The sequence below is a fragment of the Budorcas taxicolor genome, chromosome 18 (genome assembly GCF_023091745.1).
Source record: "Budorcas taxicolor isolate Tak-1 chromosome 18, Takin1.1, whole genome shotgun sequence".
Taxonomy (NCBI): domain Eukaryota; kingdom Metazoa; phylum Chordata; class Mammalia; order Artiodactyla; family Bovidae; genus Budorcas; species Budorcas taxicolor.
Genome location: NC_068927.1, coordinates 50192242 through 50261522, shown reverse-complemented (window position 1 = coordinate 50261522; position 69281 = coordinate 50192242). Strand labels below are relative to the sequence as shown.

The 69281-nt window shown below is 48.3% G+C and overlaps 6 protein-coding genes across 6 annotated transcripts; 3 read left to right on the top strand and 3 right to left on the bottom strand.

Moving 5' to 3' along the window:
• Positions 1-19483: 19483 nt before the first annotated feature.
• LOC128063710 (interferon lambda-3-like) lies at positions 19484-21003 on the bottom strand. The gene is made up of 5 exons (XM_052656524.1): positions 20833-21003; positions 20484-20561; positions 19859-20002; positions 19670-19753; positions 19484-19582 (listed from the first exon to the last, which is right to left on the bottom strand). The coding sequence occupies exons 1-5, from the start codon at positions 21001-21003 to the stop codon at positions 19484-19486; spliced, it is 576 nt and encodes a 191-aa protein (XP_052512484.1).
• Positions 21004-24302: 3299 nt separating this feature from the next.
• Positions 24303-26060, bottom strand: LOC128063951 (interferon lambda-4-like). The gene is made up of 6 exons (XM_052656781.1): positions 26033-26060; positions 25595-25770; positions 25100-25171; positions 24871-25014; positions 24563-24637; positions 24303-24401 (listed from the first exon to the last, which is right to left on the bottom strand). Exons 1-6 carry the CDS (start codon positions 26058-26060, stop codon positions 24303-24305), a joined length of 594 nt encoding a protein of 197 aa, XP_052512741.1.
• Positions 26061-32599: 6539 nt separating this feature from the next.
• Positions 32600-34346, top strand: LOC128063950 (interferon lambda-4-like). Its single transcript, XM_052656780.1, has 6 exons — positions 32600-32627; positions 32953-33032; positions 33466-33537; positions 33623-33766; positions 34000-34086; positions 34248-34346. Exons 1-6 carry the CDS (start codon positions 32600-32602, stop codon positions 34344-34346), a joined length of 510 nt encoding a protein of 169 aa, XP_052512740.1.
• Positions 34347-37612: 3266 nt separating this feature from the next.
• Positions 37613-38978, top strand: LOC128063821 (interferon lambda-3-like). Its single transcript, XM_052656635.1, has 5 exons — positions 37613-37783; positions 38055-38132; positions 38460-38603; positions 38709-38792; positions 38880-38978. The coding sequence occupies exons 1-5, from the start codon at positions 37613-37615 to the stop codon at positions 38976-38978; spliced, it is 576 nt and encodes a 191-aa protein (XP_052512595.1).
• A 19791-nt stretch (positions 38979-58769) lies between these two features.
• On the top strand, positions 58770-59228 carry SYCN (syncollin). The gene has a single exon (XM_052656779.1). The coding sequence runs from the start codon at positions 58770-58772 to the stop codon at positions 59226-59228; it is 459 nt and encodes a 152-aa protein (XP_052512739.1).
• Positions 59229-61805: 2577 nt separating this feature from the next.
• On the bottom strand, positions 61806-65177 carry NCCRP1 (NCCRP1, F-box associated domain containing). Its single transcript, XM_052656965.1, has 6 exons — positions 64886-65177; positions 63882-63944; positions 63742-63793; positions 62815-62910; positions 62073-62211; positions 61806-61946 (listed from the first exon to the last, which is right to left on the bottom strand). Exons 1-6 carry the CDS (start codon positions 65175-65177, stop codon positions 61806-61808), a joined length of 783 nt encoding a protein of 260 aa, XP_052512925.1.
• Positions 65178-69281: the final 4104 nt, after the last annotated feature.

The window sequence follows — 69281 nt, the reverse complement described above, 5'->3', positions numbered from 1 at the left end:
TTATCTCCCAGATATTGTTACCTTCTTCATTTAATTCTCACAACAAGTACATGAAGTAGATATTATTATTATTCCAGGAAACTGAGGGTCAGCAAGGTGAAGCAACGTGCTGAAGCAATTATTATGCTCCAGACTTTATATTCAAGTCTGTCTTATGTACTTCAAACTAGAGATTCTCGGTGGCAGAGAATCTGCCTGCTTGTGTAGGAGATGCAGGAGACACAGGTCAATCCCTGGTTTGAGAAGATTCCCTGGAGTAGGAAATGCCGACCCATTAGAATATTCTTGTCTGGAAAATTCCATGGACAGAGGAACCTGGCATATGGTGTGGCAAGAAGTCTGTATCTCTACCTGACATTATATTACATATATTTTTGGTAACAGCTTTATCAAGATATAATTCACACACCATGTAATTCACCTATTTAAAGTATATAGTTTAATACTAACACAACATTAAGATTTCCCTGACAGTCCAGTGGTTAAGACTCCATGCTTCTAATGTAGGGGGCATAGGTTCGATCAAGTATGCTGTGCAGCCTGGTCAGATTAAAAAAGAAAATTAAAAAAAATAATAAAAGGGCCCTTTAAACAGTGATTACATCACCTCAACCTAGTCTTCCTGGCCAGTGGAAACATCTCAGGAGGCTGTTCCTCTCTCCCCAAAGCAATCTTGGTGTTGTTAGTATAATTGGGAAAATAAAAATTCTTAAAAAACAAAACTAACACAACATTGTAAATTAACTATACTTCAGTGTAAAACAAAAGAGTACAATTCAATGGTTCTTATAGATTCGCAGAGTTGCAAAGCCATCACCACAATCAATTTTAGAACATTGTCAACACCCCCAAAAGAAATCCTGAATGTTTTATCAGTCACTCTGCATTTCCTCTCAATCTCTTCCCCTCACATACAGCCCTGGTGGTGACGGTTTAGTTGGTAAGTTGTTTCTGACTCTTTGTGCCCCAGACAACCACTGATCTACTTTCTAGGGCTTCCCTGGTGTTTCAGATGGTAAAGAATCTGCCTGCAATGCAGGAGACCCCATTTATATTCCTGGATTGGAAGATCCCCAGGGAAGGAAACAGCAGCCCACCCCAGTATTCTTGCCTAGAGAATCCCACGGACAGAGGAGCCTGATGGACTACAGTCCATGGAGTTGCAAAGAGATGAACACAACAGAGTGACAACCCACTTTCAATCTACTTTCTCTCCCTATGGATTTGCCTGTTCTAGCCATTTCATACAAATAGAATAGAATTATATAAAATATGATCTTTTGTGTCTGGCTTCTTTTACTTGGAGAAGGAAATGGCACCCCACTCCAGTATTCTTGCCTGGAGAATCCCATGGACGGAGGAGCCTGGTAGGCTACAGTCCATGGGGTCGCAAAGAGTCGGACATGACTGAGTGACTTCACTTTCACTTTCTTTTACTTAGTATGATGTTTTCAAGGTTCATCCATATTGTAGCATGGATCAATACTTCTTTTCTATTTATGGCTGAAAATATTCCATTGTATGGATATACTGTATTTTGTTTATTCATTTATCAGTTGGTGGACCTCTGGGTTGTTTTCCACTCTTTGGCTATTATGAATCAGGCTTCTATAAATGTTTATGTACAAGTTTTTTTGTGGACATTATAAAGGACAGAAAAGGTAAGGACCTAAGAGAATCAGAAGATATTAAGAAGAGGTGGCAAGAATACACAGAAGAACTATACAAAACAGATCTTAATGACCCAGATAACCATGATGGAGTGATCACTCACCTAAAGCCAGACATCCTGGAGTATGAAGTCAAGTGGGCCTAGGACTCATTACTACAAACAAAGTTAGTGGAGGTGATAGAATTCCAGCTGAGCTATTTCAAATCCTAAAAATGATGCTGTGAAAGTGCTGCACTCAATATGACAGCAAATTTGGAAAACTGACCAGTAGCCACAGGACTGGAAAAGGTCAGTTTTCATTCCAATCCCAAAGAAGAGCAATGCTAAAGAATGTTCCAGCTACTGTACAATTGTGCTCATTTCACATGTTAGCAAGGTTATGCTCAAAATCCTTCAAGTTAGACATCAGAGAACTTCCAAATGTACAAGCTGGGTTTTGAAGGGGCAGAGGAACCAGAGATCAATTGCCGACATTCATTGGATCATAGAGAAATCAAAGGATTTCCAGAAAAACATCTACTTCTGCTTTATTGACTATACTAAAGCCTTTGACTGTGTGGATCATAAGAAACTATGGAAAGTTATTAAAGAGATGGGATTACCAGACTACCTTACCTGTCTCCTGAGAAACCTGTATGAGGGTCAAGAAGCAATAGTTAGACCCTTACATGGAGCAACTGACTGGTTCCAAATTGGGAAAGGAATACAATAATACTGTATATTGTCACCCTGCTTATTAAACTTATATGCCGAGTACAACATGCAAAATGCCGGGCTGGATGAATCGCAAGGTGGAATCAATATTTCTGGAAGAAATATCAACAACCTTAGATATGGAGATGATACTACTCTAATGGCAGAAAGTGAAGAGGAATTAAAGAGCCTCTTGATAAATGTGAATGAGGAGAGTGAAAAAGCTGGCTTGTTTCAATGTTGTTTCAACATTAAAAAAAAAACTAAGATCATAGCATCCTGTACCATCACTTCAGGGCAAATAGATGGAGAAAAAGTGGAAGCGTGACAGATTTTATTTTCTTGGACTACAAAATCACTGTGTACGGTGATTGCAACCATGAAATTAAAAGATGCTTGCTCCTTGGATGGAAAGCTCTGACAAACTTAGTGTATTAAAAAGCAGAGACATCACTTTGGTGACAAAAGTCCATATAGTCCAAGCTCCTTGGACTGCAAGGAGATACAACCAGTCCATTCTAAAGGAACTCAGTCCTGAATATTCATTGGAAGGACTGATGCTGAAGCTGAAACTCCAATACTTTGGCCACCTGATGCAAAGAACTGACTCATTTGGAAAGACCCTGATGCTGGGAAAGATTGAAGGCAGGAGGAGAAGGGGACGACAGAGGATGAGATGGTTGGATAGCATCACTGACTCAATGGACATGAGTTTGAATAAGCTCCAGGAGTTGGTAATGGACAGGGAAGCCTGGCGTGCTGCAGTCCATGGGGTCATGAAGAGTGGGACATGACATAATGACTGAACAACAATTTCATAGGTTGATGTGAAGATTAGAAAAATTAATGCATGCAAATACTTAAATCCATGCCTGGCATGTAGATAGCACTCAATAAACAGGGTCATCATTAACACTTCTCCCCTTTGGCTCTGGTTGGTTTGTAGGCATTCCTAAGGGCTCTTGTGTTAGTTGTGAATTATATTTGACTGGTAGAACAGAGGTCACTTATGTAAGACAGAAGTTTATTTCTGTCCCATGCAAAACAAATCCAGAGGCAGAGCTAGTATTTCAGCTCCACATTAGAGATCCAGGCTCCTTTCAGCCTTCTGCTCTGCCAGTCTCAGCAATGTGTTCCAATCTTAAGATCATTTCTTGGGACTTGTCTGGTAGTCCAGTGATAAAGCGTCTGCCTTGCAATGCAGGGGATGTGGGTTTGATTCCTGGTTGGGGAACTAAGATCCCACATGCCTAGAGGCAACTAAGCCCATGTGCTGCAATTAGTGATCCCTGAGCCTACAAGCCACAACTAAGACCAAGGCAGCTAAATATATAAATATTAAACAAAAAATTTCTTCATTCATTGTGTTTGCTGCAGCCCAAGCCATATTCAAAGTAGATATTACATGGAAGGATAAAGGGCATAAATGGTATCTGCCAGCTGCCTATTCCCTTTAAGAAACTTTTCTGGAAGCCCCATCCAATGACTTGAGAGTTTTTTGTTTGTCTTGCTGCACCACAAGGCTTGTGGAATCTTAGTTCCTTGATCAAGGATTGAACTGGCAACCTTGGCAGTGAAAGCTCAAGAGTCCTAACCACCGGACCACCAGGGAATTCCTTGACTTGAGGGATTTTTTTTGTCTTAGCTGCAAGGGAGGCTGGTACACATCTTTTAGCCTGGACCATTGCCATCTGCCATTAAATCAGGGTTCTGTTATTAAAGAAGTGGAGGTTGGATAGAGCCTATGCCAGTAGCAATCTTTGCCACACCCCTGTAGCCAGGTGGGGAATGTGCTGGTGTGGAGAATGCCAGATAAGTCAGCTTGAGAAGCATTTCCCACTAGACTGCCACAGTTCTATGAGAGCAAGGATTTTTAGGTGTTCTGTTTACCCAGTGCCTTAGAATAATGCCAAGCACACAATAGGCTCTCAATAAGAATTGAATGAATGTGCTTCTGGCTAACACTCCAAGGAGCAGGAAGAAAGCTTAAAATCATTTGGAATGTGGAAGAAGTTTAAAAAAATATTTACTTGTTGACTTACCTCCAGTTTTTTATTTTGAAAACTTTCACTCTTATAGAAAAGTTACAAAAGTAGTACAATGAGCACTCATATACCCTTTACCTTGATTCACCACTGTTAATTTCACTTCTCCCTTCCACTTGAAAGTAAGTTGCAGACATTACAATACCTCCCACCTAAACACTGTCTTCGAAGCTCCTAGAAACAAGGACATCTTCTACCTAACTCACGATACTCCACAATTTTAACATTAGAGTAACAGGATCAACTGTGTATTACCTAATATGCACTCCATGTTAAAATGTATCCAGTTATACCAACAATAGCTTTGTTCTTCATATTTTTTTTTTTTTTTCAAATTCAGGATCCTATCTAGTCAAGGACTGTGGATTGCATTTTGATGTGAATGTCATCTCTCTTGCCGTCCTTTGATCTGGAGCAGTTCCACAAGCCTGTTTTTTTTTTTTTCCTTTTATGACATTGACATTTTTGAAGACTCCAAGCTAGTTGTTCTGTAAGGTATTTTTGCTTGGGTTTGTTTAATTCTTTATTCATGATTCAATTCAAGTTAAACGTTTTGGCCAAGAATAATTCAGAGATGATGCTGTGTCCTCGGTGTATCACATCCTGAGGGACATGCTGTCTGTTTATGTCTTTTTTGGTTGATTGGGTTAAGGTGTGTGTGTGTGTGTGTGCATATGTGCGTGTGTGTGTGTGCTCGATCTCGACCGACTCCTTGTGACCCCATGGACTGTAACCCGCAAGGCTCCTCTATACATGGAATTTTTCAGGCAAGAATACTGGAGTGGGTTGCCATGTCCTCCTCCAGGGGATCTCCCTGACCCAAGGATCGAACCAGTATCTTTTGTGTCTTCTGTATCGGCAGGTGCACTCTTTACCACTGTGCCACCCGGGAAGTCCTTGGGTTAAGGTGGAGTCTGCCAGATTTCTCCATTGCAAAGATTTCTTTCCTTCCTTCTAGTTAATGAGTCATCTGTGGGATTATACTGGAGATTGTGTGAATATCCTGTGGCCCAACAATTTGTATTTCTTTTTTAAAAAATATTTTATGACCCAGAGGGATGGGATGGAGGGAGGAGAGGGAGGGCATTCCCTCCCTTCCCTCTTGACTGATTCACATTGTTGTATGGCAGAAAGCAACACAACATTGTAAACCAATTTTCCTCCAATTAAAAAATAAATTTAAAAATATTTTATTATTTTACTTTTTTGCCGTACCACCCAGCTTGTGGGATCTCAGTTCCTCAACCAGGGATGGAACCCGTGCTCCCTGCAGTAAAATGTCAGAGTCCTAATCACTGGACCACCAGAGAACTCCCATCCAACAACTTTTCACCCAAAGGTTTTAGTGTCCATTGCTGATCCTCTTCTGAATCAATTATTCCATTGGTGGTTACAAAATGCCTTGAGGATTTTGAAATATCCATCTTTGTTCTAGCTTAAACAGTGTAGATTTTCCACAGAAACTAGTTGCTCTTGCTTTTTTCTTGAAGTCTTTTTGTAGCTGGATTGCTCCTAGCCTGAATCTATTTATCTGTCTGTCCCTGTTCCCGTCCTTATTGATTTTTTCCCTCTTCTGGTTCAGAACTTCTTGGAAAGACTGGCCAAGAGTCCCTATATTCCAGTGTTTGTGGAGAAGACATTAAACTCAAGTGGGCAATAAAGCTTCAGGAACACGGATAGGAGGTGATGCTCATGATGATGATAACTAACATTTATTGAGCAGAGATGATGTACTGAGAATTATTCTATGATTTAGATGTGTTAAATAACCGTAGATTTTCAACAACCTTATGAGTTAGGTGTTATTTTTATCTTTATTTCAGAGGAAAGCGAGGTACAGAGAGGTTAGATGATTTGATCAAAGGCACAGACCTTCTCAGTGGCAGATCTGGGTCCTGAATCCAGTGATCTCACCTGAGATTATCCATCTGACTCACCTCAGCCCTTAACAAAGAGACTTTGTAAAGAGAAAGACTTTGAAGCAGTTAACAAGTGTCTTGTGAAAAGGCCGATACTGATATCAGTCAGGGTTCATTTCTAGAAGGAATAAACCAGTCTAGCTGTTCTAGACAGAAAGGAGTGTAATAGTAAAAATTAGGTAGTTAACTTTATGTGTCTGTTTGCCTGGGCCATGGTGCCCAGGTATTTGGCCAAACACTATTCTGGATGTTTCTATGAGGGTGTTTTTGAATGAGGTTAACATTTAAATCAGTGGACTTTGAGTAAAGCAGATTGCCTTCTGCCATGAGGGTGGGCCTCATCCAATCAGTTGAAGGCCTGATAGAACAAAGAACTGACCTTCTCTGAGCAAGAGGTAGTTCTGCCAGCAGAATGGCTTTGGACTTGAACTGCGACATACCCTCTTTCCAGGATATCCAGCTTTTCAGTGCACCCTACAGATTTGGGACTCGCCAACTTCCATAGTCATGTGAGCCGATTCTTTAAAATAAATCTCTGTCCTTCTCTTTCTGACTCTAGAGCTTCCCTGGTGGCTCAGAGGTTAAAGCGTCTGCCTCCAATGCAGGAGACCCATGTTCCCTCCTTGGGTCAGGAAGATCCCCTGGAAAAGGAAATGGTAACCCACTCCAGTATTCTTGCCTGGAGAATCCCATGGATGGAGACGCCTACTCTATCTATATCTAAATCTGTATCTATATTTCTTATTGATTCTGCTTTTCTGGAGAACCTTAATACACTTATAAAATCATTTAAAGGCTCAGAGGAGAAAGCTGTAGGCTTGGCCTCCTGAAATGATTCTCAAACAATGCTGCAGAACTGAACCAGAAATTGCTATTTCTGCCACAAGTGGAAAATGGGATTCAAGAGACTATTGCAGGACTGTTGAATTCAAGAGCATATTGGGAAGACTGTTTATTCATCTGTAGTCTCAGCCTCAAGCTCGTTTGTCTCTACTCTGCTCTGTGATTATAGGGCTGAAAGCTTACAAACTACATTTGCCTAGACTCCTTTGCCATCTTCTGATTAATTTCTGCCAATGAGAGAAGAAAGCAGGGACTTCCTCCAGCTCAGCATCCTCTCCGTCTCTGTGTATCGTGGCTGGGGTCCCTGAGGAGAGCACTAGGGAGGGTTCTTGAGATCAACACCTGTGAAAGCGAGGGCACTGAGTGAGGCTTGGGCAGAGAAGAAGTTGAGCTGTGATGCATTCCCAATAAAGACCTCTCCTGACCTTCCGGGGGCTCTGGGTGGCTCTTCAAATGGTCTTGAATCACACTCCTGTATTGAGTTGGACTCCTGTTGGACTCCTGGGTCTTTACATCTCCTTGTTCATCAGTCATTGGCTACACTGGAGTGAGGTGTGAGTTTAGGCAAAGCAGTTTTATTCAGCCTAGGCAATTCCTAAAGAGAGCTGACGGCTAAGCACTCCCAGCACCTGGAGAAGTAAGCGCGTCATTCCTGAATGGGAGTTTGGGTCATTTATCATGGCATCTACTACACAATGGATAGCTCTAGTTTCAGCTGGAATACTACAGTGTTCCCAGTCCTAGCTACTCTGTACGTTTCCTCCGCCCACAAATATACCAGCAGGATAATATGTCAGGCACCCTGGATGATCAAAGAACCAGTTGCAGGGAATCTGCATTTGAATATTAGAAAATCAGCTTCACAGTTCTCCTTTTGGAGCTTGGGCACCTATTGCAGGGGCTTCCTTCAGAGGCCAGAGCTGAACTGCCTTGGTGCCTCCTTGGAGATCCCAGCCCCTGCTCTTGGTCATCTTGGAATCCACCAAGTGGGGTCTCATCTCTAAGACCCTGGATTCTGGGAGTACCACCTGACTTCCTTTGCTCCTTCAGACCCAGAAGTGATAGTGGATTTATTCCATTACAATCTTTGGGTTACCCTGACATCTTTTTTTTTTTCGCTCATCCAGCCTTCCAACACCTATGCAACCAATTAATCTGACTATAATGAAAGCTGAGAGCCAAAGAATTGATGCTTTTGAACTGTGGTGTTGGAGAAGACTCTTGAGAGTCCCTTGGACTGCAAGGAGATCCAACCAGTCCATCCTAAAGGAGATCAGTCCTGGGTGTTCATTGGAAGGACTGATTTTGAAGCTGAAACTCCAATACTTTGACCACCTAATGCGAAGAGCTGACTCATTGGAAAAGACCCTGATGCTGGAAAAGATTGAGGGCAGGAGGAGAAGGGGATGACAGAGGATGGGATGGTTGGATGGCATCACCCACTCAATGGATATGAGTTTGGGTAAACGCCGGGAGTTGGTGATGGACAGGGAGGCCTGGCATGCTGAGGTTCATGGGGTCACAAAGAGTCAGATACGATTGAGCAACTGAATTGAACTGAACTGATTATTTAAAGCTTTATTTTTTATTGAAGTATAGTTGAATTACAATGTTATATTAATTACTGCTGTACAGCAAAATGACTTAGTTATTTATATATATATATATATATATATGATGTGGGTTCAACTTAGCATGCATGTATATATATATACACACACACATGTATATATGTATACATATACAAGAATACAAAAAAGAACACAACACACACACACACACACACACATATATATAGTCTTTTTCATATTCTTTTCCATTATGGTTTATCACAGGATGTTGAATATAGTTCTCTGTGCATACACTAGGATCTCATTTATCCATTCTATATATACAAGGTTGCATCTGCCAATCCCAAACTCCCGATCCCATCCTCTCCCCTTTGGCAAGCACCAGTCTGCTCTCTATGGCCCCGATTCTGCTTCACAGATAACTTCATTTGTGTCACATTTTAGATTCCACATATAAGTGATATGGTATTTGTCTGTCATGTTTAGACTTCGCTTAGCAGTCAAGTGATCGTCTCCAGTTGCACAAATATCTGAATTTAAAACCCTCTTGCCTGAAATAACCTAGAGTGGTTCCATTTTCCTGACTGGACCCTGACTGATCCCTCTGCCACAGACAGGTGAGATGGAAGATCACAAGGTCATCACCGAGACTGATGACTTCAACGATACATCCCGTGCTGGGACTCAGTGACTATGAGGTTGTTCCACCGCTTCTCGTTTGGTCGAGCCACTTGGCATGGAGATCGAACCCTGACTAGGGATTGAGCCTGTACCCCCTGAGTTGGGAGCACAGAGTCTTAATCACTGGACCACCAGGGAAGTCCTGTCCTACTGATTCTTGACACTTGTGAATGGGTAGGAATTTACTGGAATGCTGTGTGTGTGTGCGCGTGCGCATGTGTGTGGTCAGTCGTACTTGGCTCTTTGTGGCCCCATGGGCTATAGCCCCCCAGGCTCCTCTGCCCATGGGATCTTCCAGGCAAGAATTCGGGAGCGGGGTGCCATTTCCTACTCCAGGGGATTTTCCCAACCCAGGGATGGAACCCAAGTCTTTTGTGTCTCCTGCATTGACAGGCAGATTCTTTACCACTAGCGCCACCTGGGAAGCCCAGCTGGGATCCTGCCGCAGAACAAAATCAAGACAGTGGGAGGAAGGCCTACGTCTCACTCCTCCCTTTTAAGTCTCTTAGACTGCACCTCATTGGCCAAAACTAACTTGCATCCAGAGCTTAACTGGAAAGGGGTCTGAGAAAGGTTTCTTGGTTTCCAGCTGCATGAGGACACAGTGGAGGGAGGTTGGAAAGGATGCCTCTTGACCAATTAACCCTTCTGGCCCCATCAACAAAAGGCTGCCCCAAAACTTTACCAGTGGCTGTCTTGGTAGGCAGGTGAGGCTGGGGGCCAGATTGTAGGGGTTGAGTGAAGAATGGGGATGAGTTAGGAGACTGAGAGGCTGGGGTAGTTTGAGCAAATCCAGGTCAATTGGAAGAGATAACAGGACCTGAGACAGTTGTTGGATGGATAGGACAGAAGTGAATGACATGGAAATTCACACTTTCGCCGCTGAGGGCCTGGGTTCAATCCCTAGAGGAGGAACTAAGGAACTGCAAGGTGAGTGGCATGGCCAAATATAAAGAAAAAGTGACAGCAGGATGTTACATGGCAAAAAGGACTTTGCACATGTAATTGATGTTTCAGGCAACAAAATAGAGAGATTATCTTGGGTTATCTGAGCGAAAGTGTTAATCACTCAGTTGTGTCTGACTCTTTGTGATCCCATGGACTGTAGCCCATTAGGCTCCTCTGTCCAGGGAATTTCCTAGGCAAGAATACTGGAGTGGGTTGCCATTCCCTTCTCCAGGGAATTTCCCCAACCTAGGGATCGAACCCAGGTCTGCCACATTGCAGGCAGATTCTTTACTGTCTGAGCCACCAGGGAGCTTATATGAGTGGGCTCAGTCTAATCCCATGGACCCTATAAAAGCAGAGGACTTTCTGTGGCTGGGTTCAGAGAATCGATCCTGAAGGAGAAATCAGAGAGGTTCAAAGTGTGAGAAGGATTCCAGCCAGGGTTGCTGGAAGGGGCCCACATAGAAACCACCAGAAGGAATGTAGGCAGCCTTTAAGAATAAGACTGATTCCTGCTGGACACCTAGGGAGGAAGCAAGACCTCGGTCCTACAGTTGTGGGGACAATTCTGCCAGCAACGTGTTTGAGCTTAGAAACAGATTCTTCCCCTGAGTCTCCGGGAGGGAAGGCAGCCCTGATAACACTTGATTTTGGCCTGGTGATAGACCCTAAGCAGAGGACCCAGTGGAGCCCCCTCAAAATTCCCATCTACAGAAACTGTAAAATAATAAACATGTGTTGTTTTAAGTGGCTAAATGTGTGGTGATGTATCATGGAAGCCACAAAAACATAAAAAAATAAAATAAGAGAGAAAAAGCCCCCAGATGAGCAGTCTCTCTGCCTGATGATATCCGTGTGTGTTGCCTCAGCCTGCAGAGGAAGGCTTGGCCCAGCGTGAGCAGTTTCTGGGGCCTGAGTCCTAATGATATAAAGGAGTCACCCGGTTTGTGATATTTTTCTGACTTATTCAGAAGTGGGTTAATAAGCAAGGCGGCGCAGGTCCTTCCCTGGTGGTACAATGGGTAAGAATCCACCTGCCAATGAGGGGGACATGGGCCTGATCCCTGGCCCGGGAAGATTTCACATGCTGCAGAACAACCAAGCCCGTGGGACACAACTACCGAGCCTGCACCCTAGAACCCACAAGCCGCAACCACTGAAGCCTGTGCGCCTAGAGCCTGTGCTCCACAGCAACGGAAACCACTACAATGAGAAGCCCACGCATCGCAGCGCAGAGTGGCCCTGCCCGCAGCATCTAGAGAGAGCCCATGTGCAGCAGTGAAGGGCCAGTGCAACCAAAAACAAAATCCATTAATTATTTCTAAAAATTAGCAAGGAAGGGAAGAATTACAAAGTAGCAGGACAATACTATAGAGGTTAGTGATATGGTTATTATCTTGATTGTGGTGGTGGTTCCACAGATGAGTCCATATATCAAAAGTGATCAAGCTGTAAATTTAAATATGTGCCATTTACTATATGTCATTTGTGTCTCAAGAATACATATAAACTATACATAAAAAATAGACACGGTGAAGACATGAAAAGACAAGCCATGGAGGGGGAGAAGATATTTGCAAAACTATTTTTGAATAAAGGCGTTTTATCCAGAATATGTTTTTGAAAACTTGCAACTTAGTTAATAAGCCAAAGAACCCAATAAAACTGAGAAAAAAACATTTGAACAGACACTTCACCAACGAAGATATATGGATTGCAGATAACAATAGGAGAGCATGCTCATCATTGTTAGTCATTAGGGAAATGTAAATTAAAATAGAAGAATTGATGCTTTCGAACTGTGGTGTTGGAGAAGACTCTTGAGAGTCTGACTGCAAGGAGATCAAACCAGTCAATCCTAATGGGAATCAACCCAGAATATTCACTGGAAGGACTGATGCTGAAGCTGAAGCTCCAATACTTTGGCCATCCAATGCGAAGAGCTGACTCAGTGGAAAAGACCCAGATGCTGGGAAAGATTGAAGGCTGGAGGAGAAGGGGACGCCAGAGGATAAGATGGATGGGTGGCATCACCAACTCGATGGACATGAGTTTGAGCAAACTCCAGGAGATAGTGGAGGAGAGGAGCCTGGGGTGCTGCAGTCCACGGGGTCACGAAGAGTTGGACCTGACTTAGTGAGTGAACAACAACAACAAAATCATAATCAGTCCAGTTCAGTTCAGCCGCTCAGTCGTGTCCGACTCTCTGCGACCCCATGAATTGCAGCACACCAGGCCTCCCTGTCCATCACCATCTCCCGGAGTTCACTCAAACTCACATGCATCGAGTCGGTGATGCCATCCAGCATCTCATCCTCTGTCGTCCCCTTCTCCTCCTGCCACCAACCCCTCCCAGCATTAGAGTCTTTTCCAATGAGTCAGCTCTTCGCATGAGGTGGCCAAAGTACTGGTGTTTCAGCTTTAGTATCATTCCTTCCAAAGAACACCGAGGGCTGATCTCCTTTAGGATGGACTGGTTGGATCTCCTTGCAGTCCAAGGGACTCTCAGGAGTCTTCTCCAATACCATAGTTCAAAAGCATCCATTCTTCGGTGCTCAGCTTTCTTTACAGTCCAACTCTCACATCCATACATGACCACTGGAAAAACCATAGCCTTGACTAGACGGACCTTTGTTGGCAAAGTAATGTCTCTGCTTTTCAATATGCTATCTAGGTTGGTCATAACTTTTCTTCCAAGGAGTAAGCGTCTTTTAATTTCATGGCTGTAAAGTCACAATAAGACACCATTATTCATCCACCTGAATGACTTTAAACAGAAGGATTTAAAGAAGCAAGTGCTGAGACTTCTCTAGCAGTCCAGTGGTTAAGAATCCACCTTCCAGTGCAGTGGATGTAGATTTGATCCCTGGTTAGGGAACTAAAATCCCACATGCCAGGCATGCTCTGAAATAGGGAAGCCAGCGCAACATGACAAAGACCCAACACAACCCCAAACAAAACAAAATAAAGAAACTAACAAAAATCAAGTGCTGGAGAGTTTGAGAGTAACCGGCCTGCGAACTCCATGAGGGCAGGACCTGGGCTCTCTTTGTCATCACTGTGCCCCCTTATCACCCAGTTCAGGGCCTGGCACAGAGCAGATGTTTATTGAGTAAGTGGACGAAATTATTTGGGAAGATATTTTTTGATGACTTCTGGGGTCCCAGAGCAATTGGACCGTCTCTCCTAGGGGTTCTCCCTTTATATCTCTCTTATGATGATGCTTGCCTGAGCAGTTCCATCTCAGCCTGATAATTCAAGATAATTTCATCTCAAAATACTTAATTTAATCATCACATGCTTAAAAAAGCTTTTTTTTTCTTTTTTTTCCCTTCCACAAGTAAGGTCACTTTTATAGGTCCCAGGGTTGGGCTGTGGATATCTCTGGGAGAGTCGCTTTTCAGCTTACCACAAGAAAGATCATAAAATCTTTCTTAGAGCAGTCACCTCCTCTTAAGCCAAATTCCCCTCAGCATGGGTCAGAATCCGACCCCTGTGAAAAGTTTCCTGTGTCTCTTCTTCTTCTTCTTCTTTTGGCGCGCTTTATGGCATGATGGGATCTTGGTTTCTCGCCCAGGGATCAAACTCCGTCCTCCTGCAGTGGAAACGCAGAGTCCTGACCACTGTACCGCCAGCGAAGTCCCAAAGCACGTGCTCTCTTTTCCCACTAGAGTCCCTCTCCGCTCTGCTCTAGGTGGAGGTGTGTGGATTACATCCGTTGGGACTCCTTTGCCTTCTGCCTTCCAGCTGGGTTCAGCCATGGGAGGTGTTAGCAGAAAATTGGAGGGAGGAAAAGAGAGCAGGTGGATATTGACTCTCCTGACTAGCTCCCGGCTGGGTTGGCAGCAGCGATGTTGCAAGAATCTGCGTCAGGGGACTGGGAATCACTCCCTCCCGGGTCCCTTCTGGTTTAGGAACGGTGGTAGCTTCCGGCTGTTGGCTGGGCGGGGGTGCTGCCCTCTGTTGGTCTCTCTTGGCTAGGCACCCGCATCTTTGTACAGTTGTTGCTTCAATAAATCTCTTGCCCTATCTGATCGTTTGGTCTCCCTAGAGGATCGAGAGGATCGTGGCTGATACAGTCACCTGGTCAAGCCTACGCTAGTCCCCAGCAAGAGCACTAGTGCAGGTTGGTTTAGGTCAATCAAGAATGACGTTGATGGAGGGGAGGGGGAAGAATTCCCTGGCAGTTCAGTAGTTAGGACTCCATGTTTCCATTGTGTGGGTCACAGGTTCAATCCCTGATCCCTGATCCAGTTCCCAGCAAGCTACATCTCACGGCCCAAAATAAAAAATATGCAAATTATTGTTAAAGAAAAGAATAACTGGGGAGGGGCTGTGCTGAAAAGAATGACCTGAGAAATTTTGTTGGTCTGCCCACAACCATGTCTCCTTTAACCATATTAGTGATAGGGCTTTAAGATAGAGCTCCCTCTCTTTTTCGACAGTTCACACGTTAGAAAAAAAATGTTTAATGATGATAAATTGATTTAATAACGAGTCCTTATGTTATGCCAGGGATTGTGTCTTGGTACTTGACATGATTTAACACATTTAATTCCCACTACCTCCCAGTGGGGGCAGGATATTATAATTTATTTTACTGATTGGAAACTAAAAGCTTAACTGACTTGCCCCAGGTCATGAAGTAACTGAGTGCTGGTTGAGATTCCAAGATCTCTCTGACCTCAGAGCTCACATTTTCAACCATGACAACCATCCTTTCTCAGACCTGAGATACTTCTGTCCATCAGCTGAGATGCTAATCTCTTGGCATATATTGTTTCTAATCTATGGAAGAACCTCTTTACTTGAATACATGTCACCATCATCTCTCACCCAAACTCCCTCATCTACTCTTAGGTACTTCAGGGAGCTCTCCTCCTCTGAGGCCTGAACTTTTAGAAACAAATCTGAGCAGTTGTATCTTTGATTAAAACTCTGCAGTGACTTCCTGTGTATCTTACAGAAAAATCCAAATGCTTAAAGATTTCACAGACACCAAAGGCCCTGGTCCCGATCTGCCTGTCTAACCTCACTCCCAGCCATCCCTCTGAGGAGTTCTGGACTCCGCACACTGGCCTTCTTTCTGTTTCTCAAACTTTAATGACCAGAGTCCTCCCCAGACTGAAGTTCCTGGGAGGATAGGGACCTGCGGCTCTGTATCCACAATACTGGCAAACAGCAGGCAACTAGCAAACACTATCTGTGTAGAATGAGTGAATGGCTGCAGGGGTGAATAAATGAAACTTTCAAAGTGAGGAATTCCTAAGTTGTTTTCTTTAAAATTTTTTTTTTACAATTTGCATTATTTATTTATTTGATTGCACTGGGTGTTGGTCGAAGCGCACAGATCTTCTATCCTTGTTGGGGCATACAGGATCTTTAGATGTGGCATTTGAACTCTTGTTGCAGAAGGTGGGATCCAGTGCCCTGACCAGGGATCAAACCCGGACCCTCTGCGTTGGGAGCAAGGAGTCTTAGTCACTGGACCACCAAGGAAGTCCCCTTAAGTTATTTTCAGATGAAGAAACCTAGAGGCCAGGAAAGGTAAATATATTACGAAAAGTCACTCAGCAGAGTGACTTGTAAATGTCCCATCTGGGTATCAAATTCAGGTCCAAGTTCAAAGTCAGGCTTCCTCCACTCTCACTGTCTGAGAATGATTGCTCGCACTAGTAAGTATAACACCACTTAATAATGAAAATGAACTGACACCAGGAGAAAAGAATACCACCAGGGACACGGGGCTTGCAAACACGGGGACACATAAATAGCAGGACCCAGAGTATTATAACTGTGAACTTTGACATCTGTGATTCCCAGATCCCTCAAGGAATGAGACTTACTTGGGTGGGGAGAGCCAAGAGTGACAGATTCATAGAACCCTCCAAAGGCATTGAAGGGTCAAATCAGAGGACCAGCCCTATAAGGGTTAGAGAACCCATGCAATTATGTAAGTAAGACTGGTTCCTGGTATGTGGGGGTCAGTGACCAAAGTGACCCAGGAATCAAGTCTTCTACTGACCACCCGAGATGATATTCTGTGGCTGTGCATCCCGCAGAAATGGATGCATCCAGGGAATGTGTTCTAGTCTTGGGGAAGAACTAGTGTTTCTTGCACCCACTGTGGGTGGGTTTAAGGTTCAGTCGATGGTGGCAGAGAAGCCATCTGCTGGTGTTCTACCCACTCCAATATTCTTGCCTGGAGAATTCCAGGACAGAGGAGCCTGGTGGGCTACAGCCCATGGGGTTGCAAAGAGTTGGACACAGCTGAGTCACTAGCACTTATTTTGGGCTTCCCATGTGGCACTAGTGGTAAAGAACCCACCTGCCAATGCAGGAGACTTAAGAGACATGGGTTCCATCACTGGGTCAGGAAGATCCCCTGGAGGAGGGCATGGCAACCCACTCCAGAGTTGTTGCCTGGAGAATCGCATGGACAGAGGAGCCTGGCAGGCTACAGTCCATGGGGTCGCAAAGAGTCAGACATGACTGAATCGACTTATCAGCACAGTAACAGTAAGGCAAACTCCATCAATAGATGCTAAAACAAATGTGTCAGAGTTTGAGAAGTAATAGGGATTCACGTGGTATCAAAGTCTCCCCACATCCTTATTTACTCCAAAGAGAAATATAGTAACAGTACAGTGGAGAAACTTGGCAGGCACCATCTGAAAAAATAAAAATAAGAAAAACAAGAAGTCGTTAAATTCTGATTAGAGCATAGCTCTGCTTGTACTGGCTACCTCTCAAATGCATGATAGCTACATGTGATCTGGAGACCATACTGAACGGCTCATCTTAAATGGACCCCACTGTTCGAGATTTCTCATCCTATATAGTAACAAATGTTCTCATTGTTAAGGCATTTTTAGTTAATATTACTTTACTTAGAATACATTCTAGGGAATTCCCTGGTGGTTCAGTGGTTAAGACTCTGTGCATCCAATGCAAGGGGTGCTAGTTTGATCCCTGGTCAGGGAACTAAGATCCCACATGCCCAGTCATGGCTTAAAAAAACCCCCAAAACTAATAATAATAAAAATTTAAAATAAAATAAATTAAAAAGAAGGGGTTTAAAAAACAATGCTTTCTAGTGACGCTGTCACACCATCGCATAGGTACTGTGGGAGGATCAATGCTGCTGCTGCTGCTAAGTCACTTCAGTCGTGTCCGACTCTGTGCGACCCCATAGACAGCAGCCCACCAGGCTCTCCCATCCCTGGGATTCTCCAGGCAAGAACACTGGAGTGGGTTGCCATTTCCTTCTCCACTGCATGAAAGTGAAAAGTGAAAGTGAATCACTCAGTCATGTCCGACTCTTAGCGACCCCCTGGACTGCAGCCCACCAGGCTCCTCCATTCATGGGATTTTCCAGGCAAGAGTACTGGAGTGGGTTGCCATAGCCTTCTCTGGGGGGGATCAATAATGGCCCCCAAAGATGCCAACCCTGCATCCCTGACCTATGAATAAATCTTATTACACATGCAGGTGTAATTAAAGGATCTGAAGATGTAATTAAGATTTATGGACTTTGAAATAGAGAGATTATCCTGGATTCCCTGAGTAGACTCAATCTACACACACGTTCTTTTTAAAATTTATTTATTTATTTTAAAAATTAATTCGTTTATTTTACTTTACAATATTGTATTGGTTTTGCCATACATTGACATGAATCCGTCATGGGTGTACATGTGTTCCCCATCCTGAACCCCCCTCCCACCTCCCTCCCCATCCCATCCCTCTGGGTCATCTCAGTGCACCAGCCCTGAGCACCCTGTATCATGCATCAAATCTAGACTGGTGATTTGTTTCACATATGATATTATACATGTTTCAATGCCATTCTCCCATATCATCCCACCCTCGCCCTCTCCCACAGAGTCCAAAAGACTGTTCTATACATCTGTGTCTCTTTTGCTGTCTCGCATACAGGGTTATCGTTACCATCTTTCTAAATTCCATATATATGTGTTAATATACTGTATTGGTATTTTTCTTTCTGACTTACTTCATTCTGTATAATAGGCTCCAGTTTCATCTACCTCGTTAGAACTGATTCAAATGTATCCTTTTTAATGGCTGAGTAATACTCCATTGTGTATATGTACCACAGCTTTCTTATCCATTCATCTGCTGATGGACATCTAGGTTGCTTCCATGTCCTGGCTATTATAAACAGTGCTGCAATGAACATTGGGGTACACATGTCTCTTTCAATTCTGGTTTCCTCGGTGTGTACGCCCAGCAGTGGGATTGCTGGGTCATATGGTAGTTCTATTTCTAGTTTTTTAAGGAATCTCCACACTGTTCTCCATAGTGGCTATACTAGTTTGCATCCCCACCAACAGTGTAAGAGGGTTTCCTTTTCTACACACCCTCTCCAGCATTTATTGCTTGTAGACTTTTGGATCGCAGCCATTCTGACTGGCGTGAAATGGTACCTCACACGTTCTTAAAAGCAGAGAAATTTCTCAGGCTGAAGATAGAAGAGAAATGTGGCCAAGGGAGAAATGAGGGGGACTGCGAGGATAAGGAGGATTTGACTCACGATTGCTGACTCTGAGACCTAGGGTCCTCGTTAATGGACCAAGAGCTAAGGATGGACCATCACAGCAAAGGATATGGAACCTTAGTCTGACAACGATAAGGAACAGAATCCTGCCGACAACTTAAATGAGTTTGAAAGGGGATCCTTTCCTGAGCCTCTGAAACTATCCAGCCAGCCACACTTTGACTTAGCCTGTGAGACCCACAGCAGAGAAACTACCCAAGCCCACCCAGATTCCTGACCTGTGTAAGTGTGAGATAATGAATTTGTGTTCTGTGGAGTCGTTCAGTTTGTGAGAATTTGTTGTGGCACCTCCCCACAAAAAATTCACGTACACAAATACAGAGACCCACACCAGAGGAAGTATCATTTTCTCATTGTTTATTTGTACATTTTTTTTATAAAAAGTAGAAAAATAAACATACTGGGTCTGAGTTTGAGAAATGTCATCCATAAATAAAGAAATAATTATTTGTAGGCAATAAAAAAACACAACTGGTTTTGATGCATTAAAAATATCTAAAAAGGTGGGACAGGTTGCAGGCGGGTCTCCAGGGTCAGACACACTGGTCTCCACTGGCAACACATTTCAGGTCCCGGGTGAGGAGGCGGAAGAGGTTGAACATCACGGAGGCTTCGAGGCAGTCCTGGGACTCCTGAGGGAAGAGGGGGACGGCTCAGTATCTCCCACGCCTGGGATCCCAGCTGCCCCGGACATCAGTTTGCCTTCTCCGCTCACTCACCTTCTTTTGGGCCTCCTGGAGCCGGTGCAGCCAGTGGTGGAGGCGGCCCCGGGGCCTGGGGCCTGCTGTGGGCTGAGCTGGGACCTGGGGGCAGAGGAGAGAGGGGTGAGGCTGTGAGGCGGAGCCGGGGACCGAGGGGGACGCCCGGGCGGTCAGAGCCCAGACCCGGCCCGGGGCCCCAGCACTCACACAGGCCTGGAGCTTGGAGTGGATGTGCTGCAGCGTGAGAAGGGGCTGCTCCAGGGTGTGGCCCAGGGACGAGTTAGCCATGGCCTCCAGGACCGTCAGAGTCAGGGCCAGCTCTGCCTCCAGAGCCACGGGGCGCTCCCACACCTGAGGAGGAGACAGAAGACACGTGAGAGCTGCACGTGAGAGAGACCAGGTGAGGGGGCAGGTGAGGGGGGCAGATGAGGGGACAGGTGAGGGGGCAGGTGAGGGGGCAGGTGGGGGGGCAGCTGAGGGGACAGGTGAGGGGGCAGGTGAGGGGGCAGGTGGGGGGGCAGCTGAGGGGGGCAGGGAGGGGGCAGGTGAGGGGGGCAGGTGGGGGGGCAGGTGGGGGGCAGGGAGGGGGCAGGTGAGGGGGCAGGTGAGGGGGGCAGATGAGGGGACAGGTGAGGGGGCAGGTGAGGGGCCAGGTGGGGGGGCAGCTGAGGGGGGCAGGGGAAGGGACAGAGGGAGGGGAAGCAGGGGCAGGTGAGAGACACAGTCCATGAGGTTGGCTGAGGGGAAGCGGTGGGAGAGGACTGGGGAGGTGAGGGGGCACCTGCGGAGCCAGAGCAGCTGAGGGCAGGTGGGCCTGACTCTCCCAACTCACCTGCAGGTGCTTCAGGTCCCGGGTCTTGGGGAACAGGCGGCCGCTGCAGTCCCAGTCCTTCTGCAAGAGCGAGTCTTCCTAGAGAGCAAGGGCAAGGTCGGGTCACAGCGGGAGGGACGGAGGGGGGATCCCAGGGAGACCGGAGGATGGCCAGCAACAGAGGCGGGGAGGTTCACTTCCCAAAGGACGGTAGAGGCTCATCCAGTGCAGGACAGGGGATCGCCCACTGCGGGAAGGGGGGAGGTCAGCCCCGTGGAGGGGGGCAGACCTGCCTGCAGCCCAGGTGGTCTAGGAGCCCACAGGAGGGGGCTGGGGGCTCACCCACTGCAGGAGGGGTGGGGACACTCACAAAGGCATCCCTGGCCGTCTTGAAGGCCTGCAGCTCTTGAGGGGACAGAGACTTGAACTGGGCCATGTGGCAGCCCCTGGCAGGTGGGAGGGCCCTGGAGGCAGAGGGCACAGGAACTGCTCCTGCAGTCATCAGCATCAGCACCAGCACCAGCGTGCAGCCCGGGGCCATGTCTGGTTAAGGAAGGATAGAAAGGTGAGGGGAGGGAGGGCGTCAGCGAGTGGGGGTGCAGGCTCTGGGGAGGTGAGGGTCCCAGACAATGATGCGGGGGCTCACCCAGCTTCATTCCTGCTCTCTGGTGTCTGTCAGAATCGGGGATCAAGTGTCCACTCGGAGGCTGTTGCCTGGGATCTCAGTCTTGTCTGGCGTCTCTGACTTCAGCCTCCTCTTCTGGATCTCGGCTCGTTGCTCCGTTCGTGTCTCTGAACTTCCAGCTCTGTCTGGTCTGAGGTGTAACTGCTGCCTGAGCTCCATGGTGCAGCTTTTAGCCTGTGCAGCTGGGCAATCCCAGCTGATGTAGGAAAAGTGAAAACACAGGTAAAGGCTGACAGTGGCCACCAGGGGAGGCCCAGGCTGGGAAAGCCCAGAGCAGGGTGGAGCCAGTGAGCCAGGTGAGCTCACTGAAAGATAAAATGACATCAATTCACGCTCGCCTCGAATGAGTAATGAAGTAATGAGTGAGTAATGAAGACAAAATCAGGATGGGGACAGCTTCCGCCGCACAAGGAGTTGGGGGTTCTTCTGGAGGGGCCTGGCTGATTTAGACTGGCTGGGGAGGGTCAGAGGGATTTTCTCTTTTGCAGCTGCCCCAGTGCAGGAAGAGGAAGGAAAAGGCACCTGTAGGAGGTGTTACCATGAACAACCTGGACCTTCCAAGAGGGAGGCTGGTCAGAGGATGGGAGAAGATCCAGGGGTGCTGTTGAGGGTGGGGAGAGGGGGTCAGAAAGGCAGAAACACTCTGTAACTAAGAGAGGAGACCAGCCCCTCCCCACCTGGTACTGATAGTGACAGAATAGGGGAGGGGTGGAGCCTGCACTAACCTGTTCTCTGATTGTCAGGCACAGGGATAGGAGGATCTACTATGAAATCGGGGTGTGACCAAGACTTCTGGGAAATCAACTGGGTTTGAGAAAAACGACTTCATTTATTCACTAAGTAATTACTCACCCCCTCCCTCACTTTGGGTCAGACCCTTTTTAAGGCACAAGGAAGAGATCATTAAAAAAATAAAAGGCATAAAACAATCCTTCATGAAGCTTTCTTTCTTTCTTTCTTTTTTTTTTTTACAAGAAAAAGGTACCAGAGAGTATGGGATGGGGGTATTAGGCATGTGGAATGTACTGTTAGATAACATCAGATAATGAAAATGAAAGAAATGAACCAGAGTTGAGAGCAGAGTGGAAGAGAAAGTTTGCATTAAATAAGGTAATGAAATGACACTTGAGGGCAGACCTAAAGGAAGTGAGGGAGGCAGCTCTGTGGAGACCTGAGAGGGAGCTTTCTAAGAAAAGGAAACAGCGCAAAAGGAAAAGAGGGAGAACCTTCTCTTATTGTGAGCCTGTCTATTTCTCTGCTGCAGTGTGGTCTTGAATACTCACGATAGCACCAAGTCATCCATGCTTTAATCTACATTTCAAATACAGAAGACGGGGTGGGGGTGGGGGACCCAGAGAGGTTAAGATAGTTATTCATGGTCACACAGCATATAACCAGTGAGGGCAGGATATGAACTGAATTTTGTCTGAAACCAGAAAATAGCCACTGCACTCAGCAGCCCCAGTGTGGTTAGATCTCCTGGACTTGGAGGGAGTTGGATTTTTCCAATAGAAGGTGTGGAGTCCTTTTGACTATTTCTCTACCCCCTCTTTCCTTCATTCGTAATTCCAGGGAGAGGGTGGACCAAAGTCTTCAGCTGGGAATATCTTTGAACACTAATGGATAATAATGTTTCCAAAGCAACAGTAGGGATATACCCAAGGCACCTACCAGTGTTCCCATCAGTTCTGTCAATTGCAGGGACCTTATATCACAGGAGGAGACATGGCTAAAAGGAATCCTGAAAATTGACAAAATACCTCAAAATTCTTAAGCATCATAGTGCTTCTCTTACCAAGGGAGTTCAGGGCAGTGGTTAAGAGCTTGGGAAGAAAGAGAAAGGGTTAGTGCAGTCACCTCCGACTCTTTTTGAACTCTTGAACTCTAGCTCGCCTGGCTCCTCTGTCCATGGGATTCTCCAGGCAACAATACTGGAGTGGGTTGCCATTTCCTCCTCCAGGGGATCTTCCTGACCTAGGGATTGAATCTGGGTTTCTTCCTTGCAGGCAGATTCTTTACTCTCTGAGATACCAGGTAGGAGCTGGAAGATGGAGTTAAAGACTCTGGGGTTCAAACCAGGCTCTGACGATCACTAGTTGTGTGACCTTGGGAAACAGGCCTTGTAGCTGTCCATAAAGATTGTCCATCCACAGGTTCAGACTTTTTTTTTTTTTTTGCCTCACAGCAGGGCAAATAGGATCTTAATTCTCCAACCAGGGATCCATCTCAAGCCCCAGGCACTGGAAGCCCAGCATCTTAACCACTGGACTACCCAGGAAGTCCCTTGACAAATTTTTAAAGTCCAATTGTTTTGCATTTATATGTGTGATGACTTAATGGAGATCAATTATTACTGCCATTCCATGACTTCAGCTGGAAGTTTCAGAAGCATTATTTCAATGTATATTATTCACTGCAAGAGAAGTGCAATAATGCCATGGCATGGATGAGAAAACTGAAGCTCAAAGAGAATTTGTCCAGAGACACGATTCTGAAGTGGCAGGGACAGAACTGAAACTCAAGTCACCTGATTTCCCTGTCTCAGCATTCTGTGCTCAACAGCCCTCCTCACAAGGATCACAGGAGAAACAACCAATAAAAATGCAAAAATATTTAATCATTGGCAATAAATTGACAACAGAAGACAGAATAGCAAATACACAGAAACTTCATTAATACAAAACACACAAGTTATGGAATTAAAAGAAAAAAAACTGCTTCTCAGGAATTTTGGCCCCTTCATTACCCAGTCCCTCAGGGAATGAGGCCTCCCCAGGGGCGAGCTCCAAGAGTCCCAGATTCATGGACTCTCAAGGTGACCACTGAAGGTTCAAAGCTGGGATTGGAACCTCTCATGGGACAGGGGTTGCTGTAACTACAGAAGTAGAAACCGGTCCATGGTCTGTGGTGGTGGTTAGCGACCAAGGCAGACACAGACTCCAGTCTTTTCCTGGGAGGTTCTTAGGGCAACGCATCCCACGGGAATACCGCTGGTTCCCGGGGACTCTTCCTGGTCTTTGGGGAAAGGTGCCTCAGGCACCAGCGCATACGGGTGGAGGCTGAGAGACCCCCTGGTTCAGCGAGACCACGGAGGAGGGCGGCGCCCGCAGCCAGGCGCTCTGAGCGCTCCGGGTCCAGACGCAGCGGCGGCGGCATCACAGACAAGGTCCCGCGTGCGCCACCAGCCGCAGGTCCCACGCGAGCAGGCGCAGGAGGTGGAAGATGACGGTGGCTTCGTGGCACCGAGGCGAGTCCTGCAGCCCGGGAAGGAGGCAGCGCGGGGCTGAGTCAGGACTCTGCTTCCCGTGAGACAACCCCACTCCGGACCCTCAGGGCGCAAGCCCGGCCCCCGCCGCGTCTCCACCTCCCGCGGTGCTCCCTGCGGTCCCGCCGCGCTCGCGCCGGCTCCACTCACAGCTCGGCGAGTCTTGGGACGCCTCCCGGGCCGCCGCGGGGACCTGCTCCAGGAGCCTGGCCGGGCCAGCTCGAGCTGGAGCGGGGAAGGAGGTCAGCGAAGGCGGTGGAGACCCGAGCCTCCCGCCCGCTCCCCGCTGACTCGGGCCCTCTCCCTTCCGGCCGCAGAGCAAAGCCGGGAGGATGCGATTCGTGTCCGTGCCCGTTTCCGGGCTCAGTGGGACAGCTTCGCAGTGCGGGTCGTGGCCCTGAGACCAGGGGCGCCGAGCGAGCCGGGAGCGGCGCGGGGCCAGGCCGCCGAGCACTCACGCAGGCCGCCGCGTCCCGCCCCGCGGCCGCCAGCAGCTCCAGGGTCTGCCCGACGCCGGGGAAGAGCTCGGGGCTCGGCAGGCTGCTCAGCACGGCCCGGGCGTCGGCGAGGTCGCGGGCCACCCGGCGGAGCATCGCACAGGACTGCGGGGACCGGGCTGGAGTTAGACGGGGCGGCGCCCGAGCCGCCCCCCACCACACACACAACCCCGCCCGCCTCGGGCCTCACCGACGGCCGGGGAGGGTTCCTCTTCAGGCGGATCGAGCAGTTTTGGGGGCCCCAGCTCAGCGTCTCTTCTTCCTGCGGGACAAGAGCTGGGGTGACGCAGGGCCTCCTGGCCAGGACCCCTGGAGCACTGGGACGTCGAGGATTCCTGGACGTGGATCAGGACTGGTCGGGATGGTGGTGTTTTTCTTGTCTTGAACCAGGCTGCACTCTGTTGAGTGAGCTGAAATGCACGCGCGCTCAGTGTGCGGAGCCTAAGCCTCGACGTCGAGCCGAGTCCGCCTGGAGGGGGCCTCCCATCTGTGACGTACCTCAAGGTCTTGTATGACCGACCACCAGAGCCTCAGGGAAGGGGTCGGGGTTCACAGTTCTCTACTCTGAGATGCGCCATGCACCTACTAGACTCCAGCTCGCCAGGGCCCCTTGGGACAAAGACTGGCATATCTGAGCCCAGCGGTGCCAGGGGCGGAGGGGTGGGGGCCTCTGAGCATCACTCACATAGTGGTCCCTCAGCGCCTTGACAGCCAGCAGGGCCCGGGGGTCCAAGGAGCGATAGTGTGAGAGGAGGCAGGGCTGAGGCCCAGTCACGTTGGGGTCGGCAGCTACACCCACAGTCAGCAACACCCACAATCCCACGACCACTGCGGCTGCGCCACTCCGCCCCATCTCTGCTCCTGCTGGAGGCCACAGATGTCAGGGAGCCCAAAGAGAAGGCCCTGAGTCCAAGCCCCTGCCTCTGGTTAGACTGGCACAAGGATTGCCACTCTGTGTGGACGCTGATCACACCCAGGGGAAGAGACAAGGGGGGTCCTGACACCCCTGCTCCCCTCAGCCTCTCTCCCCTCACTCCTCACCTGCACTGTGGCTTGGGTGCCTGGCACTGCAGCAGGGCCTGTCTTCCACTGGCTTCTGAGTGGTGTCCAGAGTGGTGCCCACCTAGGTCGGCGGTGCCTGCACACTCCATGGTGGCTTTTAACTGTTTCAAGTGGGACCAGTGAGCAACTGGGCTTCCCCGGTGCAGGGTAAGCTTTCCCAACGTCAGTGCTGGCCATTGATCGGCCCAGAGGGTTGTAGGCAGGGATGTGAGGACTTTAACCCACAGTGGGGCAATGCCAGCTATGATGCCACCCCAGCTGACTGCCAACACTTCCGGTCCCTTTCTGTATCCTTTCACTTTCATCACCCTGAGTGTTGTTATCGCTTTTCTATAATGCCGATTAGCTCTTACACAGTTACAAGGCCCTGTTCCAAGGTATTGATATGTACTCATCTCACTCAGTGTTCCAAAAATGACACTGCAAGAGTTGTTCTATCATACCTCCAATTTGCAGATGGGAAAACCGTGGCACAGTAAGACGAAGGAACTTCTCCAAGATACGCAGCTCACAATCGGCAGAGGCAGAATTTGAGCCTATCCTCAAACCAGCTTCCAAGCTTGACCTCTAAGCCATAACTACGCCCACCCCATATCTGATTGAGTGCCTCCTCTCTTTCCTCTTCTGTCCTCACTTCATTCTGTTTCTCTCTCTTCCCTCTCTATTCGCCTCCCCTTTTGTCTCCACCTCTTTGGTCCTGTGTTTGTCTCTGTCAGTAACTTCATTTGTTTCTTATTCCCTTTTCTCACTGAGAAATGGAGTATTTCCTGCCATATCAATAGACAAGGATGTCACAGCCATCAGTGACTTCGGCCCTCCGAAGGTGAATTTCTGAGCCCAGGAAGAAGAACAACATCCGGCAGCCATCAGGCTGTAACCACTCCCTACGGTGAACGCCGGGAACTCAGGATACTGGCCCCAGATAGCGGAGATGCATATGAAAGGAATGATTTCAGTGAGTCCAGACTCTTCCATCTTTGCACACAAGGAAAAGCGCTAAATTCCTTAACTTGTGGTATCTGATTTTCTTTAATTTACAAAAATACTTCTGACGTTCAGACTACCTACCCCTTGATGCAAATTTCAATGTAACCTGACTCCCTCCCCTCCCACCTCCTCTGAGTAGTTCTCCCAGGACCACTTGAGATGCTGCCTCCTGGACTTAAGTCCTGAAAATTTCCACCAAATAAAATGTAACTCAACTTTTAGGCTGTGACTATTTTTTAGTCAACATCACAAACATTCAAGTGTCTCTGTGTGTCTCAGTCAGTCTCTGTTTTGGTTTAAAAATAAAATCTACTGGACTTCCCTGGTGGCTCAGTGGTAAAGGATCACCTGCCAATGCAGGGGACATGGGTTCCATCCCTGGTCTGGGAAGATTCCGCGTGCTGAGGGACAACAGAGCCCATACGCCGCAACTGCTGAGCCAGTGCTCCAGGGCCCCTTGCTCTGCAATGAAAGAAACTATTGCAATGAGAAGCCTGCACGTCGTAACTAGAGAGTAGCCCTCACTCGCTGCAACTGAAGAAGGCCTGCAACAAAAACCCAACAGAGCCAAAATAAAAACAAATAAAAGGGACTTCCCTGGTGGTCCAGTGACTAATACTCTGGGCTCCCAATTCAGGGGGCCTGGGTTCGATCCCTGGTCAGGGAACTAGGTCTCACATGCCACAGCTAAGACCCTGGTGCAGCCAAATAAATAAATAAAAATATTAAATAAATAATACAACCTACTACTTTTCCTGATAAAATTAGTAATGCAGGGCCATTGGATAATGCCTGAGAAATAGAGACATGCATAAGGGAGAAAAAAAAATCTGTAAATTCACCACCCACCTCACCCTGTCTCACCTCACCCCAGCTCTGGAACAGTTTTTCCAATGTGTAGAAATGTTACATATATTGAGTTGTGTGTGTGTTTTCTGATTATCGAAGTAACACATTCGTTATAAAGATTCAGCCAATTAAAAAAACATACAACTTGGAGAGTTAAAAAAGTCTTTAATCTCACTTTCTGGAGGTAATCTTTTTAGCAGTTAGTTGCTAATCCTCCTTTTTTTTTTTTTTTCTTTTTTCCTCTATGAACAATTTCTGCCAAGTTGGAGCTTGTCTGTATACAGTTTGGTAGCCTGCTTTTCGTGTCTTACCATTATCTCTCATTTTCATTCCCCCACATCTTTAATTATACTATATCAGTGAGGTCCCCTGCAGGAAAGATGCCCTAATCAATTTAGGATAATTTGAAGTGGTTTAATACCAGGAGTGTTTACCAAGGGATTGGATGGTAAAGGGAGCAGAGGAGGAGTAGTTCAAGGTCTTGGGGCCCAGCCGGTGTGGGTCTGTCATCTCTAAGCCTGAAGAAAGCGGATAGGGGAGGGAGGGGTTACCTGACCTGGGAGGAAGAGAGTCATACACACAGGTGGAGGAAAGGGAAGTAAATACACTGACTGTATTCTACTTTCCCTCTCTCAGGCCCTATTACTAGGCTCCCCATTGACTGCACTCAGCAGAAGCCAAAGGCCAGCTTCTGGGGCCCAGAGGAGGCTAGGGAAGTGGGAAGAATGAACTTGGAGGGGCAGATGGAAGACAATTTGCATGTACCACTAGTAAGCCTTCCAATCTAACGGGATTATTGAATAACCAATCCCAAACTCCTATTGGTGGGCATTGATATTCTTCCCAGTCTTGTTAAAATCATGCTTCTTAAGACTAGGGGAGAGAAAGGGAGCGGCTTTTTCATTCTTTTAATGGTGTCTGTCATCTGATATTTTACATTTTTCTAATTAACCAATTTTTCTTCTTCCATGTCTTGTGCTTTCAGCGTATACAAAAAATCATCACCACAGTTCCCTAGATTTTCTCCTATACTCCATTACAGGAGTTTTATGGTTCTGCACTTTACATTAGGTCTATGATATATTTTAAGTTAATTTTTGTGAAAATGTGCAAAGTCTGCATCTAGGTTTATTTATTTATATTTATTTTTGGCCACACCCTAAGGCATGCAGGATTTAGTTCCCCGACCAGGGACTGAAACTTCGCCCCCTGTAGTGGAAGCTCGGAGTCTAAACCACTGGGCCACCAGGGAATTCCCTATCCAGTTGTTTCAATACCATTTGTGGGAAGATTATCCTTTCTTTACTGAATTGCCTTTGGTCCTTTCTCAAAAATCAATTGACTGCATTTGTGTGGGTCTATTCCTGGGCACTTTCTTCTGTTACATTGATTTATTTATCTTTTCACTAATAACAGAGTATTGATTATTGTAGCTTTATAGTAAGTCTTAACGTGACAGTGTCAGTTCTCCAACGTTATTCTTCTCCTTTAATACTGTGAAAGCTACTCTGGGTCTTTCGAATTTCTGTTTAACTTTCACTTTGTCAATATCCACAAATTAACTTGCTGGAATTTTGGATTGCATTGACTCTATAGATTAAGTTAGGAAGAACAGACATCTTGACAATATCGAATCTTCTTATCCATATTCATAGAAGAGTTCTATTTTTAGATGTTCTTTTACTTCTCTCATCAGAGTTTTATAGTGTTTCTCATACAGATTTTGTTTATATTTTGTTAGATTTGTATTAATACTTAAGTATTAAATTTTGAGGGATGCTGAATGTAAATGGTATTTTTAATTTCAAATTCAAATTGTTCATTGAAAGCAATAGGCTTTTGTGTATTAACTTTATATCCTGCCACCTTGCTGTAATCGCTTATTGATTCAGAAATATTTTTTTCCCCCAGATACATGTTTTTAAAGACATAAAATTAAATACACAGGACTATTAAGAAAACTGATTATATTGAAACACAGTTACCAAAACATTAGAGTAACTTTGCAATAAGTGATACATATGCCTAATGATCTAAGTACAAGAGAGAGCAATAGGTTTAACAACTACTATACTTTGAGGTACTAATAGGAGTAAATGATATTGCAAGACGTGTGCCATATCTGTAAAATGCTATGAAATATCTGTGCCTTCTTTTATGACAAAGTCACAACTTCTGCTAATATTATTGTAGCTTGTTGCTTACATTCATAAGGGAAAGAAATGCTAAATTTCAGTTAGAGGTTAGTGAAGAAGATGTAACTTCCTCCCATGCAAGTTCACCCTTCCCTGAATCCTACTGTAGGGTGGCTCATGAACCCCAGGTTAAGCTGGACTTTAAACAGAATGAAGTAGATTTATGTGTACTGACATGGAAAAGTCTTCAAGACGTAGAGTGAAAAAAGGAAATTGTTGAGAACATTGCACACGTTGTGACACTCCCTGTGTTTAGAAATACTCATACATGCAAAAGCAATTCACTGGGGGAAAGAGCCCTTTCAAAAACAGTGCTGGGCTTCCTTAGTGGCTTAGTGGTGAAGAACCTGCCTGCCAATGCAGGAGACACCTGGTTCAATCCCTGGTCTGGGAAGATTCCACATGACCCAAGCCAACTAAGCCTGTGCACAATTATTGAGCCTGTGCTCTGGAGCCCAGGAACTGCAACTATTGAAGCCCCCACTGAAGCACCCTAGAGCCTCTGCTCCGCAGCAAGAGAAGCCACCACTGTAAGAAGCCCATGCACTGAAATGAAGAGATCTCACTTGCTGCAACTAGAGAAAGTCCATGAAGTAATGAAGACCAAACCCAGCTAAGAATAAGTAAATTAATTAACTAAAAAAACAATGCTGGAGTAATTGGACATCCATAGGCCAAACAATGAACGTTGATCTAACACTCACATGAAAATAGAAATTAACTCAATATGGAGCACTGACTTAAATGTAAAACATAAAGCTATAGAAGTTAGAAAAATTTAGGAAGACCACCTTCAAGGTCTAGAGGTGGACAAAGGTATTAATCCATAAAAGGAAAATTGATCAACTGAACTTGATCAGAAATTTGCTCTGTGAAAGCCCATGTTAAAAAGACAGGACTTCTCTCGTGGTACAGTGGATAAGAATCCACCTGCCAATCCAGGGGACATGGGTTCGATCCTGGATCTGGGAAGATCCCACATGCTTGGGAGCAACTAAGCCTGTGCTCCACAACTCCTGAGCCCATGCTCTAGATCCAGTGAGCCACAACTACTGAGCCCAAGTGCTGCAATTCCTAAAGCCCATGTGCCTAGGGCCTGTGCTCCACAACAAGCCACTGCACTGAGAAGCCAGAGCATGCAACCAGAGAGAGCCCTCGTGAAGCAATGAAGACCAGCACAACCAAAAATAATTAATGAAAAAAAAAGATAGAGGAGCTAAAGACTGGGAGAAAATACCTGCAAACCCCCCATCTGATGAAGGACTAGTATCTTGAATAGATAAAGAACTCTCAAAACTCAACAGTAGAAAAATTAAACAATCCATTTGGGAAATGGGCAAAAGACATTAAGAGACATTTCACTAAAAGAGCGAAAGTTGGGAAATAAGTATATGAAAAGATTTGGACGTTATTAGCCATTCAGTTCAGTTCAGTTCAGTCGCTCAGTCGTGTCCGACTCTTTGCAACCCCATGAATTGCAGCACGCCAGGCCTCCCTGTCTATCACCAACTCTCGGAGTTCACTCAAACTCACGTCATTAGAGAGATGCAAATTAAAACCACAATGAGATACCATTATATGGCTATCAGAATGCCTAAAAAAATAGTGATAACATCAAATGCTACTGAGGATACAGGAAACTGATCACTCATTGCTGGTGTAAATGCAAAATGGTACAGCCCCTCTGGAAAACAGGGTTGGTCGTTTCTTAAAAAACTAAACATGCAGGGCTTACCTGATGGTTCAGTGGTAAAGAATCTGTCTCCCAATGCAGGAGACATGGGTTCAATTCCTGGCCTGGGAAGATCCTACATACTGTGGAGCAACTAAGCCTGTTAGTTGGTAACTGGTAAAGGACTACATATCATTTAATAGAGTGTTATTAAATGATATTTATTCATTTACTAATTATAAAACTATTGTTCATTTGCTATTGAAAATTGGAATTGCAGACATGTTTTTCTCAACCATTGTTAACAATAATTATAGCTGATACATACTGAGCACTTCCTGAATGAAGAATCCCATGGACAGAGGAACCAGGCGGACTACAGTCCATGGAAACACAGTCAGACACGATTGAAGCAACTTAACGTGCAGACACACGAAATACTATTCTAGGGAAGACAGAATTTTTCTAAGACCCAGATGAGGAAAAAGGGCGAAAAACAGAAGGGAGGGATATTTGTGCAAGGAAAGAGAAAGAAAAAGACAGGGAGAGAAGACAGGATGTAACGACAAAAGAGTGTGATGGAAGAGCAGGCATTAGAAACCCTAGTGTGAGCTCCTGGAGGGCAGGCACTTGTATTGGTACCTCTGCCAAGCTTGCCGCGTCCAATTGAAGGCAATGGTGTGTTTTCAGTTCATCACTAGAGAGCAAAAGAAAGATCAACACACAGAAAATACAGAGTCCAGAATGCAAACAGTAGCAATTGGCTCAGGAGCGAGGGTCAGGCAGAGTCATCGCTGGCACTGGCCCAAGGTGGGTAAAGTCCACACACGCTGGCCACTGGCCAGCACTGACGTTGGGAAAGCTTACCCTGCACCGGGGAAGCCCAGTTGCTCACTGGTCCCACTTGAAACAGTTAAAAGCCACCATGGAGGGTGCAGGCACCGCCGACCTAGGTGGGCACCACTCTGGACACCACTCAGAAGCCAGTGGAAGACAGGCCCTGCTGCAGTGCCAGGCACCCAAGCCACAGTGCAGGTGAGGAGTGAGGGGAGAGAGGCTGAGGGGAGCAGGGGTGTCAGGACCCGCCTTGTCTCTTCCCCTGGGTGTGATCAGCGTCCACGCTGTGAGTGACAGTCCTTGTGCCAGTCTAACCAGAGGCAGGGGCTTGGACTCAGGGCCTTCTCTTTGGGCTCCCTGACATCTGTGGCCTCCAGCAGGAGCAGAGATGGGGCGGAGTGGCGCAGCCGCAGCAGCCGTCGGGCTGTGGGTTTTGGTGAGCCCGGCACTGCCTCCTCTCACATTCTCGCTCCTTGGACCCCCGGGCGCTGCTGGCTGTCAAGGCACGGAGGGACCACTATGTGAGTGATGCTCAGAGACCTGGTCCCCCACGGACCCTCCGGCCCTGGGCCCTCCAGGCTCAGAGACACCAGTCTTTGGCCCGAGGGGCGCTCATGTTCTAGCGTCCAGCAGGCACACCTCTGATTTCAGGGTCCACAACTGTGACTCTGACGTCTTCCCGGGTGTCCCGTGGTCGGCTCACATAGGGCCTTGGTGAGGGTCACAGAGGGGCGCCCCCTCCAGGCGGACTTAGCTCACGTCGAGGCGCCGGCTCCGCACCTGAAGGCGGGAGCTTTACAGCTCCGCACAATAATCAGAGCGCCGCCTGGTTCGGGACAAGAAAAACACCACCGTCCCGACCAGTCCTGATCCACGTCCAGGAATCCTCGACGTCCCAGTGCTCCAGGGGCCCTGGCCAGGAGGCCCTGCGTCACCCCAGCTCTTGTCCCGCAGGAAGAAGAGACGCTGAGCTGGGGCCCCCAAAACTGCTCGATCCGCCTGAAGAGGAACCCTCCCCGGCCGTCGGTGAGGCCCGAGGCGGGCGGGGTTGTGTGTGTGGTGGGGGGCGGCTCGGGCGCCGCCCCGTCTAACTCCAGCCCGGTCCCCGCAGTCCTGTGCGATGCTCCGCCGGGTGGCCCGCGACCTCGCCGACGCCCGGGCCGTGCTGAGCAGCCTGCCGAGCCCCGAGCTCTTCCCCGGCGTCGGGCAGACCCTGGAGCTGCTGGCGGCCGCGGGGCGGGACGCGGCGGCCTGCGTGAGTGCTCGGCGGCCTGGCCCCGCGCCGCTCCCGGCTCGCTCGGCGCCCCTGGTCTCAGGGCCACGACCCGCACTGCGAAGCTGTCCCACTGAGCCCGGAAACGGGCACGGACACGAATCGCATCCTCCCGGCTTTGCTCTGCGGCCGGAAGGGAGAGGGCCCGAGTCAGCGGGGAGCGGGCGGGAGGCTCGGGTCTCCACCGCCTTCGCTGACCTCCTTCCCCGCTCCAGCTCGAGCTGGCCCGGCCAGGCTCCTGGAGCAGGTCCCCGCGGCGGCCCGGGAGGCGTCCCAAGACTCGTCCCAAGACTCGCCGAGCTGTGAGTGGAGCCGGCGCGAGCGCGGCGGGACCGCAGGGAGCACCGCGGGAGGTGGAGACGCGGCGGGGGCCGGGCTTGCGCCCTGAGGGTCCGGAGTGGGGTTGTCTCACGGGAAGCAGAGTCCTGACTCAGCCCCGCGCTGCCTCCTTCCCGGGCTGCAGGACTCGCCTCGGTGCCACGAAGCCACCGTCATCTTCCACCTCCTGCGCCTGCTCGCGTGGGACCTGCGGCTGGTGGCGCACGCGGGACCTTGTCTGTGATGCCGCCGCCGCTGCGTCTGGACCCGGAGCGCTCAGAGCGCCTGGCTGCGGGCGCCGCCCTCCTCCGTGGTCTCGCTGAACCAGGGGGTCTCTCAGCCTCCACCCGTATGCGCTGGTGCCTGAGGCACCTTTCCCCAAAGACCAGGAAGAGTCCCCGGGAACCAGCGGTATTCCCGTGGGATGCGTTGCCCTAACAACCTCCCAGGAAAAGACTGGAGTCTGTGTCTGCCTTGGTCGCTAACCACCACCACAGACCATGGACCGGTTTCTACTTCTGTAGTTACAGCAACCCCTGTCCCATGAGAGGTTCCAATCCCAGCTTTGAACCTTCAGTGGTCACCTTGAGAGTCCATGAATCTGGGACTCTTGGAGCTCGCCCCTGGGGAGGCCTCATTCCCTGAGGGACTGGGTAGTGAAGGGGCCAAAATTCCTGAGAAGCAGTTTTTTTTTTTCTTTTAATTCCATAACTTGTGTGTTTTGTATTAATGAAGTTTCTGTATATGTTTGCTATTCTGTCTTCTGTTGTCAATTTATTGCCAATTATTAAATTTTTTTTTGCATTTCTGTTGGTTATTTCTCCTGTGATCATTGTGAGGAGGGCTGTTGATCACAAAATGCTGAGACAGGGAAATCAGATGATTTGAGTTTCGGTTCTATCCCTGCACAGAAGTGTCTGTTCCACACACACTTCATAGCTGTGTGTCTGGACCAGTTGCTTCTCTTTGAGCCTCAGTTTTTTCATCTATGCCATAACATTATTACACTTCCATTACAGTGAGTAATATACATTGAGATAATGTTTCTGAAGCTTCCAGCTGAAGTCACAGAATGGCCTTAATAACTGGTCTCCATTAAATCACCACACACATAAATGCACAAAAACTGTGCTTCTTTCACTTGTCCTGACCTGTGGATGGGCAACCATTGTAGCCCAAGTGCAAAGACTGTTTCCCAGGGTCATATAGGTAGTGATCAGAACCAGGTTTGAACCCAGAATATTTTCCTCCAGCTCCAATGCTCCTAACCACTCCCTTGAACTTCCTTTCTAAGAGAAACAGTATTTAGGAATTTTCAGATAAACAGTCAGTTTTCATGATTCATTGTTGTAGGGATATCTTTTCCCCTGATATGCTGTTGCTGCTGCTGCTAAGTCGCTCCAGTCGTGTCCGACTCTGTGCAACCCCACAGATGGCAGCCCACCAGGCTCTCCCATCCCTGGGATTCCCCAGGCAAGAACACTGGAGTGGGTTGCCATTTCCTTCTCCAATGCATGAAAGTGAAAAGTGAAAATGAAGTCACTCAGTCGTGTCTGACTAGTAGTGACCGCTTGGACTGCAGCCTACCAGGCTCCTCTGTCCATGGGATTTTCCAGGCAAGAGTGCTGGAGTGGGGTGGCATTGCCTTCTCCAGGGGATCTTCCTGACCCAGGGATCGAACCCAGGTCTCCTGCATTGCAGGCAGACGCTTTACCCTCTGAGCCACCAGGCAAGCCCTAAAAGCAAGCGCTGACCCCGACCTTTCCCTTTGATAGAAGGTGCATGCAGTTGACAGAATCTGACCAGAACACTTGTAGGTGCTCAAGGCACATCCTTGCGGTAGCTTTGGAAACATGATTATGCATTGGCGCTCATAGATATTCCCAGATGAGGACTGTGGTCCGCCCTCTCCAGGACTCCACACTTTCTGTTGGAGAAGTGCATTCCCTCCAAGTCCAGATCTAGCCACACTGGGGCTGTTGAGTGCAGTAGTTACTCGTCTGCTGTCAGACAAAACTCAGTTCACATCCTGCCCTCACTAGTTATTTGCTGTGTGACCTTGAACAACTTTCTTAACCTCTCCGAGTCCCTTCAATATCTTCTGTATTTGAAATGTAGGTAAGCATGGATGTCTTTGGATGCTATCACGAGCAAGACCACATTGTAGCAGAGACATAGACAGGCTCACAAAAGGAGGAGGTTCTCTCTCTTTTCCTTTTGCACTGACTGTTCCCTTTTCTTAGAAGGCTCCCTCTCAGATCTCCACAGAGCTCCCTCCCTCACTTCCTTTAGGGCTGCCCTCAAGTGTCATTTCATTACCTTATTTAGTGCAACTTTCTTTTCCATTCTACTCTCGACCCTGGCTCATTTCTTTCATTTTCCATTATCTGATGTTATCTAACATAATACATCCCACATGCCTAATCCCCCCATCCCATACTCTCTGGTACCTTTTTCTTGTAAATGGCTCTGTGAAGGATCATTTTATGTCTTTCATTTTTTTCAATCCTGTTTTCTTGGCACCTTAAAAAGAATCTGACCCAAAGTGAAGAGTAAATAATTACTTAGTGAATGAAGGCATTTTTCTCAAACCCATCTGATTTCTCTGAAGTCTTAGTCACACCCCAGTCTCATAGCAGATCCTCCTATTCCTGGGTCCCTCTGTGCCTGAAAATCAGAGAACAGGTTAGTGCAGACTCCACCCCTCCCCCATTCTGTCACTATCCATAGGTGGGGAGGAACTGGTCTCTCTTAGTTCTAGAGTGTTTTTGCCTTTCTGACTCCCTCTCCCCACCCTCAACAGCACCCTTGGATCTTCTCTCATCCTCTGAACAGCCTCCCTCTTGGAAGGTCCATGTTGTTCAAGGTAACACTTTTTACAAGTGCCTTTTCCTTCTATTCCCCACACTGGAGCATCTGCAAAAAAGAAAATCCCTCTGTCCCCTCCCCACCCAGTCCTAAATCAGCCTGGTCTCTGCAGGAGACCCGCCCTTGTGGGGCTGAAGCTACTCCAGTCCTGATTTTGTCTTCATTACTCACTTCCTCGGAGGTGAGCACCAATCAATGTCAGTTTCTCTTTCGCTCAGTTGCTCACCTGGCTCACTGGCTCCGCCCTGCTCTGGGCTTTCCAGTGTTAGCCTGTAGCTGTGTTTTCACTTTTCCTACATCAGCTGGGATTGCCCAGCTGCACAGGCTAAAAGCTGCACCATGGAGCTCAGGCAGCAGTTACACCTCAGACCAGACAGAGCTGGAAGTTCAGAGACACGAACGGAGCAACGAGCCGAGATCCAGAAGAGGAGGCTGAAGTCAGAGACGCCAGACAAGACTGAGATCCCAGGCAACAGCCTCCGAGTGGACACTTGATCCCCGATTCTGACAGACACCAGAGAGCAGGAATGAAGCTGGGTGAGCCCCCGCATCATTGCCTGGGACCCTCACCTCCCCAGAGCCTGCACCCTCACTCCCTGACGCCCTCCCTCCCCTCACCTTTCTATCCTTCCTTAACCAGACATGGCCCCGGGCTGCACGCTGGTGCTGGTGCTGATGCTGATGACTGCAGGAGCAGTTCCTGTGCCCTCTGCCTCCAGGGCCCTCCCACCTGCCAGGGGCTGCCACATGGCCCAGTTCAAGTCTCTGTCCCCTCAAGAGCTGCAGGCCTTCAAGACGGCCAGGGATGCCTTTGTGAGTGTCCCCACCCCTCCTGCAGTGGGTGAGCCCCCAGCCCCCTCCTGTGGGCTCCTAGACCACCTGGGCTGCAGGCAGGTCTGCCCCCCTCCACGGGGCTGACCTCCCCCCTTCCCGCAGTGGGCGATCCCCTGTCCTGCACTGGATGAGCCTCTACCGTCCTTTGGGAAGTGAACCTCCCCGCCTCTGTTGCTGGCCATCCTCCGGTCTCCCTGGGGTCCCCCCTCCGTCCCTCCCGCTGTGACCCGACCTTGCCCTTGCTCTCTAGGAAGACTCGCTCTTGCAGAAGGACTGGGACTGCAGCGGCCGCCTGTTCCCCAGGACCCGGGACCTGAAGCACCTGCAGGTGAGTTGGGAGAGTCAGGCCCACCTGCCCTCAGCTGCTCTGGCTCCGCAGGTGCCCCCTGCCCTCCCCAGTCCTCTCCCACCGCTTCCCCTCAGCCAACCTCGTGGACTGTGTCTCTCACCTGTCCCTGCTTCCCCTCCCTCTGTCCCTTCCCCTGCCCCCCTCAGCTGCCCCCCCACCTGCCCCCCTCACCTGGCCCCCTCACCTGCCCCTGTCACCTGCCCCCTCACCTGCCCCCTCACCTGTCCCCTCATCTGCCCCCCCACCTGCCCCCTCACCTGGTCTCTCTCACGTGCAGCTCTCACGTGTCTTCTGTCTCCTCCTCAGGTGTGGGAGCGCCCCGTGGCTCTGGAGGCAGAGCTGGCCCTGACTCTGACGGTCCTGGAGGCCATGGCTAACTCGTCCCTGGGCCACACCCTGGAGCAGCCCCTTCTCACGCTGCAGCACATCCACTCCAAGCTCCAGGCCTGTGTGAGTGCTGGGGCCCCGGGCCGGGTCTGGGCTCTGACCGCCCGGGCGTCCCCCTCGGTCCCCGGCTCCGCCTCACAGCCTCACCCCTCTCTCCTCTGCCCCCAGGTCCCAGCTCAGCCCACAGCAGGCCCCAGGCCCCGGGGCCGCCTCCACCACTGGCTGCACCGGCTCCAGGAGGCCCAAAAGAAGGTGAGTGAGCGGAGAAGGCAAACTGATGTCCGGGGCAGCTGGGATCCCAGGCGTGGGAGATACTGAGCCGTCCCCCTCTTCCCTCAGGAGTCCCAGGACTGCCTCGAAGCCTCCGTGATGTTCAACCTCTTCCGCCTCCTCACCCGGGACCTGAAATGTGTTGCCAGTGGAGACCAGTGTGTCTGACCCTGGAGACCCGCCTGCAACCTGTCCCACCTTTTTAGATATTTTTTATGCACCAACTACCTCCACTGAATTATTGGTTCTACATTCCTATATTTTTATGAAGCCCCTAAATTATATTTATTCTTGTACTTTTTATACAATGTGTGAAAATAAACTATTTGTTCATGACATTGACCTTGTTTATATGTGTCTGAATACGTGACTGCATATGTGGCAGGGGGAATGGGAAGAGAGAACCGAAGAGAATATGAAAGAACAGGGACTGGCCTGGTGGCACAGTGGAAAAGAATCTGCCTGCTAGTGCAGGGAGTGTGGCTCAGTTCCTGGTTCGGGAGGATTCCACGTGCCATGGAGCAGCTAAGCCTGTGGGAGCAGCTCCTGAGGTAGCACTCTACAGCTCACATGCTGTGGGCCCTTGAGGTGCAACTGCAGAAGTACATGCACGCAGCGCCTGTGCTGAGCCACAGAGAGACCACTGCAATGAGCAGCCCGTGCACTGAAACAAAGAGTGGCCCCTGTTTTCTGCAACTAGAGAAACCCTGCATGCAACAATAAAGACCCAGTGCAGCCAAAAATAAAGAAGTAAATCATGTTTAAAAAGAGACTGTAAAAGAATGAATGAGCAAGGAGTGCAAGAATCACTAAGGATTTTTCCAACCACAACAAGGGGAGATTTTATTGCACCACAAGCTGTCATTACATTAAGAAATAAGATGTCTAGAGGAGGCTGGGTCTGGGTCAGATCAGTGGGACAATGTCTTTATCATGGACCTACAGTCCGTATCTGTGAGTATGTCTAAGGATATGTGTTAAAATTGTGTTTATGGTTCATTCACCCCAACTACCTGTGGTTCTGAATGTGGGATGGCTTGTCAGATTGGAGATTTGCTGGGAGAATTATCACAGAGGAAGTTATCATCAAAAACTATTTAGTTCCACTGTGAGCATTGTTCTATGTAGACAACTGTGTTGGCTACAAATCATTTTGGTTTCTGATCTATGTGTCTTTCATTTCCTTTTCTTGCCTTATTGGAATGGATAGGACTGCACTATTATGTTGAGTAAGAAGGGTGAGAGAGAACATATTTGCCTTCTTCCTGATCTTAGGGGGAAAGCATTCAGTTTCACCACTGAGTGTAAATGTCAGCTGTAGGGTTTGTTTGTTTGTTTGTTTGTTTGTTTTTTGTAGATGCTCTTTTCTTTCTTTCTTTTTAAAAAATTTATGTATTGATTTGGCTGTGCCAGGTCTTAATTGCTGCATGTGGGATCTAGTTTCTTGACCAGGGATCAAACCCTGGCCCCCAGCATTGGGAGCATGGAGTCTTACACTGGGCCACCAGGGAAGTCCCAAGATGCTTTTTTTTCAAGTTGAGGAAGTTCCTTTTCATTCCTATTTTTTCTAAGAGTTTTCAAAAATCATAAATGAATGTTGGTGTTTGGAAAATGTTTTTTCTTCATTGATATGATCATGTGATCTTTTTTTTCTTTAGCCTGTCTTTGTGAATTGTATTGATTGGTTTTCAAATGTTGAACCAATCTCGTACGCTTGGAATGAATCCCTTAAGTGGTAGGGTATAATTCTTTCGATGTGCTGCTGAATTCTATGTGCCAACATTTTGCTAAGGATTTTTGTGTCTGTATGCATTACTTTACTTTGTGTAAGATAACAAGTTCAAACTATTCTTTAAGCCAGTTGAGTTAAAACTTACTGTGTGCTCTGCTGTCACTTCAGTCACGTCTGACTCTGCGACCCTATGGACTGTAGCCCGCCAGGCTCCTCTGTCCATAGGATTCTCCAGTCAAGAATACTGGAGGAGGTTGCCATGTCCTCCTCCAGGGGATCTTCCCAAACCTGGGATTGAACCCACCTCTCCTGTGTCTCCTGCATTGCAGGAGAATTCTTTATTGTTGAGCCACCAGGTAAGCCCAAAACTTACTGTTACTTGCAGCCAAAAGCATCCTTAATGATATACATGGAAATGAAAGGCAGGTTTCCCACAGAGCTGACGAATTCTGGCTGCATGGGATCGTTATGCCTCCACCATACCCAAGACTGTCATTGATACAAAGCTGCAAAGAGCCCTCATAATCAGTATCCATGGAAGCGGGGCAGAAGATGAATAACCTGGAGCTACAATCCAGGTGAACAGGCTCTTCTGCCTACCCCAGTCTCTATGACATCGCTATTCCTTCAAACCTCTGTTTCTTGAAAGTTTCACTCCAACTCTTTCAAGTCTTCTCTGCTTCCTCTTATCAGTGACTCCGTCACGTCTTTTCTCTCTCTCCAAACAGATTGCTTTGCTGTCTTCCTCACAGAAGCTACCAGGTAAAAATTCCACATCATCTATACCACACCCTACCTGTCCCCACCCTCCTCTTGCTTCCCCATCAAGATCAGTGAGCCGCCTTTCTTCCTAACTTGGACCAGGGCCTGGCCCTGTTCCCTCTTATGTCCTTCCTCCATAAATTATCCTTCTCTTAGCCTCCACTTTCTAAAACTTCCTTTCTACAAGTACCCGCCCATCGGTAGTCTCCTCTTTTATTAAATCCCTTTCTTAATCTGTCCTCTTTTCTGCAACTGTTTCTCCATCTCCCTTTACCGGCTCCACCTCTTTCTCGACTCCAGGTCTCTGTAACCCCTACCGTCGGCTTCTGTTCCCAGATCTGCACTCCCCAGCAACAATCTCCTTACAGCTAAATCCTGCATTACTTCTCCAGTTCTCACCCTAGAAGACTTCTCAGCAGCAGCTAACCCATTCCTCAGTAACTCCTTCTTGTAACTCTCTCCTACTTTGACCTTCGCGATACCACGCTCTTCTTGTCTTCCTTCCACATCTGCCTGCTTCTTCTCAGTCACATTTTCTGGTTCTCTTTCTTCTTCCATATCTCTTGAATCCTGGAGTGTCTCAGGGGCCTATCCTAGATTCTCATTTCTCTTCTCTATACTCTCTTTGGGGTCTTCTCACAAATCCTCATGGATTCACCAACTATATTCTCATTGACCACTTTTGCATCAGCCTGCTTAAGCTGGGTTATGCTTCAGTAACAAATGACCCTCAAACCAGAGGCTTATAACAACAAAGGTTTATTGCTTACTCATGCAACACAACCGTCGTGAGTAGGCTGACTCTCAGCTTCTCACTGGGATCCAAGATGAAGGTGCGGTTCTATCTTGGACCTTGATGGTCTTAGAGAGAGTAGAGAGACAAGAGCACACGATGGACTAGTCACTGGCTCTTAGAACTTCTGCTCAGAAATGATACAGATCACTGCACTTCCATCCCCATTTCACTGGCCCAAACAAGTGACACAGCCATGTCTGAGGTCAATTGGGTAGAGATTAATAGTTTCCCACAGAAATGGATTCCTCTCTTTGGAAGGTGAGAAGATATATTTATTTACTTTTGACGTGTGTCTGGTCTTAGTTGTGGTGCAGGGGCTCTCATTTTGCAGAGTGCAGGCTTAGTTGCCACACAGCATGTGGGATCTTAGTTCCCAGACCAGAGATCAAAACTGCATCTGTTGCATTGGTAGGTGGGTTCTTAATCATTGGACCACCAGGGAAGTCCCCGGGAAGAAAATATTTTGAATGATAAGGCAATATAAAACATCTTAAGTTCTTATCTCCAACTCTGACTTTAAAGACAGGATAAATTAGCATTATTATTGTGCATAGAAATCAGCTCAAGTTCAGATCCAAACTGGACCAGCTGATAAGCCAGTAGCAACAAAGACTCTGTCCCTAAAAGTTCCCTTGCCATCTTCTGAATAATGGTCCTTAGAAAGGGATTGACTGGTGGAAACTCCCATAAGAAGAGCTAGTCCACAGGGCTGAGAAGGCAGGATCAGCGTCCACTCTCCATGGTTCTGAACACCACTGACAGCCAGAAGAAGGTGGTTTCTTCCATCACTGGGAGCTTGGTGACTGCCTGCTAACTTCTTCAGCACTTACAGATTTTTTAAATGGCATATTGTCATATCACATGTGGTTGGAGAACAAATGGAACAATCCGACTGTGTGTGAAATGCAAATATGTTTACAGGGATTTTTTTTTTTCCTTAAATAACAGAAAACTTCAATTCAACTTGCTTAAACAATCAGGACTTTGTAATTTCATACAACAAGAAACCTGATGGTAAGATAGATCAGGAGTTGGCTAATTCAAAAAATCACACAATGTTATTAATAATTCAAATTCTTCCCATCTTTCAGCCGTGCATTTCAGCTGCATCCTCAGGTTTGATCATCTCAGGTCATAAGGTGGCTACCACAGTTCCAGACACTAAATCCTTGGGGCAGAAAAAGGAAAGAATATCCATGTGTCCTGCTTATCACTAAGGAACACCTTTCCCAGAAGCCTCCTAGCAGACTTCCCTTTAACCCCACACCAACAACTCATTAAGAAGAACAAATCCCAGGACTTCCCTGGTGGTTCAGTGATTCACAGTCTGTTTTGCAGTGCAGGGGATGTGGGTTCAATCCCTGCTTGGGGAACTAAGACCCAACATATCTCAGACCCTGTGTGATGCAACTGCTGAGTCTGCAAGTCACAGCTAGAGGCTCATGCACCGCAACGAAAGATCCTGTGGGCCAAAACTAAGACCCGACACGGCCAAAGAAGTATGGTTTCCAAAATTTGCAATCCTCTGTGCTGTGCTTAGTTGCTCAGCTGTGTCTGACTCTTTGTGACCCCGTGGCCTGTAGCCCGCCAGGCTCCTCTGTCCATGGGGATTCTCCAGGCAAGAGCACTGGAGTGGGTTGTCATGTCCCGGTCCGGGGGATCTTCCCAACTCAGGTATCAAATCAGGGTCTCCTGTATTGCAGGCAGATTCTTTACCAGCTGAGCCACCAGGGAAACCCCAGTGGTCCTGATATCCCAGTGCCTGACTTTCCACCTCTCCCCTCAGCAACTATCTCCTTCCAACAGATCGTAAATGTGCTTACTTACTGGAACTTCCCTGGCAGTCCAGTGGTTAAGACTTTGAGCTTCCACTTTGGGGGGCATGGGTTTGATCCCTGGTTGGGGAACTAAAATTCCACTTGCTATAATGTGGTCAAAAAATGAATAAATAAAAAATAAAAATAGGGACTTCCCTGGTGGTCCAGTGGCCGGAACGCCATGCTCCCGGAGTAGGGGGTTCAAGTTCGATCCCTGGTCAGGGAAGTAGACCTCAGATGCTGCAGCTAAAGATCTCCCGTGCTGAGATGAAGACTGAAGACTCCATGTGCTGCAATTAAGAACTAGCACAGCCGAATAAATAAAATAAATATTTTAAAAATTAAAGAAATTTCAGCTCAATCCTATACCCACTCCAGCTACCACATTTCTCTGCCTCCTTGTATTAGTCAGGACTCTTCAGAGAAACAGAACTCTGATTGGATACAGATACAGATAGAGACTATATATATATATAGTTGTTTAGTCACTAAGTCATGTCCAACTCTTTTGTGACCCCATGGACGGTAGTCCACCAGGCTCCTCTTTCCATGGGATTTCCCAGGCAAAAATGATGGAGTGGGTTGCCATTTCCATCTCCAGAGGATCTTTCTGACCCAGGAATTAAACCCCCGTCCCCTGCATCAGCAGACGGGTTCTTTACAGCTGAACCAGCAGAGAAGCCCTATATATATACACACATGTATATTTATTATAAGGAGTTGCCTTATGCACCATGGAGGCCAAGTCCCAGGGTCTTCCACTGGCCACCTGCAGACCCAGGAGAGCTGATGTGTAGTTCCAGGCTAAGTCCAAAGCCCTGAGAACCAGGAGAGCCTATAGTATAAGTTTCAGTCCCCAAACCAGGATGCTCACGACTCAGCAAGAGCCAGTGTTCATCTCGAGTCTGAAAGCCAGAAAAGAGCACAATCTCAGCTCAGTGCAGTCAGGCAAATGGAGTTCTCTCTTACTCAACCTTTTCCTTCTATTCAGGTCCGCCATTAATTAGATGAGGTCCACCCACTGTAGGGAGGGCAATATACTTGACTTACTCTACCAGTTCAGATGTAATCTAATCCAGAAACACACTCACAGGCATACCTTGAACAATGTTTGGCCAAATGTCTGGACACCCCATGGCCCAATCAAGTTAACATATAAAGCTGACCATCACATGCTGTTTTCAGCAATGTTTGTCAAAAGAATTGTCCAGGGACTTCCCTGGTGGTCCAGTGGTTAAGAATCCACCTTCCATCGCCAAACCCAGTGGTTGATACTCAGACCAATGTTTCCTGATGTTTCAGCAGTAATTGACACGGGTGCTCATTCTCTGATCTATGAAACACATTCTTCTCTGGTTCCCACTTTCCTGGTTTTCCTTCTCTCTCTGGTGGTTCCTTCTCAGTTCCTTTTCTGATTTTCCATCTCCTGGAACATCCAGGGCTCATCACAGTGCTTCTCTCTCATCTATCTGTGATGCATGTATTTATTCTCATGGCTTAGAACCCAATCCCATCTCTATAGTCATGGCTTTGTGGCGGATTGAATTCTTGGTACATATTCTTCCCCTTTCCTGCATTTAACCCTTCCCATGGCCTCATTGAAGGCAGAGTTTACTTCTCTGTCCCTCGATTTTGGACCCAGCCATGTGACTTTTTAAAGCCAATGATATATATATATATATATATATATATATATATATATATATATGCAATGATATACAACAATGTGCCTGTTCTCAGTCCAGTCCTCAAGAAGCCTCATGGGTTTCCTGTTATCTCCTGGGGTTTTGCTCTGATGCTGAGAAAAGCTCTCCTGGCTTGCTGCTCTCCTTTAGCTTGGCCTCAGACCTGAGCCATCCAGACCCTCAGCTTGAATCAGAGCCACCCAACTGAACCCAATCGGAATCATCCAACCCCAGAGGTCAGCAGAGCCATCCCCAGCTCATCTGCAGAGAGCTGAGCTAAGTCAATGGTTACTGTGTTTTTGTGGTTGTTTATTACACAGCACACACTGACTGATACACCTCCCAAACTTAGCTTTCCAGACCTCACTCCTGAACTCCAGGCTTATACATCAAACTCACTACTGAACAACTCTATTTGGATATCTAATGGGCTTCTCAAACTTATCATGCCAGAAATGTAACTCCTGCTCTTCCCCACCCTAAACCTGTTTCTTCTGCAATCTTTCTTATCCTAGAAAATGGAAGCTCCATGTTTCCAGATCCCCAAGCCAAAGACCCTGGAATCATCATTGGTTCCTCTCTTTCTCCCATCTCCCACATCCAGTTAGTAAGTCCAGTTGATGCTACTTGTAAGAATATACTGCACTGGGCCCTTGCTTACTCCCTCACTGGCCCCACCCTGCTCCTGTCCACCCTCTCTCAGCTGGACCATGGCAGCAGCCTCTTCCCTGTGCTCCCCAGTCCTGCTGTGGACCCTTAGTCTGACCCCCACATGAAGCCAGAGGAAATCTGCAAATACCTGAGTCAAGTCAGGCCCCTCCCCTACCCAGAGCGCTCTTCTGGCTCCATCTCACTCACAGTGTGTTCACTGACCAATGAATAAATAAACCAAGTAATGATATATACTCCAAAGTAAAATCAATCTTTAAAAAAAACCAAATGGGTTTGCATTACCCTAATGATTAGCGGCCATCTTTACACGTGCTTATTAGTCATTGGCATAAAAATGAGTCTTTTAAAAATGTTTTGCCCATTTGGCTGCATCAGGTCTTAGTTACAGCACAGAGATCTTCGTTGCATCATGTGGGACCTTTTGCTGCAGTGCATGGACTCTCTAGCGGCAGCACTGGGGCTCAGTAATTGTGGTGTGCGGGCTTAGTTGCCCCACAGCAGGTCTTATCTTAGTCCCTGGACCAGGGATTGAATTCCCGTCCCCTGCATTGCAAGGGGAATTCTTAACCACTGGGCCACCAAGAAAGTCTCCGAAACGAGTCTTAGAGGGCCAAAATCAAGGTGTCAATAGGCCTGACTCCTTAGGGAGAATTCTGGGAAAAATTTGATTCCTTGCCTATTTCAACTTCTAGTGGCCCCTTATATTCCTGGGCTTGTGGCCTATCTTCAAAGAACATCACTCCAGTCTCTGATTTAGCAGGCATACAGATAATCCAGGACAATCTCCTCATCTCAAGATCCTTAATTTGATTACATGTGTAGTTTCTTTTGCCAAGTAAAGGTCACATTCACGGGTTCCAGGATGAGGACCTGGATATCCTTGGAGGCCATTATCAGCCTACCGCAGTCAGAATTCCCTCTACTGTACGCAGGTGGGACCCCGATGCTGGGAAAGACCCTGATGTTGGGAAAGATTGAAGGCAGGAGGGAAAGGGGGCGACCGAGGCTGAGATGGTCCGATGGCATCACCCACTCGATGGACGTGAGTTTGAGTAAACTCCGGGAGTTGGTGATGGACAGGGAAGCCTGGCATGCTGCAGTTCATGGGGTCACAAAGAGTCGGATGAGACTGAGTGACTGAACTGATACTGATACTGATCAGCCTACCACAGTCAAAATTCCCTCTACCGTATGCAAGTGGTGTAAAGGCTGAATTCCTCTTTCCCCCCTGGAGATTTGTGTCCTATGTGACTGCCTCTCATCCCTCAACCTGCCTCTTATCCCTCAACCTGCCTCTTACCCAAGCAATGTGACTGTACCTCAGTATCTAATCAGTATCTAATACATCAATATCTAATCTTCCTTCAGGAACAGGAAACTTGACTTTCAACCAGGCATACGGCTGATCTTTTTAAAATTTTTAATTAATTAATTTTTGGCTGTGTTGGGTCTTCATGGCTACACATGGGCTTTCTCTGGTTGCAGTGAGCAGGGGTTACCCTCTAGTTTCAGTGCACAGGCTTCTCATTGCGGTGGCTTCTCTCATTGCAGAGCTTGGGCTCTAGGGCACGCGGGCTCAGTAGTTGCGGTATGTGGGCTTAATTGCTTCATAGCACGTGGAATCTTCCTGGACCAAACCAGTGATCAAACCAGTGTTCCCTGCAATGACAGGCGGATTCTTCAACACTGGACCACAAGGCAAGTCCATGACTCGACTTCTCATGGCATCGTATGCTCTCCTATAACTAAGTTCTGACAGTAGGGTAGAGACAGGTGTATCATGTGTCACTTCTAGAAAGCGCTCTTAAAGAATGGAACATTCTCTTCTTCCCTCCCTCTTATTCTTCATCTGTGGTCTGGAGTAAGGATGCAAAGATGGAGTTCAAGAAATCATCTTGGACCATGAAGAGGAAATCACATATTGATGATGGAGCAACAAGATAGAAGAAGCTTGGTTCTTCGCACTGTGGAGCCCTGGACAGCTTGAGTAGCACCTATCTTCACATGAAAGAGAAGGAAACTTATTTTCAGGAAAATCTCATACTAATTTGTGATAGACAGCCTAACACCCTCGCCAAAGATGCCCTTTCCCAGTCCCTAGTCCCCGTGGATATGTTATATTACATGGAACGGGGGAGATACAGTGGCAGATAGAAGAAAAGCTGCTGATCAACTGACATTAAAATAAGGAAATTATCCTGCATTATCTGGGTGAGTTCAATGTGATCACAAAGATCCTTCAAAGTCAGGGAGAGCTTTGAAGATGCTATGTTGCTGGTTTTGAAGAAGGAAGGGGCCACAGGCTAAGGGATGTAGGTGGCCTCTAGAAACTAGGAAATGCAAAGAAACAGATTGTTTTCTAGAACCTCTAGAAGGAGGCTTGATTTTAGCCCAGTGAGATCCCTTGATTTTAGCACAGGAAGATCCATTTTAGATTTCTGATCTCCATATCTGTCAGATAGCAAATCTGTATTTTATTCAACTATTAAATTTACCTCTTGAAATTGGCTTCTTTTTTAAAAAGTATTTATTTATTTATTTTTTGTTGCACCAGGTCTTACACGTGGGATCTTCGGTCTTTCTTGCAGCATGTGAGATCTTTATTTGCTGTGTGTAGGATCTAGTTCCCTGACCAGGAATCGAACCCAGGCCCCCTGCATTGGGAGTGCAGAGTTTTAGCCACTAGACCACAAGGGAAGTCCCTGTATTGCTTTAAACCACTAAGTTTGTAATCATTTGTTCTGGCATCAATAGAAAACTAACACATAATTGATCCTGTTTTCTTCTCCTGAATCTTTCTCTGTTTTTAAGGGAGAAAATAATGAGAATTATCTCATTAATAATGATAAACAAAACCAGCAGCAACATTAATAGTCAACAAACTGAGAATTTTTGTGTGCCTGATATAATCTTGGCACACAACACATTATCTTATATAAGCTTCACAACAATCTCACAGAGGAAGTAGGAAGCATTAAATACAAATGTGGGAAAAGAGAAAAAGGCTGAAAATTAGCAAGCTAAACATCAATCTCAAACGTTAGGATAACAACAGCACAATACATTTTTAAAAAAAGAGTAAAAACCAAATGTACAATAGAAATGAATGTTATGTGTTATTATTAATGAAATAAGATCAAATTAAAGAAAACCCCTAAATATACAATAGAGAGGATCTATAAAGCTAAGTGTTGGTTATTGCTAGTAATTTGAAAAAAAAATTGCAATTGCATCTCAAAGCTGGTGAAAAAAATTCAGCCATAAAAAAGGAAGGAAATCTTGCCATTCGAAACAGCATAGATGGCATTATGCTAAGTGAAGTAAGTCAGACAGAGAAAGACAAACACTGTGTGATTTCACCTTTTTTTTTTTCTACACTGTGAGGCATGTGGGATCCTAGTTCCCCTGTATTGGGAGCAGAGTTTTAACCATTGGACTGTCTGATCTCACTTTTATATGGAATCTAAAAAACAAACAAAAAGCTGAACTCATACAGAAACCGAGAACAGATTGATGGATGAATGAAGGTGGTCACAAGGGACACAGTTCTAGTTATAAAATAGGTAAATCCTGGGGATGTAACGTACAGCATAGTGACTATGGTTAACAACACTGTATTGTATATTTAAGAGTTGCTGGATTCCCTGGTGGCTCAGTGGTAAAGAATCTACCTGCCAATGCAGAAGACACAGGTTCAAGCCCCCATCCGAGAAGATCCCACATGCCTCAGAGCAACTAAACTCGTGGGTCACAACGATTGAACCTGTGATCGAGAGCCTGCAAGGGCAACTACTGATACCAGAGTGCCCTAGAAAGAGCCATGTTCCGAAGCGAGAGAAGTAACTAGAGAGTAGCCCCTGCTTGACACAACTAGAGAAGAGCTGGGGCAGGAACAAAGACCCAGGACAGCCAAAATAGATAAACAAATTTTAAAAAAAAGCTAAGAGAGGAGATCTTAACAGTTCTCACCACAAGGCAAAAAATGTAATTATTTGAGGGTATGGATGTTAACTTACTGTGGTAATCGTTTCACAATATATACATATACCATTAAGTTGTAGATCTTAAACATATACAATACTATATGTCAATTATGGGCTTCCCTGGTGGCTGAGACTGTAAAGAATCTGCCTGCAATGCAGGAGACCTGGGTTCGATCCCTGGGTGGGGAAAATCCCCTGGAGAAGTGAATGGCTACCCATTCTAGTATTCCTGCCTGGAGAATCCCATGGACAGAAGAGCCTCATGGATGGGGGTGGGGGAGTGCCAGCCCATGGGTGACAAACAGTTGGACAGGACTGAGCAACCAACACTTCCACTTTCATGTCAATAAAACTAGAAACTTATATCTCAGTAAAACTAGGAATGAGAAGAAAAGAGAGAGAGAATGTACCAATGACCAATATAAGCAACAGAAAAGGAAACCTTCTGAAGTTTTGCCATTTGCAGAAACAAAGGTGGACCCAGAGGGTATTTTAGGCTAAGCAAAATAAGGCAAGAGAAAGACAACTACTGTACGGTATTACTTATATGTGGAATCTAAAAAATACAACCAACTAGTGAGGATAACAACAACAAAACAAGAAACAGGGAATTCCTTAGGCGTCCAGTAGTCAGGAAGGTCTCACAGCCGAGGTATCAAAAAAAAAAGGGAGACAGCAAATTAGTGGTTACCAGTGTGGGGAAGCGGGAAGGGCAATATAGGGGTGGGGGAGTGAGAGGCACAAACCGCTGGGTGTAAGATAGGCTCAAGGATGTACAGAATGGGAAATATAGCCAGTATTTTATAATAGCTGTAAATGGAGTGTAACCTTTAACAATTACACAAAAAATAAATAAAACAAAAGGAAACGCTCCTTACAAGTCTCAGAACTAGAAGAGGGAACTAGCTTTTGTGTGTATTGTCTCGACTTCACACGAGAGGAAACTGAAGCTCACAGATGCTGAGGAGCTTCCCAAGTTCAGGCAGCCCGTAAGTGGCAGAGTCGGGGTTTGAACCCAAGGCTCCAGCTCTCCCCAGCCGGCTCCAGGAATCTCTGCTTCGGCGCCACCGCGCGGGTACGCCCAGCCTCCCCTCGCCCTGCCCGCAGCCCGCGAAACTCCGCCCCCAGATTTGGTTTAGGGTTTTCACTGGGTGGGGCGGGGTGGGGGGCTGTCTCTGGGTAAAAAGTGTTAACAGCCCTTGGGAATTTCACACTCTGCTTCCTCCACGGGTTGCTCTGAAATTTCATTAGATTTTTCTCTCAGTTTCAACTACTCCCCTATGGTGCCCCCGGGCTCCCTACTGCTCCTCCTCAGCCTTGATCGCCTCTGAATTCCTCCATACCCTCCTGGTAGCAGGTTGCCTGTCTGGAGCCAAATTCTTGGCTCTATCTATCTCAGATGGGAATGTCAAGCTTGCTTAATGGTCCCCAGCACCGGGAGCTGGTAGAAAACACGGAACCGAAATCCTACCCCAGACCTGGGGAATCGGATCAGTATCTTAACAGGACCATCTCCACCCCACCTCACCCCCAAGTAATTTGGGGCGCAGTGAAGCCTGAATGTGGCTTCCCAGGTGGCCCTAGTGGTAAAGAAGGCTAGAAACCTAAGAAATGCAGGTTCGATCCCTGGCAGGGGAAGATCCCCCAGATGAGGGCATGGAAACCCACTCCAGTATTCTTGCCTGGAGAATCCCATGGACAGAGGAGCCTGGTGGGCTGCAGTTCACAGGGCCACAAAGAGTCAGGCACAACTGAAGTGACTGGAGACGCACACATCAGGAAGTTTGAGTAGCCCTGGCCTACAGCGCCAGGGGACCATGGGACCCAGGGAGGCTTCCAGATAGGTGCTTCTCCTGAAGCAGATGTAGCTGAGAAAATGGTCTTCAGCTGTGTGTCTTGAAGTTAGATGAGGAGTGACCTTTTGTCTGCACTGGAGAAGGTTCAAATACATTCCAGAAATTTGGCTTCCAGGTATGGTCTAATGAGACTCCATCATGGAGCCCAAGAGATGTTCCCTTTTCTATTGCTAACAGAATTTGGCTTAATTTGTTTGGAAAAATATATGAAATAAACTTTCTAGGAGTTGAGCAAATTGAGCTATTAATATAGAAAATTCTAGATATAATAAACAGTGACATATGAAGTCTTCGAAGACCAAAGCCCCGACCTAGTGTTCTCAAACTCCAGCATCAAGTCACCAGGAGGGCATTTAAAACTCAAGACTGTTGGAAGGTATCCTTGGTGGTCCAGTGGTTGAGAATCCACCTATTAACACACGGGACACAAGTTTGATCCCTGCCCAGGAAGATCCCACTTCAGAGCAACTAAGCCCGTTTGCTACAACCACTGAGCCTGTGCTCTAGAGCCTGGGAGCTGCTATTACTGAAGCCTCTACAACTAGAGAGTAGCCCCACTCACTGCAACTAGAGAAAAGCTGGAGTGCAGCAGTGAAGACCTAGCATAGCCATAAATGAATAAATAAATCTTAAACAAACAAACAATCTCCGAGTGTTGGGAATCCCTGGGGGTCTAGTGGTTAGGACTCTGTGCTTTCATAGTCCAGGGTGTGTGTTAGGAACTAAGATCCGTCAAGCCAGCCTGGACAACACCCCCTCGAAACAAAGCCACAAACAAGCAAGCTCAGACTGTTGGGCCCCATCCCTAGTGTTTCTGATTCATAGAACTGGGGTGGAGCTGAGAATCTACATTTCTCACTAGTTTCCAGGAATGCTGATGGATGCTGTTGGTCCAGAGATCACGTTTTGAGAACTGCTGCTTCCAAACCAAACAGTCAGGGTTGGTTTGGAGGGTTATATCAGCCCTTGAGAATTATATAGAAATGACCCCTCTCAGTGATCTGTCATTTAAAAAGTGATTCATTCCAGTGATCCAGTGTAAGTTTAAGTACTGATTTGAATATTTTCCTGTATTCATGCAGCAGATTTAGCATTTTCATAATGTTATTTATGTTCAGATTCTACCCAGATTGAGACAAAACTTTCTTTTTTCTTCTATTAGCAGTTTCACATGTATACCCATATATTTTTTATGGTCTGATGAAAAATGTCAAATCAAGACATGAGATGTAAAAAGGGAAATTTTTTTCACATTGTTCAAATAAAAATATATCAGTGGATTTTTTTTTTAAAAAACCTGCTGTTCCTCCCACTGCATTCCCGGAGTCCTTTGCAGCGTCCCTGTAATAGCTCTTTTCATTGTGTTTGAATTATTGATTTACCATCTAACTTTCTCAAGGGCTCATGGGCTCCTCAAGGGCAGGACATTCTTTCATTTGAAGAAAAAAAAAAAAAACGTGCAGTAAAGAGATATTTATTTTTCTACCATTTGTCCAGTTTATGTTACTAACAGCAAGGAAATTGTTTCCAGAGGAAGATGCCTAGTGAGTGCTCACGTGGGCATGTTAGATGTTTGCATGGAGTTTTGCAATTTTGAGATTTCATAGAGCATAGGGTGGGAGTGGTTGAGAACTGGGGCTTTGTCAGTGATGGTGGGTGTGTGATTCTGTTGGCAAGACTTTGTCTGAGGCCGTGTTTCTCTGGCACTGTGCATCAAGCGTATGTCTACACTTAATCCTCTAGGATTCACCAGTGAGTATCAGTGATCATCAGTGATACTGATGCTTGAAGGGGTGTCCCTACCTTCCCTCAACTCGTGTGTGTGTCCCTGGATTGGGGATGCTGTGCCCATGCCCTGGGTTTCCGCGGACTCTCTCTGACTCTGTGCCCCAGAGGGTCCTGCGTTCCTGTCCCTGTCAGGGTCTCCTCACCATCCCCTGTTGCACTCTGTGTCTGAAGTTCACGGCCCTCCTGGGTGGCTGGGGCTCTAGGTAACCATGTCTGTCCCCAAGTCCAGCCCTCGCAGAGCTGGGAGGGTGGGGACTCTGTGTCCCTGAAGTTAAGGAGGCCCGCTGGGAAGTTAGCAGCTTGAGATTAGATTTCATAGTCACGAGAGGAAAGGAGGGAGAAGGATCCAGGTTTGATTTGGGGCCGGGTCAGGCCAGGGTACAGGGTCTCAGAATCATTGTAAGAATAGTCCTAACAGTTTCTGTTAATTGTGCATTTACCGTGTGCCAGGCACTGTACTTTGTACTTGTATTTGTACTTTAAAAATATTATATTTATACTGTCATTTATAAACATATTTATATTTGGGGCTTCTCAGGTGGCTCAGTGGTAAAGAATCCACCGGTCAATGAAGAGATGTGGGTTTGATCCCTGGGTAGGGAAGATACCTGGAGAAGGAAATGGCAACCCACTCCACTATTCTTGCCTGGGCAATCCCATGGGCAGAGAAGCCTGGTGGGCTACAGTCCACGGGGTCACAAAAGAGTCAGACCCAATTTATCGACTAAACCACAACATATTTATATTTGTACTATTGTATTTATTCACCATCACAATTAAGTACATATATTATATTTATAAATAATTATGTGAATTGTTCCTAATATTTTAAATAGTATTTTATTGGTTATAAATTACTTTAGATAGTAATTCTATTATCATTTTCTGTTTCTATCATCATTTTGTATTATCCTTTGGAAGACAGGAGGAAACATTCAGAGAGATGAGTTCACTTGCCCAAGGTCACTCAGTAAGGTGACAGTCAAAACGTGAACCTAGTTCTTAGTGTCTCCAGCCTTTGGCTTTTAACTCCTGCGCCACTCTGGGCAAAGCAGAAGACGGTGTCTAGAACAGGAGGGAGCAGGGTTAGCTGAGTGGCTGTGGATAACAGCAGATTGTTGTCAGTGTGGTGGGGTGCTGGTGTATGTTTGTTGAGTTTTTCCATGTGCCAGGCACCATGCTAAGGGCTTTCATAATAAGAATATGGCAAGGACTTCCCTGGTGGGCAAGAGGCTAAGGACTCTGAACTTCCAAAGCAGGGGGCCCAGGTTCAGTCCTTGGTCAGGGAACTAAATCCCGCAAGCCACAGCTCAAGATTCAGTATGCTGCAACTAAGACAGTAGATCTCATGTGCCGAAACTGGGACCCAGCGCAGCCAAATAAATATTGAAAAAAAAAAAAAAAGAATAGGCAAACACTCATATGGCACATAGCAAGGGCCTTACTTTAAGTGCTATTATGTGGATTGTTGCATTTACTCCTTACACCAGCATCCTGAGGTGGATACCGCCCGTCCTTGTCTCCATGAGACCCTGAGATAGAGTCATTTGAGAAAGCTCATGGAGGTGCTGGGATCTGGCTCCAGGCGGCCTGGCCCCATAGGCTGTTCCTCTAGCCCCCGTACTTTTCTACTATCCCTTGTAATCTTCATAGCAATCCTTTAGTGTAGGAAGAAATGTCACCCATTTTACAGATGAGGAAACTGAGACCCAGACTTGGACTCACCCACAGAGCCACAGACTTGAACCACTATCTATCTGATCAGCTCATTCACACACCTGACCCCGTTCTCATCTGGCAGGAGGCCAGGGATTCCAGAGAACTTCTGAAGGGCCTTGGCCAGACTCCCAGATGCCAGGGGCCTCAGGTCCCTGAGGTCCTAGCCTCCCTAACCTTTCTGTACAGCCCCTTAATTTTGCCTTTGGTTTGTACGATTTTGACTTGCTGATCAGTAAACATTCATGTTACAAACATTGTCTATTTCCCCCCAGATTATGTTTTTCTATTTGTTGCTATACAAAATGTTTAAGTTTTATGCAGTTTAACCTATCCTTTGTTTATTTTATTTAAAAAAATATCTATTTATTTGGCTGTGCTGTGTCCTAGTTGTGGCATGTGGGATCTAGTTCCCTGACTGGGGATGGAACCCAGCGCCTCTGCATCGGGAGTGTGGAGCCTTAGCCAGTGGACCATCAGGGAAGTCCCCTGTTTATTTTATAGATGCAAGATTTCCAATCTTGGTTAAGAAAATCTAGTTCCTTGGGAGTGAGACTTCTGGGGTGGGGGGACAGTGGCAGCTTCTTCCTTCCCTCTCCCCTTTCTTGACTTGTCCTTCTTGGGGTAGGTGGCAGAGGGTGTTGCTTGATATCTTGTCAGTTTGTAAGTCCTCTTTATATATGTTGTCGTTGTTCAGTTGCCCAGTTGTGTCCAACTCTTTGCAACCCCATGGACTGCAGCACGCCAGGCCTCCCTGCCCCTCACTATTGACTGGAGTTTGCCGAAGTTCATGTTCTTTGCATCAGTGATGCCATCCAACCATCTCATCCTCTGATGCCTCTTCTCCTTCTGCCTTCAATCTTTCCCAGCATCAGGGACTTTTCCAATGAGTTGTCTGTTTGCATCAGATGACCAAACTACTGGAGCTTCAGCTTCAGCATCAGTCCTTCCAGTGAATATTCAGGGCTGATCTCCCTTAAGACTGACTGGTTTGATCTCCTTGCTGTCCAAGGAACTTTCAGGAGTCTTCTCCAGAACCACAGTTCAAAGGCATTAGTTCTTTGGTGCTCTGCCTTCTTTATGGTCCAGCTCTCACAACCGAACGTGACCACTGGGAAGACCATAGCCTTGACTATATGGACCTTTGTCAGCAGAGCAATGTCCTGCTTTTCAACACACTGTCTAGGTTTGTCATTGTTTTCCTGCCAAAAAGCAATGGTCTTCTGATTTCATGTCTGCAGTCACCGTCCACAGTGATTTTGGAGCCCAAGAAATGGAAATCTGTCACCACTTCCACCTTTCCCCTTCTATTTGCCATCCAACAGTGGGGCTGAATGCCATGATCTTAGTATTTTTAATATACGTAGTCTTAAGCCGGCTCCTTCACTCTCCTCCTTCACCCTCAACAAGAAGCTCTTTAATTCCTTTTCATTTTCTCCCATTAGAGTGGTATCATCTGCATATTTGAGGTTGTTGGTGCTTCTCCTGCCTATCTTGATTCCAGCTTGTAACTCATCCAGCCCAGCATTTCTCATGCTGTGCTCAGCATATAGAGTAAACAGACAGGGTGACAGCAGACAGCCCTGTCGTACTCCTTTCTCCATCTTGAACCAATCAGGTGTTCCATACAGGGTTCTAACTGTTGCTTCTTGACCCGAATATAGGTTTCTTAGGAGACAGGTAAGATGGTCTGGTATTCCCATCTTTCTAAGAGCTTTCCACAGTTTGTCATGATCCACACAAAGGTTTTAGCGTAGTCGATGAAACAGAGATAGATGTTTCTCTGAAATTCCCTTGCTTTCTCTATAAACCAGCGAATGTTGGCAATTTGATCTCTAGTTCCTCTTCCTTTTCTAAACCCAGCTTGGACATCTGGAGGTTCTTGGTTTGAATAATGCTGAAGCCTAGCATGCAAGATTTAAGCATGACCTTACTCGCATGGGAAATGAGTGCAATTGTCCGATGGTTAGCACATTCTTTGGTACTGCCCTTCTTGGGAACTGGAATGAGGATTGACCTTTTCTAGTCCTGTGGCCACTTCTGGGTCTTCCAGATTTGCTGGGATAATGAATGCAAAACCACCATCTTTTAGGGATTTGAATAGTTCTGCTGGAATTTCATCACATCCATTAGCTTTATTAACAGCAATGCTTCTTAAGGCCGACTTGACTTCGCACTCCAGAATGTCTGGCTCTGGGTGACTAACCACACCATTGTAGTAATCTGGTTCATTAAGATCTTTTTTTAAAATACAATTCGTCCCTGTATTCTTTCCATCTTTATATATGAAGTGAAGTGAAGTCAAGTTGCTCAGTTGTGTCCGACTCTTTGAGACCCCGTGGACTGTAGCCCACCAGGCTCCTCCGTCCATGGGATTCTCTAGGCAAGAATACCGGAGTGGGTTGCCATTTCCTTCTCCAGGGGATCTTCCCAACCCAGGGACTGAACCCGGGTCTCCCGCATTGCCGGCAGACGCTTTAACCTCTGAGCCACCAGGGAAGCCCTGGTAGTTATATATCTTTATATATAATAACTACTAATTCTGTGCTGTTCCAAGTGTTGCAAATTTCCCCCCAAGCCTTCTGTATATTACCTTGCAATGATTTTCGTCCTGCAAATATGTCTAGCTAACTTCTCAACCTTGCTCTGGAAGATCTGCTCCTGGGGAGGTGGGGGCGACTCCCTTCTCATCTCCTCCCTCCCATCTCTCCCTTCCCTTTCAAGGTCTGTCTCTCCTTATCTCCAGCTTGTCTTTTCCCAAGGGCCTGCCTGGGGGGGAAGGGTACACGGCTGGCACGGAGGCCCAGCTCCCCTCCCCTTCTTTGGGCCTCTCCCTATTTGGAAGTGGGAGGGGGTTGTCCACTCGCTGTCAATTTTTAAGAGCTCCCCCCGCTATAAGTATTAACCCTATGCTACCCTCTGTATTCCAAGCCACAGGTCCTGTCATTTGCTGCATTCCGTCTTAAGCAGCTGAGTTTTATGCAAATGAAGTCCGTCTTGTACGCGCGGTTGTGGGTTTTGATGTAGGTTGGGAAGTCTCCCTGCTCCCGGGCGCCCTCGCTTTCCCTCCCCAAGTCCTTATCTCGCAGCTTTCCGCTTCCCACGGGTCGGGCGCATAAAAGAGAGCTGGGGCTCGGCCTCGCAGCGTCACCATGTCCCCGCTCTGCCCACTGCTGCTGACCCTGGCCCTGTTGGCCGTCCCCGCCGTCCGAGGCGCCTGCCCGGCGGCCGCCGACCTGAAGAACGCCGACGGGACGCGCACGTGCGCCAAGCTCTACGACAAGAGCGACCCCTACTACGAGAACTGCTGCGCCGGCGCCGTGCTCTCCTTGGAGTCGGGCGCCGACCTGCCCTACCTGCCCTCGGACTGGACGAAAGTCATCTCCTCGATCGTGGTGGGCCAGCGCTGCGAGCTCACCGTGTGGTCCGGTCGCGGCAAGGAGGGCAAGTCGCGCAAGTTCTCGGCCGGTAGCTACCCGCGCCTGGAGGAGTACCGCCGCGGCCTCTTCGGGGACTGGTCCAACGCCATCTCTTCCGTCTACTGCAGGTGCCCGCCCGCCGGCCCCAACACCCAGACCCCTGAGCCTCTGACCCAAACTGAGCGTCCTTAGAACCAGTTCCCGAGGTCCCCCTTCTCCTCCCCCACGCCCTCTCCCCCAAGCCCATGCCCCTTGGATCTCCCAGACCCAACTCTGAGATTCCCAGACTCAATCCAGTCTTCACTCTGGGGGCTCCCCCTCCCACCTCCCTGAACTGCCCACTTGCCTACCCACCAGACGGCTGCACTCTCAGGAGAGTGATCTCTGGTGACCTCCAGCCTAGTCTGGTGATGGGAAGCCATCAACCCCCTCACTTCGAAGCCCCCAGAACCAAAGCTAGTCCTTCCTCACCCCCCTAGATCATTAGATCCCAGGGCTCTCAGACTCAACTCTGGGGCTCCCAGATTCTAAACCTGACTGACCCAGACCTCAAGACCCCAGACCTAATTCCAGGAATACCCTATCTAGCCCTCATGCTCCACTCTTGTCATCAGCATCAGCCTTGGCCCCAGAAACTGGTTCCAGTGCCCCCATTAAGGTTCTGAAGCCTTCAGGCCCAACTTTGGAGGCCCCTGAGCCCACCCTGGACACATATGCAAACTCACAGACCCCGCAGCCCTAAACCCACCCAGGGCACCCTCTAAAACCACCCACCTGCCCCTCTACCCCCAATAACCCCCAGCCCCAAACTCCCAGACCAGGATGCCTAGTCCCCGAATTTGGAGCCCAGCCCCAGCCCCTAACCCCATTTCAGGCTTTTAGAATCCCTCCTACCATAAATCTCTGAGGCCCTGGCACCCCCTTGGCAATAATTTTCGATTCTATTGCAGTTGCAAATGATACCTTACGAGATCGCTCATCTCCAGCCCTCACAAAGTGCTGAGCCCCTCACCTAGCATTGTCCATGGGGTCTGCTGAAGTCTGTAAGACCCAGGAGAACAGAGCTTTCTGCCTGCCCTCATATTGCCTTCCCTGTAATACAGCCTTTATGAAGCCATCTCTGTCTGCCATCTGCTTGTGTTTGGGCCCCAAGTCCACGCAGATGTGGGGTCAGGAACGGAGGAGGGAGCAGGGTGGTCAGGGCTGGGTCAGCCCATAGTACCTGCTGTGGATGGGGACACATGCATAGATCCTGTGGGGGCACGGGCATGGATTTAGGTGTGCACACATGTGCACACACCCATAGGGCATCTGTGTGACAAGTAATGGGACTGCTGGCTGATTTTTTAAAATATGACCTGTATCAGGTCATGGGATTTCCAGGTGGTGCAGTAGTAAAGAATCTGCCTGCCAGTGCAAGAGATGCAAGGACTGGTTCAGTCCCTGGGTCGGGAAGAGCCCCTGGAGTAGGAAATGGCAACTCACCCCAGTATTCTTGCCTGGAAAATTCCACGGACAGAGGAATGGTGGGCTATAGTTCACGGGGTTGCAAAGAGTCGGACATGACTGAGCATGCACGCTGGGTCTTAGCTGTGGCATGTGGGATCTAGTTCCCTGAACAAGGATAGAACCTGGACCCCCTACATTGGGAGCCCAGAGTGTTAGCCACAGGACTACCAGAGAAGTCACACGGCTGGTTGATTGTTAAACACTGAAATGCTTTCCACACGTTTTGGTGGATAGCCATTTTCTGAATCCCCTCCTCCCCACACCAGATGTTCAGGCCTGCCAGGGACCTCAAGACTCTCTCAGGATTCATACCTACCATGGTAAGAGGCCTTCAAGGACTCTGCCCCATGTAGGTCCAGGGTCTGTTTTGTGATCTGCCCACAGCCCAGGACTCATGGGTTGTGAAATACTTTTAATGCCCCAGGCTGCAACACATGGAGAACACTTTCATTCTAATTTGCATATTTCTGAAAATTCAAATTTGCAATTTACTACTCCTAAGGATAAGGACCCTTGATGAGTACCTGGGTTTGGGGGCTCTGGAGGAGTAAAACAGGAGCAATGAGGGGTCTTGGGAGGAGGAGAAGCAGAGGGAAGCTCTGGGGGATGATAACATGGGATTGGAGGGAGGAAGGAAATCTGGGGACATTCTGAGAGTTAAGAGGCATGGGAGAAGAGGGAGGTGAGTAGAGAGGCTACGAGGCCATAAATTTGGAACATAAGAGATCTGAGGTCAAGGGAGGCACTGGAGATCAAGGATTAGAGGACGTGCAAGTGAGAAATGAACTTGATGAAGTTCTAAGGAGCAAACACCAGGGAAACAGCATTCCTTGGGCACATGTATTTATTCATTCAGTCAACAAAGGTTTATTGAGCCCCTATTATCTTGTTAAGCACTGACTCAGGAAGAAGTGGCCCCTGCCCTCATGCAGAGAGTGCAGTGAAAATACCAGCGAGACAGACAGTCAAAGATGTGTGAAGATGTCAAATGAGAAGCCAAGGCCCAGGCAGGATTACAGGGCATAGGAGGTAGTACGTGATCCAGGAGCAGCCAAGGGGACGGGAGGGTATACAGGGAGAATCGGGGTGCTCAGGGAACATGGTGGAGCTTAAGGGTCAGGAGGTACTAAGGCTTAGGGAGCTGCTAGGGGTTCAGAGAGATGCTAAGATATCAGAAGTGGTAAAGGAATAAGAAGTCGCTGAGGGGTTGGTATCTTGTATCATCATATAAGAGGTCAGGAGGGGCCCAGGGTCAGCCAGTCACTCCCTGAATTGCACAGACACAGAAGAGTCGGTCACCCTCGTCCGCCGCAGCCCACCATGCTCCATCCGGTTCTTGGTCTTGTGCAGGAAGTGGACAAAGCGGACGCCAGGGCCGTACTGGCGGAATACATGGGACACCTGGGGCAGCGCCAGGGTCAGGAAGAAGTTCTTATTAGGGACCCACAAGCCCTGCTCTCCTCCCTCTGTGAGGTCTTGGGACACGAAAGCACGTGTGGGGGTGGTGGCCGGGGTAGGGCGTCTCACCTGGATCCAGCGGCCGGGAGGGCCTCTCCCGGAGGTGCGGGGGGCCACATGGTGCTGGGCGATGACTGTGCTGCGGTCAGCCGCCAGCAGCCAGACGTGCAGCTCATACACACACGCGTCCAGCCGGCTGTCCTCGAACCTGGGGTGGGGGGCAGGCCTTCAGCTGCCACCACAGCCCCCGCTCCTGGTACCGTTGCCATTCCACACACACACCCACTGGCACCCACTATGTGCACCGGGGCTGGGTGCTGCTTGTGACACGGCAGTGACCAAGACAACCCTATGCCCTGCTCTCATGGGATTAATAATGGTCCAGTGGGGGAGGTGGACATGTCATTAGGAAGCGACAATTAGGCATGGTCAGGGGTGCGATAGGGGACATTTGGGGTACGGGAGCATAATGCATCTGACCCAGCTTGGGAGTGGTCAGGGAAGGCTCCCCGTGGCCTGAGTTCAATTCCTGGTTGAGGAACTGAGATCCTTCAAGCTGTGAGACGCAGCCAAATAGAGGGGGGAGTCCATCTCAAGAAAAGAGGGTGACCAACATCCTAGGAAGAAAGAAGAGGCTCTGGGCTGGAATATTTCAAGAACAGAAAGATTCAGACCAAAAGGGCCAGAGAGATGGAAAGGGCTGGGTCCCCCAGTGGCAGGAGGGTCTCAGGGAGCATGGGGTGAGGCATGCGCTTTGGGGAGCCCACGTGGGCCGCCTGGCTGGGCAGGTGGGCGGGGCGGAGGCACGTACCAGTCCATGACCGTGATACGCGGCTGCTCATCGTCCAGTAGCTCCTCCCACAAGCCTTCGGCCAGAAGGTCCACGCACTGCTGCTTCACCGTCCAGCTGTGAGAGAGGGCACGGGGGAGGGCTGCCATCTGCTGGCATTCTCCCAGGTCAACCGGGCCCCCAGACGCGGGACACCCTGATCGTCGCACCCTCCCAAAGACGTCAAGGGCACTGGCCTATGGGGGCTGATCAGCCACTCAGCACATCACAGTCTCGGCTCCTATGAGCTTCTCTGAGGGCGATGCATCCTGAACCCTGTGTTGCAGATGGGGAAACCGCGGTGCACGCAGGGAAGTGACTTATCAAGATCGAGCAGCAAAGAAGTGGCGGAGCTGAACCCAAGTGCCTGTGACTCGGAGCCCCTGAGTTGCGGCATCCCACCCACAATGCAAAAAGGGGGCCTGGTTTAAAGGCAGACAGCTGGTGGCCTAGGTGACTCTCCCATTCCCACAGAAAGAGGCTGAGTATAGGAACAGTATTAACTGCTAGGCTTCCCTGGCGGTTCAAGCGGTAAAGAATCCGCCGGCAGTGCCGGAGACCCGGGCTGGATCCCTGGGTCGGGAAGATCCCCTGGAGAAGGGAACGGCAACCCACTCCAGTATTCCTGCCTGGAGCATTCCATGAACAGAGGAGGTGGTGGGCTACCGTCCATGGGGTCGCAAAGAGTTGGACGCGAACTGAGTGACTAAGCATGGCATGGAACACCTACTATGAGCAAACTGGCCAGACCCTTTGCCATGTGTTTTACGGGCATGTTCTTAGGACTCATCCTGTTTACAGAGCCGGAGACAAGGGCCCAGAGAGGTAAATAGAGCTTTTCCAGGTCCCACAGCGAGGGAGGCCAGAAGAGGGAATCAAACGCAGGCCACGTGTGTCCCGGCCACTCACCTGAGGTTCTGCTGGAGTTTCTCAGTCCTGATATGCCAGCCGCGGAAATTGCCTGGCGGGTGGAGGAGCAACAGATTAGAACTTGCCGCTTCTCCAGGGCCACCCCTTCCACAGCATGGGGCTAGCCTCCGGGCGCTTACCCAGAGCCTCCAGGGGTTGCTGGGTGGGACCGGTAGGGGGCGCTGGCTCATAAATGTTGATGCCTGAAACGCGCAGGGAAGCGGAGCCTCAGGCGTGCTGAAGCTGCCCTCCTTTCTGCAGGCTCCCCACTCCCTGCCCGCTGGACTCGGCTGGCAGGACGGGAATCAATGCCCCGCCTGCCAGACCAGCCCAGCCAGGCAGCGGGGAGTGAGTCAGGGCCCAGGGAGAGCCCTGAGAATGTCCTGGGGTCAGAGGGCCAGTGCTCGGAGGGGGAGGGCGTTGTGGCGAGAGGGGAGGAACAGAGGAAGAAAGAGAGGAACCAGGAAAAAGAGAGAGAATATGGGAGGAGGGAGATAGCTCCAGGAGATAGTGAAGGACAGGGAAGCCTGGCGTGCTGCAGTCCATGGGGTCGCAAAGAGTCGGAATGACTGAGCGACGGAACGGTAACATGGGAGGAGGGTCGGAGAGATACAGGGTGAGACAGACCCTGTGAGAGATAGAGACACAAGATGTAGAAAGAGACAGAGATGCAAGTGAGACAAAGAGACACGCTGAGAGAAAAAGGGACCGAGAAGGAAGTGCTAGAATGCACGGCTGCTCGGTCGCTCAGGCGTGTCAGATTCTTTGCGACCCCATGGATTGGAGCCCACTAGGCTCCTCTGTCCATGGGATTCTTCAGGCAAGAATACTGGAGTGGGTTGCCATGCCCTCCTCCAGGGGATCTTCCCGACCCAGGGATCGAACCTGCGTCTCCTGCATCTCCTACAGTGCAGATGGATTATTTACCGCTGTGCCACTGGGGGGGGAAGCCCCAGAGAAGGATGGAGAGGAATAAAAACACAGAGGGAGACATCAAGAGACAGAGACCGAGAGCAGAGTAAGAGAGACAAGGAAGCAAAGAGAAGACGAGACCGACGGTCTAGGTGAGCGAGCCCGCGGGAAGGAGACGGAGGCGTGGCGGCCTCCTGGCTGCTCCAGCCTCGCGCAGACCACGGCCCCGCACCTTCGGGGTTGGGCGAACGCAGTAGGTTGCGGTAGAGCGGCCGCCGCAGGAAGAGCAGCTTCCAGGTGAGGCGAGGGGGCAGCTCCAGGCTCCCTCTCGGCGGCGCCCACTCTTGCAGCAGCAGCTGCCGCGCGTGGGCCTCGGTTGGCGACTCGGGCGCAGGGAGCCCAGGGGTCTCAGGGGCCGCGGGCGAAGGCGGCGACGGAGGCGGGGGCGGCGACGCTGGCTCCTGGGGGCTCGCGGGTTTCTCCATCCCGCTGCCGAGCTCCGGTCCTTCCCGCACCTTCTCCATCGCTCGGGTCTGGGTGACTGTCCCGGCTCTTCCGCAGGGTTCGGGGTGAACCCGGGGCGGGAGAGGGCGGAGCGCCTCGATTGGCTTTTAAGTAGAGGGGTGTGTTGGGGGAAGGATCCGGGCTCCCAGGCCCTCCTCCCTAGGGTTGGGGAGCCCAGGTCCCAGCCCCTCCTTCTCCCAGCCTGCAGAAGTCCGGGTCCCAGCCCAGCTGGGTTTCCCAAGCCTCCTGCTCCAGTTTCCCCAGACATCAGCCCTGGAGAGGGGTGTGACCAAGGCTCTAATGCCAGGGCTCGGCTCTCTAATGAGGCCCATCCACCTCGTTAACATCCCGTGTGGCTGGAGGTAAGCTTAATTAATGAAGCCCCCTGTCCGCCCCCCTCCCCCCGCAACCTCCCCGTCAGCTGAGCATGCTGTAAGGGGTGGGGGTGGGAGGGGAGTCCCGCCTCTGATCGTTCCTCCTCTGCCCTCACTGGGACACAAACTTGGGACCTAATATTTCTTGTCCCGGAAGCATAGTGGGGTGGGGTGGGGGAGAGAGAGAGACCCAGAGAGACTCTGGGCTAGAGATGGGGAGTCACAGAGATGGGGGACCCGAGGGAGACACTGAGATAGTGTCAGAAAGGGTGCCTTGCATCTCTTCCTGGGGTTGGGCAGGCGGTGCAGGCTGGCCAAACCTCCTCCCTGGGAGGTCATAGGGAGTTTGGAGTCAGGGCTGGAGGGATGGCGGGGGCAGGAGGTCGGGGGTGTGGAGGCAGTGGGGTGGCAGATGAACCTGAAGGGCCAGATGCCCACGCCCACATCCTGCCCTTGCCACATCCCACAGCCTGCCCAGGTAAGCACAGGCTCAGTCCCACATAAGTTACCAGTAACAAGCGCTACAGTGAGCGCTTTCTGCTTGCTAGATGCTGTCCTAAGCTTTTACAAGTTCATTTCATCCCCTAACAACGTAGGTGCTACTATTACGGGCATTTTATATGTAAAGAAAAGATAATAGTGAATGATTATGGAGTTGCGCGCCAGCCACACACACCCCAGCATCCAGCTTGCACACCAAGCCTGAGTAGGGAGCTGTTGTTATCCCCATTTCACAGATGAAAAACCAGAGGGCTCCCTCACAGGCCTGGTCCCACACCACCCCAGATAACCCCATACGCTTCCCGCCCCAGATTCCTGCAAGATGCTGACAGACACATTCGGCAGACATATGGACTGGAGCTCACACCCAAATGATGATGCTCGTGTAATTAACGCCTGTGTGCCAGGCATTGTTCTAAATTCTTTAGGTGGAGTAATTAATTTAATCTCCACATCTTCCATAGGAAATAGGTACTATTGTTATATCCGTTTTGTAGACTTCTACTTTTGTAGAAGTCTCCATAACTGAGAGTAGAAGTCTCAGTTACTGAGACTCAGAGAGGTCTAGTAACTCACCCAAGGTTGCACAGCTGCTATGTGGCAAATTGGACATGGAGTTTCATGTGATACACAGGGATACAGATTCAAATTACCCCCAGAGACAGTGGCTCACACAGAAACAGATGGGAGAACATAGTTACATTTATTGAGTGTCTGCCTTTAACTCATTAAGTCTTACAACAACCCTGGAAGGTGGGGACGGGTAATAGTTCCTCCACTGACTGGGGAACTGAGAGGCAAGAGGTGAAGTGACCTATCTTAGGAAAGCTGGGAATTAGCCAGGGACCTGAGGGGAGGAAGGACTCACAGAAGGGGACAAACTAACTTATGTGCAGTATCCCTGCTCACCCAGAAGTCTTCAAGAGGTTTCCAAATACCTGCAGAGCCCATGGTCCACGCATAACTGGAGACACTCCCACCGTCACTGCAAGCGCACAGACCCACACCCATGCCTGGCTGCCGGCCTGTCTTCATCAGAGGAGGAGGAAAGGACAGAGTCAAGAGGAAGAGTGTCTGTCTAGTGGAGTCAGAGCTGTCCCCAGGTCAGAATCCAGGGCAGGGAGTGGCTTAGAGCCAGAGACCAAAAAAAAAAAAAAAAAAGGCAGGAAATCTGTAGAATGAGGATCAACACCCCTCCTCTGTTTGCCCCCCTCCTGCCATGGTGTCCACATTATCTCACTCCTGGGGGCCTCAGCCCCTTCTCTTACACACACACACACACACACACACACACTGGCCACAGTCAAAGGGGTCTTATGAAAGGTTAAACACAGGTAGTCACTCCCCCGCTTAAACCTGCCATGGCTCCCCAGTGCCCTCAGGGGAAAAAGCCCAGCTCTCTGCCAGCGCTCGAGGCCCTGGATTTCTGGTCCCTGTTCTCGCCCATCTCAGGGATTTTGCTCAGGAAGTTCTTTCTACCCAGAATGCCCTTCTGTCTCACCAATATCCTCATACCACGTGATCCCCAAACTTTAGGGCTCACCAGATTCACCCAGGGAACTTACTTTAAATGTGTATCTTCAGGCTTCCCTTGGCAGTCCAGTGGTTAAGATTGGCACTTTCAATGCAAGGGGCATGGGTTCGATCCCTGGTCAGGGAACTAAGATCCCACATGCCTCATGGCATGGTCAAAAGAAAAAAAAAAGTGTATTTTCAAACCTTACGCCCAGGAGTCTAATTCAGTCCCTGTGGACCCCAGAATCTGAAATTTTAGAAACACCCACCCTATCACTCCATACTATGAGAAATATTTTTACTTAAATCTGAGCAATCCAGGAGCCATACAGAGCCAAGTGTCTTTCAACACTAGATCTCCAGTGTCTCCTTTCTTCACCTTCTGATCAGCAAAGGTCCCACTGTGGGAACTCAAGCTCTGAAACAGTGATCTAGAATCAAAGAAAGCAGGTTGGTGGTTGCCTGGGCTGTAGGGCAGAGGGGTGGCCTTTCTGGGGTGAGAAAAAAGCTTTATCTTAATTGCGGTGGTAGTTATATGGGAGTATACACCTGCCAAAATTCATCAGACTGTATCTTTAGAATGGGTGTGTGGTGGGGGGGGGGCGACTTCCCTGGTGGTCCAATGGTTAGGAATCCGCTTGCCAATGCAGGGGACATGGGTTACATCCCTGGTCTGTGGTCTGAGAAGATCCCACATGTCTGGGAGCAACTAAGCCTAAGCACCGCAAATACTGAGTCTGTGCTCTAGAGATCCTGCTCCGCAACAAGAGAAGCCACTGCAATGAAAAGCCTGAGCACAGCAGCAAAGACCCAGTGTGACTGAAAGAAAAAAAGGGTTTAGGGACTTCCCTGGTGGTCCAGTGGTTAAAACTTCATGCTGCAATGCAGGGGGCAAAGGTTCAATCCCTGGTTGGGGAACTAAGATCCTGCATTCAGCCAAAAATAACAATAATAAAATTTTTAAAAAAATTAATGGGTGTATTTTCTTGTATGTAAATTATATCCCAGTAAAAAAAAGCCAAAAGGACACGGCAGTCCTGATACAGACAGGAAATAGCAACACACCTCCCCGCCCCACCCTTGGTTGCTCAGTGACGTCTGACTGTTTGCAGTCCCATGGACTGTATCCTGCCAGGCTCCTCTGTCTATGGGATCTCCCAGGCAAGAATACTGGAGTAGGTTGCCGTTTCCATCTCCAGGGCATCTTCCTGACGCAGTGATTGAACCCGTGTCTCTTGCATCTCCTGTATTGGCAGGCAGATTCTTTACCACTAGCCACAAGGCTATTGGGTGAAAAAGGCAAGATGTAGAATAGTGGGCCTTTTATTCTTTCAACAAATACTTAAACATCCACAGTGTCCAGTCCCTCTGTGTTGGTGATATAATGGTGGAAGAACAGATTCCTATCCCTGTGCGGCTTCCTTGTGGGAGGAGGGATGGACTTCAGCAATTTAAGAATTTCTTTCTTTCTTTCTTTCTTTTATTGGCCAAGTCATTGGGCTCGTGGGATTTTAGTTTCTTGACCAGGGATTGAACCTGCACCCTAATGTGCATGGGGTCCTAACCACTGAACCACCAGAGAATTCCCTCAATGAGTAACTAATGAACGAGCAGCACTAAATGCTCTGATGGTGAAAAAGGTTGTAATGACAGGGAAAAGGAGTGGGTAGGAAGCCCGTTTTAGCTGAGGTGGTCAGGGAGGGCTTCTTGGAGGAGGTGACATTTGAGCAAAGA

Coding starts and splice junctions, on each gene's coding strand:
- SYCN (XM_052656779.1), top strand. CDS start 58,770: ATGTCCCCGCTCTGCCCACTGCTGCTGACCCTGGCCCTGTTGGCCGTC.
- LOC128063710 (XM_052656524.1), bottom strand. CDS start 21,003: ATGGCCCCGGGCTGCACGCTGGTGCTGGTGCTGATGCTGATGACTGCA. Junction 19,754..19,858: donor ACTCCAAGCTCCAGGCCTGT/GTGAGTGCTGGG, acceptor CTCTGCCCCCAG/GTCCCAGCTCAGCCCACAGC. Junction 19,583..19,669: donor TCCAGGAGGCCCAAAAGAAG/GTGAGTGAGCGG, acceptor CTCTTCCCTCAG/GAGTCCCAGGACTGCCTCGA.
- LOC128063950 (XM_052656780.1), top strand. CDS start 32,600: ATGGAGGGTGCAGGCACCGCCGACCTAG. Junction 32,628..32,952: donor TGCAGGCACCGCCGACCTAG/GTGGGCACCACT, acceptor GGTTTTGGTGAG/CCCGGCACTGCCTCCTCTCA. Junction 34,087..34,247: donor GTCCCAAGACTCGCCGAGCT/GTGAGTGGAGCC, acceptor CCCGGGCTGCAG/GACTCGCCTCGGTGCCACGA.
- LOC128063951 (XM_052656781.1), bottom strand. CDS start 26,060: ATGGAGTGTGCAGGCACCGCCGACCTAG. Junction 25,771..26,032: donor TGCAGGCACCGCCGACCTAG/GTGGGCACCACT, acceptor GGCCTCCAGCAG/GAGCAGAGATGGGGCGGAGT. Junction 25,015..25,099: donor GGAACCCTCCCCGGCCGTCG/GTGAGGCCCGAG, acceptor CGGTCCCCGCAG/TCCTGTGCGATGCTCCGCCG.
- NCCRP1 (XM_052656965.1), bottom strand. CDS start 65,177: ATGGAGAAGGTGCGGGAAGGACCGGAGCTCGGCAGCGGGATGGAGAAA. Junction 63,945..64,885: donor GCGTTCGCCCAACCCCGAAG/GTGCGGGGCCGT, acceptor TGCGCGTTTCAG/GCATCAACATTTATGAGCCA. Junction 61,947..62,072: donor CTCCCGGCCGCTGGATCCAG/GTGAGACGCCCT, acceptor GCGCTGCCCCAG/GTGTCCCATGTATTCCGCCA.
- LOC128063821 (XM_052656635.1), top strand. CDS start 37,613: ATGGCCCCGGGCTGCACGCTGGTGCTGGTGCTGATGCTGATGACTGCA. Junction 38,133..38,459: donor GGGACCTGAAGCACCTGCAG/GTGAGTTGGGAG, acceptor TCTCCTCCTCAG/GTGTGGGAGCGCCCCGTGGC. Junction 38,793..38,879: donor TCCAGGAGGCCCAAAAGAAG/GTGAGTGAGCGG, acceptor CTCTTCCCTCAG/GAGTCCCAGGACTGCCTCGA.